This window comes from Lycium barbarum, chromosome 2 (assembly GCF_019175385.1).
Source record: "Lycium barbarum isolate Lr01 chromosome 2, ASM1917538v2, whole genome shotgun sequence".
Taxonomy (NCBI): domain Eukaryota; kingdom Viridiplantae; phylum Streptophyta; class Magnoliopsida; order Solanales; family Solanaceae; genus Lycium; species Lycium barbarum.
This window is the reverse complement of record NC_083338.1, coordinates 58,167,867-58,239,955: the sequence shown is the minus strand read 5'-3', so window position 1 is coordinate 58,239,955 and position 72,089 is coordinate 58,167,867. Positions and strand designations below refer to the sequence as shown.

The following is a 72,089-nucleotide window of genomic DNA, read 5'->3' as shown; positions in this document are numbered from 1 at the left end:
CGTTCTAACTTGCGTCGTTTCATTCCAAATTCGTTATCATCAACCATAAATCTTATTTAAGGTCTTTAGTGTCATATATATACTATGATATACACAAATATACCAAAGGTATACACTTTCCGATAACGTTCCGAAATCATTTTCTAACACCAAATCAATTCTCCAAACATTCATTTACGTTATAAAGGCCATGACGACACAACTAACAACCTTAAACGAAATCAATTCACACTTGTTTTCTCTTCTAAGGCACACGGCCAAACACACCCTTTTCACACACACACGCCATGCACAAACACGACTCCATCCCACAATTTTCATGCTAATCCAATCACTAACACATATATATTCATTTCATAACATTAGAACATAGAAATCTTACCTTGATCTTAAGATTCCGATTCGCCGCAAACGTCGCCCTTTCGTCAAACTAATTGTACCACAACGAAGAGCACCTCGAACTCATCAATCATTCAAAAGAGACTTTTTGTGTGGATTAGAAACAAAGGCCAAGATTTTTTATTTTATTTTTTTAACTAGGTTCGGCCGGGAGCCCTTCAATGGGTGTTCTTGAGTTGCTTTGAGTTTATCTTGGAAATTCCCAATTATTCATGATATATATCCAAATAGGAGTCATGTGCATAGCACATGACTCTTTAAAAGTGGGCTTGGGCCATTGCATGGCCGGCCACTTCAAGTGTTGGGCTCCAATTTTTTTTGTAATCAATTTTCTTGGCCCGATTCATTAAGAGTCCCGTTTTGTAATTCCCGAAACTAATTTCCGAAATTCCAAATTTACCCTCGGCCTTTCCCAATGTCTTAACATCAATGATTCCATAACCAACATCGTCATATTCACCAAAATCCAAATATTTCCTCAACACACACAAGTCTTCTTAAATTCTCGATTTCCCGTTATACGAAAATACGGGACATAACAAGTTAGTTATTAACATGTTTAGTGGATTAGTTTATTCCTTTGTAGGTTTTCATATGCCTTTTAGTATTGTTATTTAGGCTTAATTGTTGATTATTTAAGTATGCAGTAGGCTTAGATTTTGATATATTTGCTTAGTTGAATGTTAAACGCTATTTAGTGCATTGTTAGCCTAGTTTGATTGTTTGCCTGTCTTATACTTTGATTTATCTAGTCTAGTTATTACATAGTCAAGTATTGTTAGATTTATGGGGATATCAGCCCATTTGTGGCCTTGTCTTAGTCACTGTCACACTATACAATCTGTGTGAGTTTAGATAATGTCCAATGTTGTAACTACCAGCATTCAATGCCTATTTAAGTTGCATGCACTGATTAAAAGAGTTCCAGACTACTAGCAGCTTCTAAACTTGCATTAAACCTACTTGCTGTAATTATATCTATAAGCATGTCTCACATTGGTTTAGTTGGCTGTTGTTAATCATGTATGCATTAAGTAGGTGTAGTGGTCACCCACCTTGCTATATCCTTGCTTGTCTGAACTGATTAGGTCCAAGAATCATACTGATCCTCATAAAAAAACTAGCATATGGGATTATTAATTAGTTTAAGTATGAAAATTAGTTTACCTTATGGATGAGCTTCATATTAATGGAGCTATGTGATGATATTCCCTACTGGTTTGACCCTAGTTTAGCCCAAGTCTGATCAGTTCACCTGGTATTATGTGTTAATGGTCTAAGTAAAAGGTTGTGTGTGAGTTAGTAGTCAAACCTGCCTATAGGCTCTGTAAGTGGATTGGTGTTAACTTTCTCACTACTTTATTAACATATACCATGTTTCACACTGTTTAATGGTCTATCTCATTGAGAAAAACCTATTTGCCAAGAGGTTACTACATTGGCACTTCATCTTTGATGTTTAGGTCATTGTCAGATTAGTTTAGATGTCATTATGACTACCCTATTAACATATTTTAGTGTTTTTTTTTAGAAATGATATAACCAAAAATATGAATTAGGTTAAGTACTTATGTTATCAGCATGCATTTACCATGAATATCATCCAACTAGACACTTCGTGGGAAAACTGTCTAGTCCATCAGTTGGTTTGAACATTATCTATGTCCAACTTTAATCATTTCATATGTCATTAGAGTCTTCATATACCTATCCTTGTTTGAATTCATGTCTGCTAAATTTAAAAAGAAGTCTACCTGTATGTTTAGTTGTCACTGTTGTATATTCACTTAGTGGTAGGTGCATATGTCCCTATTTAAATTCAGTTTGAGTCACACCCATGCCTGTGTGTTGTTTAGCCTCAGTCATTGCCCTACTCATCATGATGTCTGATCTCTTATGACTATATTTTTTATTTATTGTTCCAAGTCTATCTTCTGTGTATGAGCATGTATGTCACAAAGTCTTGCTTGAATGAATGGTAATGTTTAAACTTACAGTGTACACTTAAAATGAAAAGGGGTTTGTTTTAATCACTTAAATGTAAAAGAGGTTGTCGCTTAGTCATGGTGAAGCAAATGAGAGATTTACCCAGGGCTAGGGATCTGGTGTAAGACTGAATATGTACATGGTTCAAGATCGTTCAAAATGGATTTGTTTGGTTTCTGTTAATTGGCAAATGTCTAAAACTGAATGCTACCTTTGATTGAATACTAAATTTGGAAAATTGAGCTTAGGAGATGAATATAACATGAAGAATTCTGTGTCTTTGTTCTTGTTGAAGTGATTGAAGCATTAGTTGCTATGCATTAGTCTTTAATAAACAAGCATCCTAACAATCTTTGAGAAATGAATATATTGGGCATGTTGGTATATATACTCTGTATACATGGGTAAAAATCCGAGGTATTGAACTTTGTTTTTGAAGTGAATGTCCATTTCTATTTGCTTGACTGCTTCTCTTTTTCCTTTTTTCCTTATTAGATTCATTAGGGGTAAATATACATCAGGTATACATTATATACACTCTTTATATACCTTGGTATATATTAGGTGGTATATTGTGCATACCCCGGTATACCATGCTTCGTTATGTGTTAAAGTGGATTTGGGCCCTTCTCTTCTAAGTTTTATCTTGCTGTTAAACCGAATGGGCCTGTTTTATATTGCATTGCTACTGTCTAAGCTTTTTGCCTTTTTTCCCCATTATTGGGCTTATCCTATTGTTGTCATTTGGATCTGTTGGTTTTGACTTATGTTGGTATTAAATTATGACTTACATGCATTGATATTGTCACGCCCCAATTCCAAAGTGACGTGACCGGTACCCGAAGCCAAACTAGGCCCGAGCGAACCACTCTAAATCTGGGACTCTGGGGAGTAATCCTTAGGTTAAACCGGTAAGGCCTACCTGCACACACACAATACCCATAAACCGCAATCTGGATATATATATGTAGATACTGACTATCTCGTGTGAACTGGCACATACCCACAAAACGTGTATATATACAACTGAGCAAGCCAACGAGGCTGCTATGATCATACAAAGCCAACAGTGTCCAAACATACATACACAAGCCGACCAGGCAATTATGCAGACACACTTTGTATACATAGGACCCGTTTACAAGCCTCTAGGAAATGTGTGACTGTACCATACAATCGGTAATCAAAAGGAGAGATTCCAAGGTCCTGGCAACTCCAAGCAAAAAGGGAGTTCACCAATCCACTGATATTCGATTCTGCCTACTTGGGAGGTCTATCAGTCTGTCGATCAGTACCTGCAGGCATGAATGCAGTGCCCCTATACAAAGGGACATCCGTACGAAATATGTACTGAATATATAAGGCAAGGTAATTGCTGAAATCAAATGACAAACTATACTCTAGATATTTCAGGAAAGCATCTGGAGGTACTCTACCTGGGTTGCCTTTCATCTGAGGCAAGATAACATAACTCTATAGATATAACTCCATGACTCGAGGGTCAGGCTGTCACGCCCCAAAACCCACCTAGACGTGACTGGCATCCGACGTCATCAACAATATCGAAAGATCCTAAAAGATTCACAATGACACTTGAACCCGCCAGGTTCAATAATCACCTCCAACAGTTTATAAAATAAATTTAAACAAGTCATGATGTAAGAATAAAATCAACGGAAGTCTTTATAATTTAAACAATTCAACCAAAACATGATAGTGTGCCCGAAAGAGTTAAACAACAACTCTTCTTCTACCCACATTCGAATATATACTAAGGAGCTTCTAAGAATAAGGAATAAACGTCTAACTCATCGGGACGCAGCCCAGAAACTAATATAAATAAATGGAATCAATAAATAGGGTATCTCACGAACAAGCATGTGAGCTCACCAAATCAGCAGCATCAGCAAGTTCTCCTAAACGTTCTGAATGTCACGAACCTGCCCTTCATCGTTACTTAACATACCATCAAAAACAACAATGGTATGCCTGAGTAATTCGTACTCAGTGAATGCCTCGGGGACAACAAGTGATATAAAAATAAAGTGTAATAACATATAAAGAAATCAGTTCTGAGGATAGTGTGACACAATATGGAAACAGTTATTCAGTTTGTTTATCTCAATGAAAGACAATTGTCAAAATAGGTTATAAAGTCCTTGTCAAGTTTCAACCTCCAAATATGCCATTTAAGTTGATCATGATTATTAACAACAGTTCCATCAAAAGATAGGAATATCACACTTGCCAATACAGGCCCAAAAAATCAATCATAACGAAGGGATGACCTTTGAGGTTCCCTAATCATAGCAGCGCATCACACCGGAATATGAAATTCAATGGTGGCTATCCTTCCTCCCGAATAGCTAGGCATACTCACACCCCAGGTAGCGAACCCGGTAGTGGCCACTCTTCCTCCCGAATAGCTAGGCATTATCACACGAGGATCCATAGTGGCTACCCTTCCTCCCGAGTAGCTAGGCAAAACATAACAACCAGTTTTTATACCATAGAAGCCAATTCATAATTCATTTGTAATGTAGTCACCTCATCAATTGTCATTAAGTTTCATTATGCCATATTGAAAGAATAAGTCATTCCAATCAATGTTTGAAAACGTTTAACTTCTTTACGAAAGATTTCCATATCCTAATTCATCAATGAGAATATCGTTACCAACTCTTAACCATCATTATTAAGCATCTCTTACAGAGGAAAACGTTCATAATATCATATACATATATAGGGTTTGTTACAATATAGGTTTAATAAGGGTTTTCCCCCTCACACACATTAACCACCATTTAGACATGAATTAGAGTTCAAGAAACATGAAAAAATTACTTTTCTTTTCATTCATTAAAGAACCTTGAATGAAATTTATACTTCCAACAATAGTTTCAAAAAATGATTTTCATTCAAAATAAGTTTTCAAAAGAGAGACATACCTTAACATGTTAAACAAAGTTTAACAATTCACATTTCTAATGAAGGACACCCAAACCCTAGCTTGAGACACTTTGGGAAGCATTATGTTGCAACCATAGGTTTTGGTCACAAGAATCATGTTAATAATCATGGGTTTGATGCTAAAATGGATTAATAATTTTAAAGATGTTCTTACCTTTGATTTGGAAACTTGGAGGAATGATTTTCTTCCTTAGGGTTGTTCAGAAATTGAAGGAATAAACAAAACAAGTGCCTTAGTTATATTTTTCTAGTGAAAACGGGCCAAAGGACGCCTCCGAAGGACCGGCCGTCCTTCGTGTTACGAACCGTCTTTTTGATCATCCTTTAGCGAAAATTTCATAAGATTTCTGGTGATTTTTCAAAGAGTTACGGTGTAGTGTTACGGCCTGTAACAGGTGTTACGGTCCGTAACGTCTCACTGTAACATAGGACAAATTTCCAGAATGTTTTGTGTCCCGACAGGTTTAAGTAAAACGGGCATAAATTTTTTTACGTAACTTTTCTTAGGCTGGACGACCTACCGTTGCAAATCCATTTCAAAGATCTAAAACTTTCATCAAGGAAGTTTTTCCAAATTATCAATACATTTTCATGAAAATCACCCAGAAGACAGGCCTACCAAAACTTAGGCGAGATTAAGAGTCCTTAAGAACTTCACTAGTTAGTTTGACTTCAAAACAACACCTTCCACCCGAATTCATCAAGAATGGATTCATATAGATAAAATATCATCTTAACACTAGATTTTTACACATTCACACCTAGTTCAAGTTTACAGGGTGTTACATAGGCATAGATAACTCCATGGCTCATAGGCCAGGTATAATCAACTTCATGCCCGTAGGTCAGGTATAGATAACTCCATGACCCGTGGGTCAGGTAACAACTCCATGACCTATGGGTCAGGTAACAACTCTATGACCCGTGGGTCAGGTAACATAAAAAATAAAAATAAAAAATGTCTCACTGACCAAGTGGCCAGGCTAAAGAAAATGAATATATATATATATATATATATATATATATATATATATATATATATATATATATATATATATATATATATATATATATCATGCATGTGCTGAGAAATACCGCCTCTATAACATGTCTCTTCTATCTCCCTATGAACTCAAGGACATAAGAAGGGGATATGGCCCCTCGGAAAAATAACATACCACTCGAAAACTATGTAACAGTATGACAAGCTCTACTTTAACAAATCTCGAGTCATAAGGTTTATCACACTCTTACCATATATGGAAGCATGCCAAGAAAAGAAGGAACAACCTTAACATACCTTTTCGGTCTTCTATTACTTCACGCTTATCCTCCCAAGCTCGTAAATCTACATTCAAGAGAATTCATACTACAGTTAGGCTTATTGACATATGCCTATCTCAAGTCTTTAAATTAGACTTCTATAGAATCTGCCGAAATTCGGGCAACATCTCCCCTGTTTATATCCCTAGCCCGAAATTACAATACCAATAACCAACACGACAGAAACAACTCTAATGCCAACAACATCATCATCCATACCAAAATATTCCATAAAACATCTCACACGATGTTTATCCAATTTCTCAACTCACAAATTCGTTATACGATTTTTTTAATAACTTTATCTCCGTAAATAAACCTAAATCAATATCAATAAGGAAGGATTCCTACCTTATTTCCACTAAAACCGCAATATCTTTAATATCTGCCTTGAATCCAAGCCAAGATCCCTCGCGATACGATATTATAATCGAAATTATACGTTGTCCAAACCTAAATCCGGAGGTTATACTTAATTCGCGTTAAAAATTGATGATTGGAAGTTGGGGGAAATTTCCAGAATATTTGGAGGAGGTTTGGTGTCACATCCCAACCGGAGAGCTATGACGGACACCCAAAAGCTGACCTCCTAGATGCCACAATACATACATAACATACCTGTTCGTGCTCATTCTGGGCCACCTAAGGGCACTCACAACATCATCTGTTGGCTAATAGGTATCATAAACTGGAGGGTCACCTCCTTCGAAAGGTATATACACACATGCATCACTAAACTGAACTGGGGTACAAGCCGACAAGGCTACCCGATAAAACTATATAACCAAACAAGTGCTGAGCGGGCCATACTGTCTAACTGAATATAAGTGTCTATGAGCCTCTACTGACATACTGGACATGCTGCAGATGGGACAGGGCCCCTGCCCTACCCATAAACATCAAAACATATACCAGGTCTAGACGGCAACTCCGGCAAGAGAGGAGTGCTCCACTGTCAACCTGAAGAAGCAGCCTAAGGATGCAATCTGTCTTCCTGGCTATCTGAACCTGCGGGCATGAACGCAGCCCTGCCCCCTCCCTCGAAATAATAAGGGAGTCAGTACAGAAAATATACCGAGTATGTAAGGTAAAAGAGTAACATACACATAGGATTCATGAATAAAACCTAAAAATCATAGGCCAAACTAGCTGACTGAATGCATCTATATGTCTGACTATCTGAACATATCTCTATGAATGCATCTATATGTCTGACTATCTGAACGTATCTGTATATCTCTGCTTACTGAAAATGCCTCTGAGGGCGTATGATATGCATAGGTCATAGTGCCGAGGAACGTACGGCCCGATCCATATCCCATATAATAATGCCGAGGAACGTACGGCCCGATCCATATATCATATAGGCCCCTTCGGGCAGCCCCTTCGGGCATCATAATCATCATCACTGTGTACCAGCTGATCAGGTGGTAATGTGTATATAACGCCTCGCCCTTTCCCCATACCCCACATACATATAATATACGCGTATATAACGCCTTCTGGTCACGGGTCAATATACATATATGTAAATGAATGCAATGCATAAATATGAACTAACATTACCATGATACAAACTCAGGACCCATGAACAGAAGGGACAATCATAACAAGGGGTATACGATCAACAAGAATTGAGATACTCCTAGTACTTCTAAGAGTAGAGTAATATGGAGACTCGATTACTCGTTGTTCGCTCATGTCATAGGATCATGCCAAAATGAAAGAAAGGGAAAGTCTTAACATACCTTTTTTGTCTCCTATTACTTTGCACTATCCTTCCAAGCTCGTAAATCTACATTCAAGAGAATTCATATCACTGTTAGACTTATCGTCATATGCTTATCTTAAGCCTTCAAATTAAACCCCTTCAGAATCTGCCAAAATTCGGGCAGCATCTCCCTTGTTTATATCCCTAGCCCGAAATTACAATACCAACAAAACAACAACAATAGCAATACTAATATTAACAACATCATCATCAACACCAAAATATTCCATAAAACATACCACACGATGTTTTTCGACATACAACAACAATATACACTTCCTTTCTTCCCAATCAAAGAGCATAATCTCATCAACACACCAACAACATTAGATACCATCCATATACATGTAAATCAGCCTAACCACACAGCCACAACATGCTCAAAACAGTCCATAACACAACAATTATAACACAACAATTTATGACCTTTCCTCCATAACTATTATCATTTTTAAGACTTGCTAAACCTTTAATTCAACTCGACATACCTTATAATTGAAGAAATTCAGCCACACCAACTTTATTCAAGACCAAACTTACCACAACATCAAGTAGAAGCAAGAACAATCACCTTTCATGGACTAGTTTGGTGTAATCTTGTTAAATTCTTGATTTAATGAGCTATAAATGTTTGGGGGATGTGTTGAGAAGTTTCTAGGACTCATGAGAATGTAAAATTCTGAAAACATGGGGTTGATGGTGTTTTATACCCCAAATAAGTCGGTTCCACTGACTTTCGCAAGTGGGACCCGCGAAAGCCATTTGGCAGCTTTGACTCTTTATCTTAAAATGGCCATAACTCCCTACTCCGATGTCTTTTTGACGAGTGGTTTGTTGCGTTGGAAACTAGAGTCGACGAAATTCATTTTAGGCTTTTCAAACACCTTAAAACTCCTGATATACCCAGAGATATACCCCTCCAAAGTTGACCCAAAATTCTGCCAACTTTTTTCCAAATTTTTGTCAAACTTATTATCTTCGATTTGCTGGGTCCCGGAATCTTCCGAGACTCTCCATACATGATATTTATCATTAATCATACTTGATAATGGTAATGTCCTTTGGTTCCAAGGTTGTCCTTCCCGGTTACGACTTTTGAGATCATAGTTCATCCTTTACTTATTGTTACGTACTTCTTATGGCTGGTACCTTCCAGAACTTCATAGGACGTCTCCGATACTCCATTAATACAGTGAAGTACGTGGCATAATCATGCTCTAAAAGTGTGAGGTGTAACATTTGTGGGGTGTTTGGATGAGAAATGAGGGGGTAAACCCCCTGTTATAATGTTCTAGAGTCTGGTTGCACCGACCTAGAATTTACTCAGCGTGTTCGCACCACCTTGGGGCACGTTCGCGTTGAGTTGCTGCCTACTCCTCTACGCGTTCGTACCACTCCCAGGCGCGTTCGCGCAGGGTTATTCCCTGCCCTGGCAGTCTGTCTTAAAATGCTTATAACGTTTGATTCTGATGTCGGATTGATGCACGGTTTATTGCGTTGAAAACTAGATTTCCTGAACTTTAATTTAGGCTTTTCCTTTACCTCAAAACTTCTCATATGCTAAAAGATATTTTTTCTCCAAGTTGGACCAAAATTGTCCCCCATCTTTTCTCTAAAGTTCCAACAAACTTAATTTCCTTAATCCACTTGGCCTCCAATGCTTCCCTAGCTTATTATATAAACTTAAACCCTCATAATCATAAGGTAGGCGCGCACAATCTCATATATCCTAGAAGGTACTCCAGTATCCACAATTACACAGCTAACACCTAACGGATCTCAACGTACATAACTACGAGGTGTAACAGATATACATATAATCATATGCCATCTTTTTTATATTTAAACAGTTTAGTATGTTTAGATGCCCTCTAACCAGTATTTTCTTTTTTTTTCCCCTTTCTTTGCCTGGAATCCTTGCCCCTGGGCCATTCGGGCCAATGCATCGCAAACCTCCATTGGACCAGAGGCCTAACACCTTCGTTTTATCGAGTCCGACATTTAGAAGACCTAACATGGGTGAAAATGGAAACTAGTGGGCTTAAGTAGGCCCACCAGTCTAACTTTTCTCATTTTATTTCCATATTTGTGCATATGTATATGTAAAGAATACTTGTGTAAATATTGAAACCCAAATGGTTAGAACTTAGGTACATATTCTGCGTAGAATGGATTAGGAAACACCCAAATGATTTTTAAACTTTGAATTGACAAAGGATAAATGATACATGAAAAATTGTAAATGACTTTCCAACTTGATATTCCCTTTTAAAACTGATGGTATACGGAATAGATATATATACGTATATGAATTTGAAAAAAGGCAACACTTGGATACTAATTTGAAAAGGTGGAAATTATTTTTGGATTGTTTCTCTTCTTCTAAAGATAAAAGGTTGGAAATGATTTTTGACTCAAAGGATCTGAAATTGATTTCATAAAAATAGTAAGTTTGTAGAAGAAAAAATGAATTTCAAAAACCATGAAGACTTAAGGATTTTGCAAACCTTTTGGGCCCAATCCCAACCTTAAGTCAAACAAATAAGAGAAAAAAATCCCAACCTTAAGCCAAACAAATAAGAGGAAATATACCTAAACTTTCATGTGAGGAAAAGGTTTTAAAAAATAGGATATGGTTGTCCTTCAAGTAATACCTTACCCTTTGAAAGAAAATATTTTCACGCTTGTACAAAATCCGTGGCATATTTACAAAGGGGATACACTCCAACTATTTTTATATAAAGAATTAAAAGCATGACATTGGACTAAGTTTAGTGGAACTCTACCTAAGAGAAATCTTAAGTGGTTTTTGGTCCGAAAATGAAATGACTTTACGGCTTTATACATTTTTAAAGAAAGATCAACCCTTTGTCTTCAATAAGAGAATTTTTGCCAAAATATTTTATGATTTGCCATGACAATTTATACAAGAAATTAAACCATTTTTAAGCAAATAATTACAATAATCACACATTGAAGCTCGAAGGTCAATCGTGTTCTACGGATCCTTATAGGGTGCTTAAAATCTTTCCTAGGGGATCACCAGAATCCTTACCTTGAACTCTGATTTTAAAGGATTTTTCTCTTATTTGAATAAACCTTTTTAACTCGATTTTCCTAATTTTCCTTAATAAATTAGGTGGCGACTCTAAAAATACAAAATTCTAATAGAGTCCACAATTATAAAGTAGCTTTTATGCCTCGTGTAAAAGTGAACTGTAACAGTGATGAGCACTTATGTGGGTACCAGTGCATTTGTATGGGTAAATAATGTAGAAGAAATGTGTTGTGACGGGCTATGCATGTCGAACCTACTGGCATTTGTCACACCCTAATAATGGTAGGGCATGACGGGCACCTGACTCTCGTCAGAGTCGAGCGAACCCTTAGACATTCGCTCTATCAAGACCTGCCATTTCAAAAACATTTAAAAACATGAAACTTTTTCAAATAGAGATCATTATCTTTATAACGATTATGAAAACTTTCAATCAAATAAGTACTTTAAACCAATTGAAATCATCTAAAATACATACTCTTTTAAAATCCACAAATGACTCAACCGACATCACTTTGTCGACATCTCGACAAATATACCACAGGACACTGTCTGCAGAAGTCTCTAAGAAGTAAACTGAACATTATGAGTCAGGACAGGGCCCTGACATACCCATAATCATACATATCGATACATGACTCAGCACAGCTCCAAAATGAGGTGGAACTTGCCAATCCCAGCTGACATCCAAGCATCCTAGCTATACACTTAACCTGCCAAACAATCTGGGGCTGCAGGCATGAACGCAACGTCCCCAGGAAAAAGGACGTCAGTACGGACAATGTACTGAGTATGTAAGGTGGTAACAAGTCATAATCATAATTTGACTTAGGAGAGAAGAAATCACAACCTAACTCAATACCTGCAGCCTTCGCTTGAAGAAACATAAATGTGCACACGAAGTCTCAAAATAATCTTTAAGTAAATAATGCAATCCAACACATATGCCGCTTCCGACATCTTAACAGAATAGTTCCTTCGGACAGTCGCTTCCGGCTAGTATCACAATAGTCCCTTCAGACGGCCGCTTCCGGCATAATAATGATGGCCCCTTCGGGCAGCCGCTTCCGGCTTAATAATGATGACCCCTTCGGGCAGCCGCTGCCGGCTTAATAATGATGGCCCCTTCGGGTAGCCGCTTCCGGCTTAATATCACCATCATATCAGCACAAACTCAATCCACAAATATCAATTTCAATTCATATCATAAGTCACTAATCAATTTATCACAATCCAGTTATTAGCCTTAGTCTTTCATTAGAAGTTATCAAATTTGTATCTCACTAGACTTAGGAGGACATACTTTCATGTTTGAGGGTAGAATTGTTATGAAATTCTTACTACTTATATTCTAATCAATTTCATCTTATTGCCCTACCCAAAGAATAAATGATCATATCAATATAAAGGGATGATATTATGGAATGTAAACAGAAATCGTAAATAAAATGAAGTAGTAAAATCTCGCACCCCCTTCGGAGTGGTTTTGAAAATCAAACTTTATGTTTCCTTTAGTATAAAACTCATTTCCTCGAAATCATTAGTAAAAACATATACACAACTCAACTTGACACCTTATGGGTGTTCCCTTTTGAACAGAATAGGAGTACAATATCAATAAGCCATTACAAGAAACATTTAGACCTTACTTGTCTAAGAATAGAATCATATGGAGTACATATAGAATGAATAACAGCGAGAATCATGCCAAAGGAAGAAAGGTTTGCCTTACATATCTTGTCGCTTACGTGATTAGCTTAACTTATGCTTCCAAACACTGGCCAATCCACAATCAAGGTAAAGGAAACCCTGTAGACAACTTGAAAAAGGTTCATATACTTCTCTAAGCTCGTAATTAACTTCCGTAAATTCGGGTAGCATTTTCCCTGTAATCTTCGCTTCCCTCTAATTCCAATTCAATTTAACAACACAATCAGCAACCAACAACAACAACAACCATCTCATATAAGTCTCTTTAAACTCAAAGCATCAACTCCCAAAGATATACACCAAAACAACCCAGTATATGCTTTGTATACGATATCTTCATACACTTTATTCTCCCAAATTCAAGAACAGCAACTTATCAACAACATATCAACAATCATTTTATATCAATATCCAGCTAATTCTATCCATTTAATCATACCAAAATAGCCCCCAAGTTATTTGATATCCAAAAATTATAACCGAACTTTCAACGTCATTTTCGATATTTTAACCCGTCAAATCTATCAATGATCATGGTAAGAACATCTTAAACATACCTTATATGAGCAGCCACGACGAAACCAACATCCCCCAAGTTCAACTTTTAGCTTAAAACGACGGCAACAACTTGTACTACACTTTATCCTTCACGGGCCTCGGGATTCAGGGCCTCGAACTTGATCGATTCTCCACTTTCTCTCTATAACTCTCCTCTCTCTCTCTATCTAAAATATTCTGAACCTGTGGTATGAAAATGAGTCAGATAAGGCTGAAAATTTCCCTTAAATAGCAAGGGAAGTGGGCCTGACCCGACTTGGAATCGGGTTGGGCCGAGCCCACTGCCCAGTTTGACCTTTCTGCCTTAAAAGGTCCATAACGTTTTATCCCTATCTACAACTTTCATTTTAGGAGTTTTCCCAAATTCCCAAATAATGATCGGGTTATGGCCTCCCGAAGTTAGATCACCCGAAAACGTAACTTAAAAACATCTTTTTGGAAGGCTTCCACTTGGATTTGTCTCAAGGGTCCTTCTTGAGTTGTGTTTAACTACATATATACCGTTCATATAAATTTTCATATGTCCTTTATAAAATCTCGACATGTGGACCCCACCTCAGCTTACGATTACGAGGGCTATATATCTTTTAACGCATCATTTCAATCGTATTGTGCGAATTCCAAATTTCATACTCATGCTATCCTCATGCTAATACAGTAGAATTTCATCCTTTATACTTGTAATATTTTCTCCTCCTTGAGCTCACATTAAGCCATCTGCAGCCTTAGTAACATGAAATTTTCTGGGGCGTAACAGCATTGAAGGTGGTGACAAATCTACTAGTTTGATCTGGTTGATGCTTATGTAAGCTATGATAGCCATGTTTGATTAATACTTGTGATTATTGATTTATTTTACCTTCATAACTCTACATCTCGTCTAATTCATGAAAGAGGAACCATCCTTGAATCTGAGTTGATATTATGTAAAAGCATGGCCATTAAATATGTTCATGATATTTTTGGCATATGATGTTATGCATGATGCATTCATTCATACTTATATACTTGATGGATAAGTCGTGAAAGGGAGTTACGAGATGGTCTAAAAGGCTGGGATAAAGACAAGAGTGGTGTTCTCACAGTTCCACGGTAAAGTCGGATGATATTGTGATGTTCTCATAGTCCGGTGATAAAGTCGGGTTGTACAGTGAGTGGTCACAGTCCGAAGGGAAATCACCTTGGACTGTATAGTGATAGGTATATATACCTCATGAGTCTTCTATGAGTCATGACTATATGGCATGACCTATAGCATGTGTGTACCGGAATAGATATTGGCCAGTGCATTGCATTCATTCTTTCATCTAAATCTACTATATTTCCTATTTGATTGCATGATTACCTATTGTCTTATATGAAGTATGATGTATTGATTATAACTCAGGAATTTTAGCTGTGTTAGTCTATTTGGTGTTTGTGTTCAGCCTTTATATGGTTTATGCGTGCATCTTTTGTTGTCGGCCTATGATGCCTACAAAGTACTAGTGGTTGTACTCATACTAAACTTGCACTTTGCAGATACCAATCTCTATTCCAGTTCGAGACCTCATGGTTGATCCCGAGGCACATTATTCGAGACTTTTAGGGTGAGCTACATGGTTGTTACGTGGACCTTGGACATATCTTCGTTATTTACTTTAAGTTTGATTTCTATAGACAGTTTTATTTCATCATATGAGACTTGTATCAGACTTTTCTAGTGCTCTTGTATGACTTAGACCAGGTTTTGGGGTTGAAAAGACTAAGTTAGTTTTTCGTATTTTTTTTATATATATATGTTAAAACTGTTGGATAATTTTTCAAGTGTATTTAACCTTCCGCTTTTCCTTTTAATTGTTTTGACTGTTTGGGGATGGTTCGCCTACCAGTGGGATAGTGTAGGTGTCATCATGATCCGTGAATTAGGTCATAACAAATTGATATCAGAGCATTAGGTTCACCAATCTCATGAGTACAAGAACAATGTCTAGTAGAGTCTTGCAAATTGGTACGTAGACGTCCATACCTCTCTTTAAGAGGCTATAGGACATTTATGAAACTACCATTCTTTTCGTGCTATTTTTTTTTAACTAATGTCTGACTTCATTTTCTATTCTCTCACAGATGGTGAGGACACCTGCGGATGTGGATAGGGATGAGGCACTAGCACTTACTGTCAGGGCTATGACATGTGGCAGGGGCCAAGGCAGAGGTTGTGGTAAAGGGTTGACCCCGTGGAGCAGCACCGGCCAGAGGTCGAGCACCCGTGACTGGTCAGACCCGTGCTAGGTCAGGGTTTCTTGAGCCGAAGGTAGAACATGAGGACGATCTTATTGAGGAGGAAGACCTGGGACCAGCCTAGGCACCACCTAGGATCATTGCTACACCGGTACTATAGGATGCCATGGTGCGGATTTTGAGTCTTCTTAAGGGCTTGACCTAGGCCAGTGTATTTTCGACTACATAAGATGGGTCAGAGACCATAATTGAAGGTCAGACTTCTGATTAGTTTCGTACTCCGAAGGCACAGCCTGTTGCCGCTGTGGCTCCCCGCATTGATGAGATCCCAGCACCTGATTTTGCTCCTCGGCTAGTTTCTGGGCCGGTCATGACTAATGAGGAGCAAAAGATGTTTGAGAGGTTTACCAAGATGAATACTCCCTATTTTATGGAACCCTCGAGGATGATACTTATGAGTTCATTATCAGCTATCATAAGAGGCTTCACAAACTGACTTAGTAGAGTCACACGAAGTGGATTATGTTACTTTTAAGATTATCGGGGACACCAAGCAGTGGTGGAGGTCCTATATTGATTGCCAACCAGCTGAGTCACCTCCTTTGACATGGTATCGACTCTATCAGGTATTTCTGGAGAAGTACTGTAACACACTGTAAATCCGAGTTAAGTGTGAAATCTTGGAGAATCGAGACCCCACTATTTTTGTTAAATGTAAAATACAGCCGCAGAATACGGCCCGTATTCCTTGGGTGTATTTCACCCACCTTCATTGGTTGCTCACTGTTCTTGCTATCATAAAATACGGCCAGAGAATAAGGCCCGTATTTTGAAATACTGTCCGTATTTCTGGGCGTATTTCACCCGTTCCCTAGACTGCTCACTGTTTTGTTAACATCAAATACGGCCAGAGAATACGGCCCGTATTTTGAAATACGGTCCGTATTTCTGGGCGTATTTCGCCCGCCGCCAGCTGTGTATATATATAGCAGGTTCAGTTAATTTTATAACTTATTCACATTCTCATAAACCCTAAGGACGAAAATCTTTTCTCCAAGTCTCCAAACATAAAGGTAAGAACACCTTTAACGTTATTAATCAATCCTAGCATTTAACCCATGATTCTTAACATGATTCTTGAATGAAAAACCTAGGATTCGCAAAGTAATCCTTCTCAAAGTAACTCAAGCTACGGTTTTGGGTGGTCTTCGCTAAGAAGGTGAATTGTTAGGATCCGTAAGGCCTAACAAAGGTATGTCTCCTTTTTAAAAATCTTATTTTGGATGTATGTCTTCTTCTCAAAGTTCTTTATTGAATAAAAAGGTCGACTTCTCATACTTTAAAACCCTATTTCATGCTTTGGTTGTGGTTGGCGTGCGTTAGGGGACAAGCCCACATTAAACATGGATTGTATTATCCTCTATATACGTATATGAAATCTTAATTATTTTCTTTTATAAAAGATGATCAATAATGATGGCTAAGGGTTGGTAATAATGTTTTCAAGTTGAACTATGACAATGGAGTCTTGTTTAAAGAAGTGGAAACTTTTTCAAGATTATATATGAAATTATGGATCTTCGTAATGGCATAATGAACTTTAATGCTAATTGATGGTGTGACTGCTTTAAGACAAATTGTGAATCGATTTTTATGCTATGACCTTTACTGTTGTGTTTGGCCTAGCCACTCGGGAAGAAGGGTAGCCACTATGGATCCTAGTGTGTTAATTGCCTAGCCATTAGGGAGGAAAAGTGGCCATTGTCGGGTTTGCTACCCAGAGTGCGGTTATGCCTAGCTATTCGGGAGGAAGGATAGTCACCGAGAATTATATATTTCGATATGGTGCGCTGTGTTTAGGGAACCTCTACGGTCATCCCCTCGATGTGATTGATTCTTGGGCCTGTATTAGCATGTGTGATATTCTTATTCTTTCATGAAACTGTTGTTGATAATCATGATCAATTTGAAAGTTGTAACTTGACAAGAGGCTTCTTAATCAGTTTTGATATTGATTACTAACATACACAAGCTGAATAACTGTTTTAACATTGATTTCACATGGTTTTCAGAACTGATTTCTTTAAGTATTATTGTACTCTGCTTTCGTATTACTTGTTGTCCCCGAGGCACTCATTGAGTACGAAGTACTTGGGCTAACCACTGTTGTTTTTTATGGTATGTTAGGTAACATATAAGAGCAGGTTCTTGATACTTCAGGTGCTTAGGAAGGACTTGTTGTTGCTGCTAACTGAGTGAGCCCACATGTTCATTCGTGGGACACGCTCATTATATTTCTTCATTATTTTAGCATTTTAGCGGGCTGCATCCCGTGGTGCTAGACAATCATTCTTTATCTTTGAAGCTCCATAGTATACATTCTTGTGGGTAGTTGTCGAGTTGTTTAATTCTTGGGCATATGATACGTTTGATTAAGTTTTATAATATTAAATTCTTCCGCTAACTTAATTCATATCTCATGATTTGTTTGAATTTATTTTATAAACCGTTGGAGGTGATAATTGAACCTAGCGGGTTCAAATGTTATTTCATCTTTTAGGTTCTTCTGATGTTGTTCATGACGTCGAATGCCGGTCACGTCTAGGGTGGGTTTTGGGGCGTGATAAGCTTGGTATCAGAGCCTAGGCTTAAAAATGACCTAGGATTATGTCGGTGTCTGTGGAACTGTGTCTAGTGGAGTTTTCCTTATGCAGCCTGATCACCTGCATGACTGAGAAACTCCCTGGACATTTATTGGTGTTTCCTATTCTTCTTGATTCTAGATTGTGCTGTAGAGCTTGAAGTCCTTTTAGGATCGTTCTAATTCGCTCGTTAATTCGTGCCTTGTAGAAATAGGCTCTAACGCGATCCAAAAGTGGTAACCGAGGATAACCCGTGAGAGCTAACCAAAATCTCGAGGGCGCGAATGCTGGTAATGGAAACGATGTTGGAAATCAAGCACCACTTCCAGCACCGTCTGCTCCCTAATGTTCCTGTTGCGGGTGTGCCTGAGATTGGTACGATGCAAACTGCGATTCAAATGTAGACTGCATGACTTGCGACTCAGCAGCAGCGTGGAGGTGTGGGACCTCATGGTGGAGGAAATTTTAAGCAATTCCTCGACCTAAAGTCACCAGAGTTCTTCGGGTCTCGAGAGGTGGATGACCCCCAGCACTTTTTAGATGAGACTTTCAAGGCATTGAGGGCAATGGATGCCCGTGATTCCGAAACTGTGAGGCTTGTTCTTATCAGTTGAAGAATGTTGCTCATGCATGGTTTGAGATGTGGGAGTCTGAGAGGGGTGACGCTGCTTTAGCTCCTACGTGGGCTGAATTCGAAGAGGCGTTCATGAAAAGGTTTTTGTCTGATGAGGAGAGATTTGCTATGGCTACGAAATTTGAAAAGCTGGGACAGGGTAACAAGTCGGTTCGTGAGTATAGTTTGGCGTTTCACCCGTCTGTCAAAGTATGCTTTTTACATGATTTCGACTGAAAGGCATAGGTTGACTCGCTTTGTGAAAGGCTTGGTACCACGTATCAAGTCTGCATGTTCTGCTGCTGCTATGTCTCCTACTTGCACTTTCTCATCTCTAGTTTGGTTTGTTGAACAACGAGAGAGTTGGAAAAATAAGGAGAGAGTGGATCGATATCAGAACAAGAAAGCCCGATCGGCAGGTGGTTTCAGTGGTAATAATTATAAGGGAGGGCAGAGTAAAGGGTATTCTGCACCTGCTCAGTCTGGCGCATATTCGAACGCCAGTGTGTTATCTGGTAGGCAAGGTCCAAAGACTAATAACCAAAGCAGGTTCTCCCAGGGTAGTAGTCGGTCCGCTGTATGGGAAGATCGTATCTGTCATCACTGTGGTATTAGGGGGCACCTTAAGCGGGAGTGCAGAAAGTGGCTACGCAAGATGGCTGCTATGTCTAACCAAAAGAATGATTCTCCTGCTTCTGCATCTGCTAAAAATCCGCCTGCTAGTAATGCTAATAATAATAATCAGAATGTTCATAATAATGGCAAATGAAAGGGAGCTGCTAACACTTCTGGTGGAGGGACAACTCGACTTTATGGGCTAATTCGTAGGGAGGCAGCTGAGGCTTATGACGATGTGGTTACAGGTATCCTTACCATCTGTTCTCAAGATGCTTATTCATTGATTGATCCAGGTTCAAATTTATCCTATGTGACCCCTTATTTTTCTCTTGATATGGGTATGAAACCCGAACCTTTGTCAGAACCTTTTACTGTTGATACACCTTCTGGTGTTCCTGTTATTGCTTCTAGAGTGTATAGAAATTGTGTTGTCGTGATTAAGGGACGTGACACCATGGTTGATTTGTATGAACTTGAGATGGTGGATTTTGATGTAATTATGGGGATGGACTGGTTGTCCGCGTATTATGCTAATGTGGATTGTCACCATAAGTTAGCTCGTTTCGCCTTTCCCGAGGAGACTGTTATTGTGTGGGAAGGTGAAGTTGCTAAGCCAAGGGTTAGATTCATTTCATATCTTAAGGCCCATAAGATAATTACTAAGGGGTGTATTTACCATTTGGTTGTTGTTAATGATACAAAAGCCGTAGTACCCGAATTTGTATCTATTCCCATAGTCAGTGATTATCCCAAAGTATTTCCCGAAGACCTTCCTGGTATTCCTCCTAATAAAGTTATTGATTTTGGGATTGATGTTATTCCCGACACCCAACCTATTTCTACTCCACCTTATCGTATGGCTCCAGGGAAGCTAAGGGAATTAAAGGATCAGTTAAAGGATTTGTTGGATAAGGGTTTCATCTGACCAAGTTCCTCACCTTGGGGTGCTCCAGCATTGTTTTCTAGGAAGAAAGATGGTTCCTTTGAATGTGTGTTAATTACCGCCAGCTTAATAAGTTCACCATCAAGAATAAGTATCCTTTGCCTAGGATAAATGATCTATTTGACCAACTTCAGAGTGATAAGTTCTTTTCAAAGATTGACTTAAGGTCTTGGTATCACCAATTGAAGATAAAGGAGAAGGATATCCCAAAAATCGCGTTCCGTACTCGTTATGGGCACTTTGAGTTTGTACTCATGTCCTTTGAGTTGACTAATGCGCCTGCTGCATTCATGGATTTGATGAATCGCGTGTTTAAGCCTTATCTAAACTGCTTCATTATTGTGTTTATTGATGATATTTTAGTGTACTCTAAAAGTCGTGAGGATCATGCTAATCATTTAAGAATAACTTTGACAACACTTGAGGAGAACGAGCTTTATGCAAAATTCTCTAAGTGTGAATTTCAACTTGAGTCTATGGCTTTCTTGGGTTATGTGGTGTTACACCCCGTAGTTTTTGTACGTTGAGATTTATGAGTGTTAATTGTTTTAAGTATGGACGCTGGAGTTACCTGAAGGAATATATGAGATTATATGCGCCAATCTTATGATTATGAGGGTTTAAGTTTATATAATAAGCTATGGAAGACTTCGGGACCAAGCAAATCAAAGAAAATAAGTTTGTCAAAAATTTGGAAGAAGTTGGAAAATTAAGGACAGAATTTTGGATCAATTTTGGAGGGGTATATCTCCAGGTATATGAAGAGTTTTAAGGTGTATCAAAAGCCTAAAATTAAGCTCGTCGAGTCTAGTTTCCAACGCAACAAACCGTTCATTGATACGACGTCAGAGTAGGGAATTATGGAGTTACAAGTTAGGCGGGCAGAGCAAGGCGCGCTGCTACAGTGCTGCTACAGTGTCACCGGCTTTGGCACACTGTATAAGGCAAAAATCTGATCCTAAACTTCATTTTCACCACTCCTCTTCATCCAAAAACATATGAGAGCTCCCAAGAAACATTGAGAGGTAATTAGTGAGCGGATTCAAGTGACGCAGTATTAATCGAGGTTCGGGTAACGTGTAGTCGCGATTATAGTTTTGTCTTGCGTTGGAATTGGCTTGGATTCAAAGTAAATATTGAATATATGGCTGCTCTAGCAAGTATAAGGTATGAACCTCTCCTTATTAATATTAATTTTAGTTTATTTACGGAGATAAAGTCATTAAATAGTCGTATAACAAGTTGGATAGTTGAGAAATTTGGAAAACATTGTGGGGGGATGTTTTATAGAACCTATTGGTGTTGATAATGTTGTTGTGATGTTGGTATTATTTTTGTTGTTGTTATTGGTTATTGGATTGTGATTTCGAGCTAGGCATGTAAACAAGGGAGATGCTGCCCGAATTTCGGTAAATTCTAAATGAATTTAAATTGAGGGCTTAAGATAAGCATGTGACAATGAGCGTAACAATAATATGAATGGTTTACATGTAGATTTACGAGCTTGTAAGGGTAAACTTTGAGTAGTTAAGGAGACCAAAAGGTATGTCAAGGCTCGTCCGCTTCTTTCAAAGGCATGATTCTTATGTTGTGATCCCATAAATGTTTCCATAACCACCTTGTTTCCAAAAGCTAGAAGTTCATGACTCTTAAAGCTTCTTATGATGTTCAAGATGAGAATGTTTCTATCATGATTACGATGATGATGATTTTATGTTTAAACGTCTCAAGTTATGATTTCAATAATGATATGATAATGTTGAGTTATTTCATGATTTCTCAATCTTATTCATTATTGTTGGTCTCATCTCATGTTATTCGTTCCTTCGAGGTGAGATATAGCGATGATGAATAATCCATAATATAAATCGGAGGTTACCGACCCTACGTCATTCCGATAGAGTAGTAACATTTAATTGGGCTCTCGTGCATGTTATATGTATTTATATATGAGTAATTTAGATACTTACCGCACCTTAATGGCCGGACAAGACCAAGCCTTAATGGGTGGATAAGATACTATATATATTTTACCGCGCCTTAATGGCCAGACAAGATACTATATATATTTTAGCGTGCCTTAATGGCCGGACAAGACAATATATATATTCCACCGTGCCTTAATAGCCGGACAAGATACTATATATGTATATATGAAAAAGTTTTTTTTTTTTTTTTAAAAAAAAAAAAAGCTAAGCATGCACGACATCCGCCTTAAAAAGGCATTCAGAGGCACAGGTTGATCTCTTTTATATTACTTTATCTTCATACTTTCATTATGTTGTATTCATGCCTTACATACTCAGTACATTATTCGTACTGATGTCCCTTCTTATAGACGCTGCGCTCATGCCCACAGATAGGCAAGGAGACGGATCAGACCCGTAGGTGTTCTATTAACGGATTCTCAGGAGCACTCCACTTACTTCGGAGCTGCAGTCTATTTGGTATTGGTCCTTATGATCATTTGCATTCTATGTAGAGGCTCGTAGACGTGTGTGTACAGTTAGATTATAGCTCCACCGGGTCATATTATTGTATAATATATTGGTAGCCTTGTCGGCTGGTGATGACCAGCATAATTGTTGATGATTATATACAGACGCACCATTATGTTTATGGTATGTGTCCTTACAGGTTATGACAACCATGAGCTACATTTGGGTTCTACCCAGAAATGATTATGAGACGTATGCTTAGAGGTACTCGGTAGGTTAGCTCCGGGTGCCCGTCATGGCCCTCTGGTTGGGTTGTGACATGTGGTGACTGGTGATGGCATTAAAGTAGACCCTCAGAAAATTTCAGCGGTTAAGGATTGGCCTAGACCAACTAGCGCGACTGAAATTCGTAGTTTCTTGGGTTTGGCAAATTATTACAGAAAGTTTGTGGAAGGCTTTTCGTCAATAGCTTCTCCATTGACTAAATTGACACAGAAGACTGCTAAGTTTCAATGGTCCGAAGCTTGTGAAAAAAGTTTCCAAGAGCTTGAGACAAGGTTGACTTCGGCTCCTATTTTGACTTTACCTTCTGGGTCTGGTGGATATGTGGTGTATTATGATGCTTCCAGAATTGGTTTGGGTTGTGTACTGATGCAGAACAATAAGGTGATTGCTTTTGCTTCGCGATAGTTGAAGAATCATGAGATGAATTATCCGACTCATGACTTGGAGTTGGCTGTCGTTGTATTAGCCTTGAAAATTTGGCGCCATTAGTTGTATGGTGAGTATTACGATGTTTTTACTGACCATAAGAGCTTGCATTACATCTTTAAGCAGCGAGAGTTGAATCTCAGACAGAGGAGGTGGTGGGAGTTATTAAAAGATTATGACTTAAATATTTTGTATCATACTGGTAAGGCCAATGTGGTTGCTGATGCTTTGAGAAGAAAATCTATGGGTACGTTGGCTTATTTGCGCGTTCATGGCATGCCCATGGGGAAGGACATTCGAAGACTTGCTAGCCTTGGGGTCAGGCTTGATGAAACTGAAGATGGAGAGTTAGTGGGAATCACATCATCACGGTCTGACATTGTGGAAAGGACTAAATCCAAGCAATATGATGATGAACTTTTGGCAAAGCGGAGAGATGGAGTGGAAAGGGGTGAGTACACTTCATTTACTGTTAGGACTGGCGATAGTGTTCTGCGGTTGCAAGGGCGATTGTGTGTTCCTGATGTCGATGGTCTTCGACAAGAATTAATGATGAAAGCTCATAGTTCCAAGTATTCGTTTCATCCGGGATCCACCAAGATGTATAAGGATTTGAAACAACACTATTGGTGGAAGAGCATGAAGGTTGATATTTCTAACTTTGTGGCTAAGTGTTTGAACTGTCAACAGGTGAAGGCCGAACATCAAAGGCCTGGAGGCCTGGCTCAGAATATCAAGATTCCGCAGTGGAAGTGGGAGGATATCAATATGGATTTCGTTGTGGGTTTACCCTGCACAAAGGCTAAGTTTGCTTTGATTTGGGTGACAGTGGATAGACTCACAAAGTCTGCCCATTTTCTCCCTGTGAAGACTTCATATACCGCGACGATGTACGCCAAGCTATACCTAAAAGAGATATTTAGGTTGCATGGGATTCCGACATCTATCATATCTGACAGAGGTACGCAATTCACTACTCATTTTTGGACATCCTTTCAGGAAGGTTTGGGGACTAGAGTGAAATTGAGCACTGCCTTTCATCCTCGAACTGACGGGCAGGCAGAGAGAACTGACTTTGGAAGATATGCTGCAAGCCTGTGTTATAGATTTCGGAGAAAATTGCTATGAACATTTACCTCTTGTGGAATTCGCGTACAACAACATTTATCAAGCGAAGATTCAGATGGCTTCTTATGAAGCTCTTTATGGGAGACGTTGTCGATCTCCAATTGGTTGGTTTGAACCAACTGAAGTAGAATTGTTGGGTCCTGACTCAGTTCATAAAGCAATTGAGAAAGTTAATCTTATTATACAACGACTCAAGACAGCTCAGAGTAGACAGAAATCTTATACGGATATGAGGCGATGTGAGCTAGAGTTTTCTATTTGTGACAAGGTATTTTTGAAAGTGTCGCCGATGAAGGAAGTAATGCGGTTTGGTAAGAACGGCAAGCTTAGTCCTCATTTCATTGGCCCTTATGAGATTATTAGGAAAATTGGGACGGTGGCTTATGAGTTGAAGTTGGCATCTGATAGGGCCATAGTGCATCCTGTGTTTCACATTTCGATGTTGAGGTTGTACAAACTTGATCCTTCCCATGTGTTGAGCCATGAAGAGATTGAAAATAATGAAGGGTTATCTTATGAGGAGGAACCAGTCCAGATTCTAGATCGTCAAGTTAGGAGGTTGAGAACAAAAGATGTAGCTTCAGTTAAAGTCCTGTGGCAAAACCATTACACAGAAGAAGCAATTTGGGAAGCAGAGGAGGACATAAAGAAACGATATCCTCACTTGTTCCCTACTGCGGGTATGAGATGAATTTTCTAGATATTCTTACACGAATCGTTTGCGGTTGTTTGAAACAACTTGTGTTTTTAGTAAATCCATGGTAGGCTGCGATTCTCATTCGAGGACGAATGATCTTAAGGGGGAGATAATGTAATACTCCGTAAATCCGAGTTAAGTATGAAAGTGTCTTGGAGAATCGAGACTCCACTGTTTTTGTTAAATGTAAAATACGGCCACAGAATACGGCCCGTATTTTGAAATACGGCCCGTATTCCTTGGGTGTATTTCACCCACCTTCATAGGTTGCTCACTGTTCTTGCTATCATAAAATACGGCCAGATAATACGACCCGTATTTTGAAATACGATCCGTATTTCAAAAGCGTATTTCACCCATTCCCTAGACTGCTCACTGTTTTGTTAACATTAAATACGGCCACAGAATACGGCTCGTATTTTGAAATACGGTCCATATTTTGAAATACGATCCGTATTTCTGGGCGTATTTCGCCAGCCGCCAGCTGTGTATATGTATAGCGGGCTCAGTTAATTTTATCACTTATTCACATTCTCATAAACCCTAAGGACGAAAATCTTTTCTCCAAGTCTCCAAACATAAAGGTAAGAACACCTTTAACGTTATTAATCAATCCTAGCATTAAACCCATGATTCTTAATATGATTCTTGAATGAAAAACCTAGGATTCGCAAAGTAATCCTTCTCAAAGTAACTCAAGCTAGGGTTTTGGGTGTTCTTCGCTAAGAAGGTAAATTGTTAGGATACGTACGACCTAACAAAGGTATGTCTCCCTTTTAAAAATCTTATTTTGGATGTATGTCTTCTTCTCAAAAGTTCTTTATTGAATAAAAAGGTGAACTTCTCCTACTTTAAAACCCTATATCATGCTTTGGTTGTGGTTGGCGTGCGTTAGGGGACAAGCCCACATTAAACATGGATTGTATTATCCTCTATATATGTATATGAAATCATAATCATTTTCTTTTATAAAAGATGATCAATAATGATGGCTAAGAGTTGGTAATAATGTTTTCATGTTGAACTATGACAATGGAGTCTTGTTTAAAGAAGTGGAAACTTTTTCAAGATTATATATGAAATTATGGATCTTCGTAATGGCATAATGAACTTTAATGTTAATTGATGGTGTGACTGCTTTGAGACAAATTGTGAATCGGCTTTTATGCTATGAACTTTACTGTTGTGTTTGTCCTAGCTACTCGGGAGGAAGGGTAGCCACTATGGATCCTAGTGTGGTAATTGCCTAGCCATTCGGAAGGAAGAGTGGCCACTTCCGGATTCGCAACCCGGAGTGCGGTTTATGCCTAACTATTCGGGAGGAAGGATAGCCACCGAGAATTACATATTCCGGTGTGGTACGCTGTGTTTAGGGAACCTCTACGGTCATCCCCTCGATGGGATTGATTCTTGGGCCTGTATTAGCATGTGTGATATTCTTATTCTTTTATGGAACTGTTGTTAATAATCATGATCAATTTGAAAGGCATATTTGAAAGTTGTAACTTGACAAGAGGCTTCTTAATCGGTTTTGATAATGCTTACTAAGATACACAAGTTGAATAACTGTTTTTACATTGATTTCACATGGTTTTCAGAACTGATTTCTTTAAGTATTATTGTACTCTACTTTCATATTACTTGTTGTCTCCGAGGCACTCATTGAGTACGAAGTACTCAGGCATACCATTGTTGTTTTTTATGGTATGTTAGGTAACGGAGAAGAGCAGGTTCTTGATACTTTAGGTGCTTAGGAAGGACTTGCTGTTGCTGCTGACTTGGTGAGCCCACATGTTCATTCGTCGGACACCGTCATTATATTTATTCATTATTTTAGCGTTTTAGCGGGCTGCGTCCCGTTGTGTTAGACAATCATTCTTTATCTTAGAAGCTCCATAGTATACATTCTTGTGGGTAGTTGTCGAGTTGTTTAACTCTTGGGCATGTGATACGTTCTATTAAGTTTGATAATATTAAAGTCTTCCGCTAACTTAATCCATATCTCATAATTCGTTTGAATTTATTTTATAAACCGTTGGAGGTGATTGTTGAACCTAGCGGGTTCAAGTGTTATTATTGCATCTTTTAGGTTCTTCCGATGTTGTTCATGACGTCGGATGCCGGTCACCTCTAGGGTGGGTTTTGGGGCATGACAAGTACATTTCTCGTAGCTTCAGAGACGAGAAGGGACGAGTTCTCCGCCCTAGATCAGAGAGAGTTATTCTTTGTAGAGTACGAGTCTAGAATTCATGCATTAGCTCGTTATGCAGTATTGTTGCTCCCCACTGAGGCATATAGAGTGAGGCGGTTCGCTAAGGGTTTGATCCTTCCACTTCAATTGGTGCCCTTTCAGGTAATAGCTCTAGCGGCTTCGTTTCAAGTCGTAGTGGATCATGCTAAGAAGGTTGATTCGGTGAGATTTCAAGCTCAGGATAGAGAGGATGATAAGAGGGCCCGCAGATATGGTAATTCGAGGGTTCTTTCTTCTAGAGGGTAGGGGGTGGGGGGAAGGGTCGCACTATAATAAAGGCCATCATTACCATTCCAGTCCCCCATTCAGTCCACACTTCAGATTTCAGCTGGTGGTCCTTCCAGCATAATGAGTTTAGTTCCGGGCAGATATCTCGAGGTTTTTATTCCCAGAACTCAGACCGTGGATGACATTTCGGTTCTTCTATATCAGTTCAGCAGCCCATGACTGGCAGGGCATGCTTCGAGTGTGGTGATCGAGGGCATTTCAAGAGGGAGTCTCCTAAACTTAGACAGGGTGGAGGCCAGCAGAGCTCTCGGGTTCAAGCACCGTAAGCTAGACGAGGCGAATATTCTAGTAGAGAAAGTTCGCAGTCTGGCAGAGACAGTCATCAGGGATAGTTCTCAGTCGGTGAGGGTGGATTTCAGTCAGGCTCTGGTGGTCGTGGAGGCATACAGTCCGAGGGTGAACTTGGTCATTGTTATGCTTTCCCTGGTAGGCCAGATGTCGATGCTTCTGATGCGGTTATCACAGGTACTATTTCGGTCTGTCGTCGGTCAACTGTGACATTATTTGATCCAAGGCTCTACATGGTATTTTCCGTACCATGTGAAAAGATTATATTAAAAGAATGGCTAGTTACTACTATTGTTGATTTTTTGGATTAATTGGTCTTTGTAAAATTATGTGTATTTGAATTTTCGTAATAGCATGTATTCCCAAACATTTATTTATAAAAGGAGCATGTAGCTATGCGATTTATTACTACGGCGCCTTATGATATTTTGATACCTTGTTTATGAATTATGACTTGCTAATTTGGTAAGATTGTATAAAATTTGGAAAATTTTGATAGTATTTACAAGTTGTGGGATTTTCATGTTTATAAAAAAAAAAATACGACTTATCAAATTCAAATTGCATGTCCAAATAAGATTTCAACTTCAACTCAACCTAATTTCAGATCATTAATTTTAAGTCATGATTAATAATTATATGCAAGCGAGGCCTTATATTTTCCGAGTACTTTGTTGTCTTCATAATTAAGTTGATGAAGATGCTTGTCTCTGGAATGCCTTCATGAAAATAATTTCGTTATAAGTAGACAAACTTCGCATAATAAATATATGAATTACTAGTCTCAGAGTACACGCTTTGCTCGTGACAAAAGCGTGAACCTGATTTGACAATAAACACTATTTGAAAAAAAAAAGTCGGACTTAAATCCAAATTTTGCCGTTTATCCATCGCTAAATTGCTTAAAATGCCTTTTTTTTTATTGTACTTTTTTATTTTTGCAGTGCAACAAAACCTTATTGTTTCCTAGTGAGTAATATTTAAGTGCTTAATACATTGGTAAACGAATTCTAGACTAATTTGAATAGTCTATTATATAGGATTTAATGACCAAATTTTAGTTAGTTTTGAAGTCCTAAATAATATGAGATAATTAAATATTTTAATTTTGAAAGGACTAATAGTAAGTCTATTGTAATGTCTTCTAATGAAGTTCAAATAATTCAATCAACATATAAACTAATGTTGTTTTCTGTTATTTCAAATCATCCAGCATATGCATCTCGACCTTCCTGATGATACTTTAAAGCTTAAATCCTCTAAGTGACACGTTATTTATTTTTAGTTGCTAAAAATTAAATTCTTCCTTCCTAATTGAAAATATATTATTTTCATAAAATTCTTAAGCCCTTCCCTTATGTGATTTAATGACAGACACATTTTACTGCATCAAAAGGTTATCTTACATGCAAAATTTCTGATAACGCGAACAAAGAATTGAACTAATAACAATTTAGAATAATTTTTTTGTAAAACCCTTTAAAAATATAGACTTCAAATTTGACAAAATTATCATTTTAGATTTCCTCTAATATTTCAGAGGTTTAAATCAACAAATTTTCTACATGAAATCTTTCCTTATTTGAAAAATATGTGGAAAGCCAACCCTAATATTAAATATCCTATATAAATAATTTTCTCATTTGAATTATGAAGCAAGGCTATTTTGTACGATAAATAATATAAGAAACAAATCACGGTGAATAAGTATGAATGTACCTATTACTTGTCCGCGACAAAAGAAGACGTTATTAAAAGATGAATGAATTAATGAAAATTTTCCAATAAAAAGAATGTAGGAGAAGTGGAATAGAATACAGGTTTACTACAATTATAAACAACTTTAAAGTATAAATACACAAGCTCAATTTTTTTTATGAAAAACGGTAACTTCAATAGCACGAAATTTAGAAAATCATTTTCGCTAAAAAACGTTTATGTTGAATAATAAAATAATTTCAAACTATCGATTATCTGTTGTCCACATGGCACATATCAAACACTCTATTAAAGATTAATGACTAAATAGTAATGGAGGGGATCCAATCTCTTCGTCTCAGGCACAAAACAATTGAAAAAGAAATAATGAGAAATACATTCTAATTCTTAAAATAAATACAGTACTTTTTATGAACAAAACCTAAACAATAGCCTATTATGTAATGGAGAACTTTCTGCCAACATAGTACATTTTCTGACCTCATCGTTTCAACATAGACCCTTTTGCAAAGCCAAACTTTGAAATAAATAAATAAATAATTTAAAGAAAATATGCAATATAAACTTCTTGGAAGTAGCAAGAAATCACCTGATGTGGACGCAAAAGTTCTCTTCTTTGGCTTAATGCAAATTATTCTTGAACTCCAGTTGAGGCCCTATGATGTGCAATGAAAGTTTTTGTTGAAATCAAAAATAAAATCAAAATTTTAGCTGATTTTAAATCATTAAATATATATAAAAAATAGTTAAACTACAATTTTGTCTAACGTAGCGAACGACATTTTTCTAAGGACTTTGTACTTTTAATAGTTTTCTAACTTCTTTTTGCCTTCGAGCTAGGAAGCAAGTAGATGAAATCAGCAAAACGAAACAATTAAATTTGTGGTGTCAATTAACCAATCTATGATAAAATAAGAAAATAATCAAACCATTAATCATACAAAACAGAAAACTCTAACCTCTTTTAGCCTTCGAGGTAGGAAGCAAGTAAAAGAAATCAGCAGGATGAAGCAATAGAATTTGTGGTGTCCTTCAATCAATCTATGATAAAATAAGAAAATAATCAGACCATTAATCATACAAAACAGAAAACTCTAACCTCTTTTTGTCTTCGAGTTAGGAAGCAAGTAGAAGAAATCAGCAAGACGAAGTAATAAAATTTGCGGTGTCAATCAACCAATCTATGATAAAATAAGAAAATAATCAGACTATCAATACATCTATCAATCATGTACAGGTATAACGTATGTAAATTATGAAATATTGTATAATTGAAAACGAGCACAATCTCAAAAGAAGAGATTATTGAACATGGTTTAAGAAGGTTTTTTGCCTCCATTGCTAAAATTCTTTTATAGCTGTACATGTGCACTTTTCTAACCCTAGTAAAATTTTATTTGACACCAAAATATAAAAATATAGTGTAGTAGAATTTTATTTGACACCAAAATATGAAAATATAGTGTGCAGTAACAACTTTTAATTTTAAAATTAAATATAAAAAAATAAAAAAATATTTATGACCCCTGTTCACTTTAGAAGTTATGTCTCTAAACAAAGTTAGCAACAAATTTTTAAGGAAATAGAAGTCCTAAAGTTTATGATAATTTCCACGTGAAGTGCAATTATTTTTTTAAAAAAAAAACTTACCTTTTTAGTTGATAATTTTGGAGGGAAAAAAATACAAAGTCCTAAAGCTTATGGTAACTTAATTTCCACGTGAGGTTCAATTTAGTCCTAAAGTTTATGATAACTTAAATACTTCTATTATTAAAATCTTACGGTAATGGAATCCTAATGTGACTTATTGTACTTTTGCCAAAAATATTATTTAATTATTTAGTGTAATAAATTAGATAAAAAATATCTCAAAAGAAAAGGTTATCGAACATGGTTTTAAGAAGGGTTTTTTTACCATTGCTAAAATTCTTTTATAGCTGTGCATATCATGTTCGCCAGGATCAACGTTGGGTGTTTAGTATTTACTATTTCTGTTTTCTCGGTCCTACCTAATTACTGAGCTACCAATCCCTTACTACTACCATAGTTTATTGCTTCATTTTCTTTCAAGGGTGTAGCGTGTTTTTTCTCATTCCTTCTGGAAAAAACCGGACCTTATCCCCGAATTTTATAAAAATATAGTGTAGTAAAATTTTATTTGACACCAAAATATGAAAATATAGTGTGCAGTAACAACTTTACTTTTAAAATTTAATATAAAAAGATAATAAAATATTTATGACCGTTGTTCACGTTAGAAGTCATGTCTTCTAAACAAAGTTGGCAACAATTTTTTTATGAAAATAGAAGTCCTAAGGTTTATGGTAATTTCCACGTGAGGTGCAATTATTTTTTGAAAAACTTACCTTTTTAGTTGATAATTTTGGAGAAAAAAAAATACAAAGTCCTAAAGTTTATGGTAACTTAATTTCCACGTGAGGTTCAATTTAGTCCTAAAGTTTATGGTAACTTGAATACTTCTATTATTAAAATTTTACGGTAATGGAATCCTAATGTGACTTATTGAATTCTTTTGCCAAAAATATATTATTAAATTATTTAGTGTAATAAATTAGATAAAAATAGTGAAATTACTATTTTGTCTATTGCGGAGTCTTTTAATGAAGGGCAAAAAGTTCAATCAATATTTCTAAGACCCTTCACACTTCTAATATTGTATAGATTACACAATCATAGAAATAGTAAAATAATTTCATACTTTTGCTATAAAAAACAAATTTTAACCCTCTATTAACCTACTTGAACAAGATATCTACGGCTTCCTGTTTCTATAGCCGTTATGAGATCGTCAATGTCATCATACTCGCCAATGTATTAATTTTTTATTTTAAAGATTTTTGTATTTCAGAAAAGATATTATTAATCTATCTATGTATCTATCTATCTACATCTACATCTACATTATTATAAAAGCATGAATATAAATATTGGTTGATCAAAATATTCTTTAAACAGTGAACGACTTTTATACTCCTATTTATAGTAAATTGATGGGCTATTTCGATAAAAAGAGGCATACTTTGCTAGAGGTGGAGTTTTAAATAGAAACTAACTCTTACTTCTGTCCTCTTTCCTTGTTATATTAAAAGAATCAATCCTATACTGGATTAAATTGTAATATTAATTACGTTTGTCTAATACTCAGAGTTAAAGTCCAAAATTAAACCTTCTAAGTGTTGTCATATAATTTTTCTCTAAATAGATTTGTCCTTTTCTTATTGTATTGAAATATATATTCTCGCCATTTTAATCTATTCTAAATTGGGCACCACATAGCTTTTTCTTTACGAATTTTAAGTTTTTTTAAGGGATGAAAATTTCAAATTGGACCCTCGAGACTTAATGCCTTTCCATATCATATTTGTACGAAATAAATATATGAATATACAATCTTTATATGTAGTAACATCTTTTTACCTAAAAACAAATGTAATGTAATTGAGGATAATATTATCTAACATTTTCTTATGATGACTGGGATTGACGGAAAATAATGTGCAACGCCCATTTATAGTGACTAGTTTAAAGGAAAAGGGTCAAATTTCTCCCGATACTATGCGAAAATAATTAAATTTACTCTCTGTTATACTATCGGTCAAAAAATACTCATGACATTGCTCATGTAGTTCAAATATACCACTCCTTCGTTAAAGTTGTTCAAGGTGGACACCAAATCTGACGTGACACTCACGATGCAGTGAGGACGTGACACTCACGATGCAGTGAGGTGAACACCACGTGACATGTCACCTCACTGTTCCAACCCATTTACCTCTCTCCTCCACTTCTTCCACCACTAGCATTTCCTTTCCCTCTGCAACAACTGTCATTGTTAGCACCACCACAACCATTTAGGTAGCGTTAGGGGCATTTTGAGTACCTGCGGAGGAGTATAATTGAACTATTAAGGGAACGAGTATATTAAGAAGTACAAAATAGTGATATCATAATTTTTATGAATTAATAAAAAATAAATTGAAAAAATAATTTCAAAAAATTAAAATGGAAAGATAAACATAACATTATAAATCACAAGAGAAGTCAGATGTTACAAAACTAAACTTGAAAAGTAATCTATGAAGTTATCCCTAAATTTTAAGTAGGCGTTTGGCCATAGAAACCAGATATTTTTCACTTTATTTGGAATTTTCGAAGTTAGAGTTGTGTTTGATTATAGTTTTTGGGAAAAATATTTGGTTGTGTGAATACACGTTTGGCCATAAAAACCAAAAAAAAAATAATTCACTTTTTTGGGAATTTTTGAAGTTGGAATTGGAGTTGTGTTTGACCATAGTTTTTGAAAATAATATTTGGTTGTTAAAATGTACTTTTTCTAAAACATGAAATATGCTTTATAGCCCCTAATTTCTAAAAACTACCAAAACCACCCAAAACAATTAATAAACATAATCAGTGCGAGAAATATAACAACTATACTCGAGATCAGCTTATGGAGTGCTCAAAACTGGTTGTTTTTTTCCATCAAAAGGCCGTAACTGGGAGGCTTATTGGTGTACACAGAAAAAATATCATCTCTAAATATGGCTTTGTTGCAAAATTCCCACCTACTTCTTTTCTTTTAGAGGCTTTTAAGCACATGATGTTGAATATTGTTAGAGTGGAGAGCAACTGAGAAACCTAAGTTGCCTCTGACCAGTGAAAAAGTTATATGAACTTTTAGGGTAAAAATTGAGCAACAGAAAAACTTTTAGGTTAAATTTGAAAACAGAAAAATAAAAGTAATGGTTTAAAAAAAATGAAAAAAGTGAAAAACAAGGTTTTGGTTATTTTTCACATTTAAAAAGTGAAAAAAAAAATTCGTAAAAAAGTGAACAATTCTCATGACCAATTGGGTCTTGAATATATACTAAAAGTGAAAAAAGTGAAAACAACTTGAATTTATATTTGAAATTTTCATAGTCAAACGCTCATTTTCAAATAAAGTAAAAAAAATTCAACTTCAAGTTGTTCCTCCGGAATTTGAAAAACTCTAGATACTTATTTTTACATTTTTCACCACTCACAAAAATTCAACATTTTCTCAAATTGTATCTATATCCAAACACAACTCCAATTTTCAATACCATTTTAAAACTTGTTTTCTTTCTAAATTTCGCATTTTTATGTCGAAACGTCAACTAAAACTCTATCCCCAATCAAATCGTGCAACGGAGGGAGTAACAAAGAGCCCGTTTGGCTTAGTTTATAAGTTGCTAAGCTGTTATCAGTTTATAGATTATTTTCAGCTTATAAGCATGTTTGGCTGACTGGCTTATAAAACATTTTATGCTTAAAATAATCTCAAAAAAATAAATTGGCTCGTTTGGCTATAAGCTGTTTTTTTTAAGTCCTTCCAAACAGACTCAAAATCTCGAGTGTAACATCAAGTGATGTTCCGCGAAGCAGGAGAAAGAATATGTTTAAAAATATCTCCAATTGTAGGTCATAGCCACCCAATATATAGCCATATTCTGCATTCTCCGTGCAAAAAACCCTCTTTTTTCCCCTTAAAGCTCCTCCTCCTCGTTCTTCTCCTCTCTGTCTAAGGCGACTTATAAGGCGAGTAGAAAGAACGCAGGTTTAACCCACCTTTCTCTCTCTCTCTTTAACCTGTGTCTGAGAATCGCAGATTTTGACCTATAATTACATATACTTTTTTTGCGTATGTCCGATTTGCGTTTCAGTAGTTGTTTGCTTAGATCTGTGAAACTATAGACAAATGTGTGTGGATGGTCTGATAATAGAAGTCCGATTTTCATTTCAATAGTCATTTGATTCTCTTATATCTCTTTTTTCTGTTTAGATCTGAGAATCGGAGATTTTGACAATATATGTACATATAATTTTTGTGTATTAGTCCCATTTTCGTTTCAATAGTTTTTTGTTTCTCTTTAATCTCTTTTGTCTGTTTAGATCTGGGAAATAAAGAGATAAATCAGCATTTCACTTTTCTGCAAGGTTTGTTTTGTGTAGATTTTGAGTTTTCTTTTATAGATCTGTATGTGTGTTTATTGGAAATGGATTGTAGGTTTGTGGATCTAAGGTTTTATCGATCTGATTCGTGTTTTACAGTGCTGGTTGCCGTGTTTTTGGTTGTAGGATCGATGTCTCTGTAGATCTGGTCAACGCTTATGATTAAATTATGTTGTCTTGTTTAAAATATAGAATGCGGTTGCTGAAGTATATAATATAGCTAGGGGCATTTAATAAAGTAAAAGAAGTAGGACTTGGCGTTTGTTTGTTCTTGAAAAAGCTATACATACACACACTGTAGTAGATCTGGTCAACGCTTACTGCGGTCTGGTGTCTACTATCTATGTTTGGTCAACGCTTAGTGTGGGCTGGTGTTTATGATATGTAGTTTATAAAGATCATTTATCTGGTTTAAAATCTACTAGTATTCTGTTAGTGAAGTACCTACTAAAGGTAGGTAAATCTGGTAGAGTTAAGAAAATGAGTTTTGGCATTTGTTTGTGTGCCTAGATGTTCAGCTGTTTTCCAGAGTATATCAAACTAATGTTCTTTCTAAGATTATATATTGATTATATATTGTTATTATTGTAAATGATTTGGAATTTGTGTTTACAAGTTATGTTGTCAGACTTGTGATTTGGTTTATGTATTTTATGTACTAGTTCAGAAATATTCCGGTTTGACCTTATCATTTAATCATTGTGGTTATTCTTCGTTACTGTATATGTAGACAAGCTTTACTATGGGCCTTCATTTGGGTTGGGCCAGTCACTGCTCAGTGTGGATTAAAGTGAACTGCATCATTTACTGTTATAAGATCAATCATTATTAAAATAATATTTGAAAAGCTTCATAAAGAAAACGTCACTTTAAAGTACAACATATAGATAGCTGAATGAATTTGGATTCTTAAAAGTTATATAAAATGGAAGTTTAAAAAATTTGGATGTCCTAAAATGTATAGAGTGCTATATAAATTGGAGGGAGTAGTGATCTTTTGAACAGTGCATCTAATGATAAATTACCTCTATCTTCTCATTTTTAAATCAATTCTTTGTAAATATTTCCTGTGGTTAGAGAGTAATTGCAAGCATCATGGGTTTACTTGGTTTGATTGCCATTGAGAATCAAGAAAGACGGTATTCATATACAATTTTAGTAGAAAGGGAAAGTACCATTTTTAAAAAGCGTGAAATGGAAGAAATTAGGTCTCTTTGATATAGTGTAATAATTATCTTTGTTCTTACATTAGTGAATTCTGCTCCCTTGAGTTCCCAAGGTGAGTGGGAATACACTTTAGCTGAATTCAACTGGGTATTTGTTAGAGGCTTTCATATCTTTGGTGGTTAAGACTAATTTAAATTTTCTGTTATAAATCTTTATAAAAGAATTGTTGAGGTTAAGAGTAGATACCTAAGTCCATTGCTTCATCTTTGCAGGAGTTTATTCTAGGTGGCAATGGCAGAGAACCAGCACCCAACTGTTTTTCAAAAGGCAGCTAAGCAGATGCATCTGAGCTCCAGTCTTTCCCAGGATGTCCATGCTCGCTATGGGGGCATTCAAAGGCCTGCTCTCTATCAGAGACGTTTTGCATACTCTAATGCAGGACTACAGACGTGCCAAAACACACAGGATCTCTCATTGATTTCCGCAAATGCTTCACCAGTGTTTGTGCAAGCTCCCCAAGAGAAAGGATTGGCAGCTTTTGCCACTGACTTCCTCATGGGTGGTGTTTCTGCTGCTGTGTCGAAAACTGCTGCTGCCCCTATTGAGCGTGTCAAGCTTTTGATCCAAAACCAAGATGAGATGATTAAGGCTGGTAGGCTCTCGGAACCATACAAGGGAATTGGAGATTGTTTTGGGAGGACAGTTAAGGATGAAGGATTTAGTTCTTTGTGGAGAGGAAACACTGCTAATGTCATTCGTTACTTCCCCACTCAGGTGTGCCATTTACTTGCATTTGATACTGCAATTGATGCATATAAAAATATATGGGTGCTGGTTCTTCTGTTGATTTTTGAAAATATGGAATGCTGACTGATAATTGTTGTTCCACAGGCCTTGAACTTTGCGTTTAAGGACTACTTCAAGAGACTCTTCAACTTCAAGAAGGACCGTGATGGTTACTGGAAGTGGTTTGCAGGAAACCTTGCATCTGGTGGTGGAGCTGGTGCTTCCTCTTTGCTCTTTGTTTACTCCCTTGACTATGCTCGTACTCGTCTTGCCAATGATGCCAAGGCTGCAAAAAAGGGAGGAGGTGGTGATGGTGCCAGGCAGTTCAATGGATTGATTGATGTCTACAAAAAGACTCTTAAGTCTGATGGAATTGCTGGGTTGTACCGTGGGTTCAACATTTCATGTGTTGGTATCATCGTGTACCGTGGTTTGTACTTCGGAATGTACGACTCCTTGAAGCCAGTGCTGTTGACTGGAAAGTTGGAGGTTAGTCTTTTGGTATTTTCCCATTGCTAGTTTGTTTGCATTACTTGGAAGTTGTTGCCTGTTAATTCAGAGTTGGGTATTAGGATGTTGTGGTTGGTATATGACTTCTCACATCCTCTTACGAGAAATTGACCTTTTGTAATCTTTTGATGTTTACAGGATAGTTTCTTTGCTAGCTTTGCTCTTGGGTGGCTTATCACCAATGGTGCTGGTCTTGCTTCCTACCCTATTGACACAGTTAGAAGAAGAATGATGATGACATCTGGTGAGGCAGTGAAGTACAAGAGCTCGTTCGATGCATTCTCCCAAATCCTTAAGAATGAGGGTGCCAAATCTCTGTTCAAGGGTGCTGGTGCTAACGTCCTCCGTGCCGTTGCTGGTGCTGGTGTGTTGGCAGGTTATGACAAGCTTCAGGTCATCGTCTTTGGAAAGAAATACGGCTCCGGTGGTGCCTAAATCAGACCTTAACAACGTCCGTTTTAGAAATAGATTATGATGAAAATCCTTTTTGAAGTTCAATTCGAAGATACATTTGGGGTGGATGTTTTATGTTTTCCCTGCCCCTTTTGAATAATTTAAAAATTTTGAGCGGGGTAGAACTTTGAACCTGCAATTTTATCATTCCCTTGTTTTAAGGGTATTTTGTCATGCAGACCTTTATCACAGCAGAGGTTACAGATTCTCATAATCAATTTTTGATTGAATTAAATTCAGATCGGTTTTATCTGATCTGGTTAAACACTTTTATTGGCATTTTTAAGTATTTATCCTTTCTATTTCGCTTATAGCTCTGCTTTACTCTTTCAAGCAATTCCCTATTTCTGTTTTGCAGTATTTTTTAAATTCTAGTCTAGATAGCCTCAGCCTGCAGGGGCCCGGGGGGTGGGTGGGTTGAGGCATGGTAGGTATATCGAATACCATACCGAAACTAAGTTTTTTAATGCTGTGGTTTTGATAATAAGGTATTTAATATGTGTTTTAATATTATTTGGTATGATATTCGGTATTTATAAAAAGAATATCGAGATATCGTATACCATATTGAAGTTTATAGTACATATACAATTCATATATATTTTATTTAATATTATTAAATATATAGACTAATTTTTGTATAAAAAATACATCTCAATCAATCAACTTCGACTACTCTATTGTGATTCAAATGTCATTTTGGATTATGTTTAATTTTGGTTAATGTTAGACTTTATAACTTTGACTACTCTATTGTGATTCAAATGTCATTTTTGTATAATTGAATAACGAAGAAAATTATTTGTACTTTCTTTTGAATATGTCTACATGTGTAAGGTGTTAGTTTCATAATTGAAACGTTCCTTAAAAAATTGAAGTCATAATCTTTTATTATATGAGCATATATGTAAGTTGAAGTCGAATAAATTATATCGAATTATCATATCGAAAAATACCGAATCGAACTTAGAAATATCGAACCATATCGAATTATTTGGGTATGATAATGGTATAATATTTTTAGACACTGAAAACCAAAGTTACCGAATTTAAGTTTCAAATATAGTACCATACTGTACCATGCCCACCGGGTGATTGCCCAAGTTGAAGTCTAGGAAGACCAAACTTGTGGGGCTACAGAATGTGTTGCTCATATTTTGACTATTTTAAGACATAAATGTATTCCCCATATATTGATTGATTTTTATGCCCTTTGTAAGTTAAGGGGCTGTTTCGAAAGCCACCCTAGTAATTGAAATTGGATGTAATTAAACAGTTTGATTTGTTTGTTTGACCAAGTAATTAATAGTTTAGGTGGGAATTTGGTGTAATTGAGAGGGTGTAATTGTACTCTCTAATTGTCAAGGGGAGTTGAGAATTAGGTGTAATTACACCCTGTAATTACAAGATTATTTTTAATTTCTTTTAATTGATATTAATTTAATTTTTTCTTTCTTCTTTTTAATTATTTTTATTTTTAAAATATTTTTGTTTTATATTATTTATCTATCATTTTCTTTCATCTCACTTCAACCTTTACTTCTTGTGATTCAATGCAGTTGCTTGAATTTTTTTTATTATTAACTTTGCATAAATTGTGTTATTATTCTAATTTTTGAAACTACAGCTCTTAATATTAGAAAAAATGAGTCATTAACAAACTTGACATATAATGAGTGATATTATTAAAGTAGAATTTCGTTGTGAATGATGTTATAGACTTATATTTTTCCTTTCTTTTAAATTATATTTACTTAAGTTACATTAGAATTTACTTATGTAATATTGGAGTTTGACATAAGAATATTATATTTAAAAAAAAAAATTAGATTTTGAATTTAGGTTATATGTTCGATTTTAATTTATTTGCTTTAGTACTTTTGACTTGTTATTTAACATTGCATGCTGTTTATTTTTCACATACAGTTGATAGATTTTTTTTCGTCAAACATTTGAATAATGTTATGGCATTATATTTATAAAATTATTTTTTTGTCAAGCATTTAATCCATGATGTTCTCACAAAAAAAAAAAAAAATCAAAATCTGCTTTTAATTTTTATAATTAATTAAAATTAAAATATTATTAATTTGAAAAATATATCAATAATTTTTTTACAATATTAGTTACAACTATATGATTAATAATTAACATATTTTCAAGAAACAACGTGTTATTAAATACCTATTTTAATATCATTTATAAAGGCACATATTTTTCAAATATTAATTTTTTATTTTTGATTATTAAATTTTATTTTTAAATTGAACTAACTGTGTAATTACACTTGTGCAACCAAATAATACGCTTGTAATTACGTTATGACATACAAACAAGTCGTTATAATTACAATACTATGTATTACTAGGCTATGTAATTACTACCCTAATAATTACACCAATTCCAATTACCAGGTGGCTTTACAAACAGACCCTAAAATATTTCGGATATAATTGTAATATTTATAGCATGTTTGGTCAATCTTTTAAAATTTGTTTATTTTGAAAAGTGCTTTATTTGACTAATTAATTTGAAAAATTACTTTTGTCAATATTAGATCAGTAATTTGTGCTGAACTAATTCAAGATGTTTGGGTAATTTTTTTTTTTTTCCTGTTTTTGAAACTGACTTCTGCTACTGTATAAAAATATTTTCTCTCTCTAAAGTATGGCTAAATACCTCAACCTTTTAGAATAAGCATTTTTAACTTTGCAGAAGCTTTATCAATTAGTCTAGTCTTGAAGTCAATAACATGCTAAATCCATTTGGACAATTATACCAGACAAAAGAATGCATTTTACACACACTTCTGCGTAAGTATCCACATCGCATTAAACAAATGCATCGGTTTTTATGGGCAGATTCAAAGTCACCGGGGCGGGGGGGGGGGGGGGGGGGGTGAATGCACTTTGATGAGAAATTTTTACAAATTTTATCTGTTAAGATATACCAAAGGAAAACTGCGGAATAACGTTGCTCGTCCATTCATTTTTACTTGTTCTCTATAGTAAAAATAGATGTTTAGTTTTATTTGTTAAATTTAAAAAGTTAAGAGATAATTTATCATTTCAAACCTATTTTATTCTTACTATTAATTATTGGGTTGAAAATTTAAATGAATTGTTAGTGGCTACACAACTTTTAAAGTGTGTTTACTTGATCTCAATCATTAGATGACTTTATAATAATAAGGGCTGATATAATAAAATTGACATTATATTTAATATTTATAATTACTTAAGGGGTGTGCCAAATCAATACATGACAAATAAAAACAGATGGAGGGAGTATTAACTTTGACATACGCTTGTCAATGTGTACTTTATAGACTGTTAAAGAGAATAATTGTGAACGAACATTTACATTATTATGGGATTCAAAAGCTAATAATAGATAATTGTGATATTAGTGACATGAGAAATATGGCAAATGACCTTATATGATAGCTTAAAATATATTGATAATATAACATTATTTACATCGTCACTGTCTATGGCTAGAAAATTTTATTATTTTAATAATGATAAATAATACAAAAGGAAAATGAAAAGCCTAAGCCATGTTTATAATCCATGTTTCTATATTGACATAACAATATTTTAACTAGCTTTTATATCATTTGAAAACTATATTATTCATTTGGTGTTGTATTAACTCCGGAATACTTGAAGAGCTTTTCCGCCGAGGATTCCTTCCAACTTTTAAGGCAAGTTCCCCACCATTGAATTGAGTTTAAATTATGAGATTAACACCATAATCACAACAGACTCTTTCTAATCACTAGATTTTAAGAAAAGCCAGCACCAACATGAGCAAGAGTTTCAACTAGGGTTGTTCCACGAGGTAAGTCCTACAAACCTATCTTGAACGGAGAATCATTATTTATGAGCGACATTGGTAGACGGAATCACAATACACAACAGATGCGGTTCATGTTTTGAAATTTTGTGAAGCAATGACCCAACTTCAAAAATATACATCTCATGATTTATAATGAATTTGGCCAAGATTTCTGTATGGACATGTATCCCTTGAAGTCTAGTTTTTAGAACATCAAACCGTTCATCAATCCAAGATTAGTACAAAAATTTATGATTGTTTTACCGAAGGGTGGTTGTGCAATTGCACGTCATGCGATGGTGTAATGGCCCGTTGGGTCGTTTTGAGCTTGAAGAATACTTCCTCCAAAATGACCCTTCCCATAGCTTTACAATGATACTTTTGACTTGCAGGGATAGGTGACACGGTTTCCGGGGTAATCGGGAGAGTATTAGAGAATAAAGACAAAAAAATGGAAGTTGTTAAGTTTAATTAAGAATTGGTTTGACAAGTCAACATCTGGGGTCAATGAGTCCGAATTCGAGTTTTGACAGCTCTGTTAGGTTCGGAATGCAATTTATGACTTAGTTAGATGATTGAGACGGACTCTGAGGGGCCCGGTACCATTTCAGAAACATGGTTGAGAAACTAGTTAAGTTTAAAGAATTGAGTTAACCACGATCAACATCGGGTCAAGACGACCCTGGATCGGTGTTATAAGCGTTCCAACAGATTCGTAGCGCTGTTAATGTTTGATTTGCATATTTGATTTTTGTCCAGGTAGTTCCGGATGAGTTTCGGGCATCAATTTGATAATTAACACCAACTTTTATGATATCTAGTGCCTGAAAATGGCCTACCGATCGCGGGGTTAGGGAAGCGTTCGCGATGAGTAAGGGGGCCAGGACATCGCAATCACGACAGGGTGTGTGTGCATGGGGGGGAGGGGTAGGGTTGATTGCGATCACGATGAAGGGGTTGTTGGGCCAGGTCGGGTTGGCCATCGCGATCGTAGAAGGGCCTTGTGATTGCGAAAAAAGGCCCTGTGCCTGGACAAAATTGAATCCCTATTTCGAATTTCATTGTTCGTAGCTCGATTTTGAGAGCTCTAGACCTCGGATTTAGGCAATTATGGAGGAAATCTTCACGTTTGGCTCGGGGGTAAGTTTCTGTTACACCTCGTGAATTTTTGCGTCGTCGTAAGCAAACTAACGTGAGTTTAGAGAGGCTTTGATACCCCTATAAGGTTAAGGAAGACTTTTAATAAGTGTTAGATAAGTACTTAAAGGTTTCGGGATGAAGCGAATCGAAGAAATTAGGTTCGTTGAAAATTTAGAAAAATTTGGCAGAATTTTGGACAGAAATTTTGGTCCAAATTGAGAGTGCCATATCTCCTATAATACGAGGAGTTACGGAATCCATAGCCTATGCAAATTGAAGTTCAGCGAGTCTTCTTTCCAATGTAACTGACAAATCACATTTTTGTGAAGTACGGAGGAAAGTACGGCCTGTACAATAAAGTACGTCCCGCACTTTTTGGGCGTATTTTGCCAAAATTTACAGAAAGTTAAAATTTTTGCCTCCAAAGTACGGGATGAACAGTATCACGTACTTTGAAGTACGTGATGAACAGTAACCCATACTTTGCCCGAAATTTCCAGAAATTTGAGTCGGTGAAATTTTTTTCCCAAGTCTATAAATAGATGTTTCCACGACTTGGGCCTCATGTTTTGCCCAAAAACCAGTCCCTAATGTCTCTCTAAGCTTCCCTTAACATCCATACACCCTCCAAATCATTCCTAATCAAATCAAGAGAAGATCAAACATTGAAAACCTAGTTTAATTTATGAAAGTTGGATGTTCTTGCTTTCACTTGGAGTTGTGAGGATTAGGTATTGGAGCAAGTTGTGTGAGTTGAAATTCTTCAAATACAAGGTATGTTCTTCATCTCATCTCTTTTGTTAAGTTGATGTGAAGGTTTAGCAAGTCTTAAAAGTGGAAAGAGTTATGGGAAAAAGTTCAAATATGAATTTGATGATATTTTGAGTGTAAATTAACTTGAGCTATAATTGTTAGCATATTATGAGTACAATCTTGTTATGAGGGGTAATAATGATGTTGAGAAAGTGTTGTATACAAGAGTACAAGGGGTTGTATTGAATTTGTTGTTATGGAAAGAAGTTTTGGGATGGAATTGAGTATAATTTGAATATAGTCTTTTGATTATGGAATTGTGGATATTGTGATTTTGGGAGTTGTTTTTGAGTTGGAGGAAATAGAAGATATAAGGGGAAATGCTGCCCAATTTTCGTTAGCTCATTTATTAATTTAGTTTGACCACATAAGCTTTTCAATGACTTACCTTTAGCGCAAATCATCTTGAATGTAGATTTACAAGCTTGGAAGGATAAGCGTTGAGTAGTTAAGGAGACGATAAGGTATGTAAGGCCAACCCTTTCTTTCAAAAGGCATGATTCCTATGTTATGATTCCATATATGCTATCCATGTTACCCTTACTCCTAGAAATGCTAGAAGTCCTTAATTCTTAAGACTCTTGTGATGACTCCATGTTTAGCGGTATCAAAGCCTAAGTTCTAAATGCTCTCATGACATGATTGAGCTTACCATATAATCCTTGATTACATTCATGATAGCTGGCCTCATCTTATGTTGTTGTTCCCTCAAAGTGAGACAAGATAGTGGTGATGATTATGATGATGATTTTCATTCTAGAAAGGCCAAAGCTTAAAGTTCTCAATGTTTTCATGATATTATTGAACTTGTCACATGATTACTAATTCTATTCATTATTGATAATCTCACCTCATGATAATTGTTCCTTCAAGGTGAGATACATCGATGATGATTGTTCCATAGCATAATCGAAAGTTACCGACCTTACGTCACTCTGATAGAGTTGTAGCTTTTGATTGAGCTATCATGCATGCTTATGTTTATATATGACTGCACCGGACCTAGTTGGCCGGGCAGACACCACTTCGGTGGGCGACGTATGGATGATGAAAGTTACATCGGGCCTAGTTGGCTAGGCAGTCACCATTAGTGGGCGGCGTGAGATGATTACCCCGGACGCGGGAGGCGCGGATGCGGGCTAATGATGATAAGCAGTTTATATATGTTATGATGTTTTTAAAAGTAAAAGTTAGCGTGCATGGTTTCCGCCTTAAGAGGCAGTTCGATATACAGGTTATCTCTTGATTTCATGTTTCTTTATGTCTTGATTATGTGGTTATTCATGCCTTACATACTCAGTACATTACTCGTACTGACGTTCTTTTGTTGTGGACGCTGCGTTCATGCCCGCAGGTAGACAGGAAGATGATTCAGACAGGGAGACGATTCAGACTTATAGGCTGCTTTCTCAGCGTTGTACAGGAGCACTCCACTTGTTTCGGAGCTGCAGATCAGTTGGTATGGTTCCTTGTGTACAGATAGGTATGGCAGGGTCCTGTCCCATCCTTAATATGTTATGTATTCCATGTAGAGGCTCGTAGACAGATGTTCATAGTTAGATGCCTTTTGAACTCCTGAGTTCATATTTACTTATATCATTTTGACAGCCTTGTCGGCTTGTATACATGGGCCCAGTTTGATGACGTGTATATATATATATATATATATATATATATATATATATATATATATATATATATATATATGCATATATGTATGTATGTGTATGTTTATATATATATGTCTGTACATATGTATATACACATATATGTATACACACATATATATATATATATATGTATGTATGTCTATGTATATATATATATGTCTGTACATATATATATGTACGTATGTATGTATGTCTATGTATATATATATATATGTCTGTACATATGTATATATATATATGTCTTTATATATGTATATATGTATATATACATATATGTCTGTATATATATATAGATATATGTATGTATGTATGTATATATATATATATACATATATAGCTCTTTCGGGCTTGTGCTCCTACAGATTATGAGATTTATCAGCTAGTACAATGGCCCACTCAGGTATGGATATGAGACGTATGTATGTTTTGTGGTGCTCGGTAGGTTAGCTTCGGGTGCCCTTCATGGCCCTCCGGTTGGGTCGTGATAGTTTTGAAACTTAATTTTAATATTTCCCCATGATACCATCATTTATTTAGCGTTTCCATCCATGATTTAGTCATAGAAATTAGTGGTTTTGCCCTAGAATTGGGAAATTGAGTAAAATGTTGATCTGGATATCGATTCGTGAACAGAGTTAGATGATTTTCGAGATTTATGACTTATAAGTTATGAATAAACTAATTCTAAGACGAAATTATATTTTTGACCTTCGAGGTGCGGGATTGATTTTAGTGGACTGTTTGGGTACAAAATAGTAGTATAGCAATATGGGTATCTACAGACTTGTATGCTTACGTATATTACATATTTGAACATATTGGGATCGTTCAGAGGCTGTGAGGAAGGGCAAGGCCATATTATGATCGTTTGAGCTTCAGAACTAAGGCAAGTTGAGACTTTCTAGGCTCTTTATGAAGTGTTTGTGTTGACATTTAACTAACTAAGGGGAGATGTGGGGTATGGGGTTCCCGTATAGGTGAGATGGCGAGCACTTATGCGGCTACCAGAGCCATAATATGGGTAATCGAAGTAATATGTAATAAATGTCGTAATTCAAGAATGTTAAAGCATGTTGACATTAGTTGTTAGATAATTATTGAACTAATTTTTTGATTACCTTGGTGCTATTTGGGCTTATTGCAGTCGAATTTGAGAAGTTTCTATGATATTGATTAACTGTGCATACATCACTCCAAGTACTTGTCTGACGATGAAAATGGGCTAATTAGAGCATTCTTTTGTACATGGTTATTCCCTATTAGGTGCATGTTATTTTCATGCTTTCATATGAAATATCTTGCATAATTTACATGATGAATCATATGGTGATGGTTGTTGTGATCTAAATAGATCCGGTTCCGGATGGAGTGATGATGTTATAGCCCACATGGAATGAATACCTGATGTGCTCCGGTTAGACCTGGTTCCGGATGACTACATGGACCTCGCGAGTCTCCTATGGGTAACGTGGAGCCTACTACAAGAGCGTGTATATACTGGTGCATTTTGGCAATTGCATTGCATATAATCTTTACTTGATTTCATTGATGTGGTTTAGCTCTTAAGTTCTTTGGAAGAACCAAGTTGTTTGCTTACTTGGCTGAATCATGAATCTTTACCTAATTTATGAAAATATTTTGTCGGCTTATGCTAGTTAGTTGGATTGTGGATTTATTTCCTTCCTTAACTGTTATGTTAACTCTATAACTTGCTTTAACCAATTACTAATAAAGTGTGGAGATAAGCATTGAGAAGACTAACTCTCGCCATCAGTTTAGTTTAGGGTCTGTTGATGATGTTATTGAGTACAAGTGTTTCTTATACTTAATCAACACTTGCTGCACCCTTTGTATGCAAGGTTCTGTTCCAAGCACGAGTGGTGGGCGAGACACGATTGATGTTGAGGATTGCTAGTGGAGTTGTCAAGGTGAGCTGCTGGCTGTTCCATGGTACCGGACTACATTTCTACCATTTTCTCAGTCTTTTAATTTGCGGACAATTATATTGTAATTGCAGACTTATATTTCCCTTATTAGTGGCTCTTGTACTTATGAGTCCAGATTACGGGAGATGTATCGTTTGGTTTTCTGCACTTTGTTGATTTGTTGATTATGAAATACATTTGTGAACTTATAGTTTGTTCTCTCTTTACTTTCTGCTTTATAAATAGATAAAAGGACTAAAATGTTCACTTACACGATTGGGTAGGTGCCATCACAACCACCCTAATTTTTGGGTTGTGATAATTTGGTATCAGAGCACTAGGATCATTGGTCTCATAAATACAAGAGCAATGTCTAGTCGAGTCTTATAGATCAGTACAATGACGTCCATACCTATCTTCGAGAGGCTCTATGACATTTAGGAAATTTCTATTCTTTCATTCTTTATCGTGCGTCCTTGACTTTATTGAATTCTAAATCTCTTTATCTCACTCTCTCACAGATGTTGAGGACTTGTTTAATTGTGACTAGAGATCAGAAGCCCTCACCAGCACCTGTTGCTAGGGTTGTTGCATAGGGTAGAGGCAGGGGCGAGGTAGGGGGAGAGCCCGAGTTGCAGCACCGGCTAGGGGCCGACACCATCTACTGCTTAAGGCTGTGCTAGAGCAGTATCTCCTAATCCGGAGCTTGTTCCTGAGGATGAGTTGTTTCAGGCCAATGAGATTGGACTAAGACAGTCACCACCTGGTTTCATTTGTTACACTTGTGCTCCATGACACTTTGGTTAGTATGCTGGGATTTCTCGAGAGTATGGTTCAGACGGGTATCTTATCTGTCACTCTGAATGGCTCACAGACTAGGGTTAGAGGTCAGAGTCCCAACCATATGATTGCTCTAGGGTCTCGAACTCCAAAGGCTCAGCTAGCTACCACTGTAGCTCCATAGTTTTTGGATGTGTCATTGTTTGCGTTGCTTCACACCTAGTTGCTTAACCTACAATGAAAGTGGAGGAGCAGAAGATGTTTGATAGATTCAGGAGGATGGGTAACCTAGATGATGATGCTTATGAGTTCCTGATTAGCTGCCACAATAGGTTGCATAACCTGGAATTAGTAGAGTCTTACAGGGTGGATTGTGCCACTTTCTAGATGATCAGACTCATCAAGAAGTATTGAAGGGATTATATTGAGACCAGACCAGTAGGGTCACATTCTCTTACTTGGGCTATGTTCACTCAGACATTTCTGGTGAAGTTGTTCCCCGTAGTGTGAGGAGCAGAAAAGGGATCAGTTTGAGAAGTTACTGTAGGATGGCATGACAGTGACCGAGTATGAGAGGAGGTTTCAGGCCTTGTCTCGCCATGCTTTGATGATACTTACCTATGAGACTGAGAGGGTGAGAAGGTTCACAAATAGGTTGATTTGTCCTCTTCCTTTAGCAGCAACTCAAGTGGCTGCCACAACAACTTCCTTCTATAAGGTGGTGGATGTGGCCAAGAGGCTGAGTTTATTATGTGTCAGGACTACAAAAAGAGGGGGTGAGGGTGGGGGGTAAGAAGCCCTGTTTCAGTAGCTATAGAGGTACCTCGTCTGGAGGTAGGGGTTATTCCGGGAGGAGTTATCACCATAAGCCCAACAGACCCATTCATGCAGCTATGTACGTATCCGAGGGAGGCCAGTTTGGGTGTGGTTCTTATAGTTCGGGACATATAGTTATAAGTTTTTGCTTTTATAGCGAGGCTAAATTGAAGCCGACAACAAAAAATGATAATGTGTTGATGGTGGGCAAAGCTGACATAATGAATAATTTTTGTTATGGTGCGGTGATAATTGCAGTTAGGGTGGTGATAGTGCGACGATGAAGTTGTAGATGGGAGGTGAGAGGTTTAGTGTGGAAACATGAGATTTTTCATCTAGTTCACGTGCTCAATTTCATTGTGCGACAAGTAATATGCCATGTCAGCAAAATCTGTTAAGTAAGGTACACTTTAAACATAATTCAACTGTTCCATAGGCACAACCCATAGTCTAGGTATCTTAACAGAATAATCGGGCAAGTTTAAGTGGTCACATATGTATTTAACAAATTTTTATGTGACGGGCCAAAAATCATCAGAAAACAAAAAAACTCACAACAAGATCCTTCAAGAGAGCAAAAGAAAAATTAGGTCCAGGTGCAAAGTAACTCAAAAGACATGTTATCACAGGGGAGATCAAGAAGGGATTGACATGAATGCAAACAGAAGTACAAAGAAGCTCAAAAAAAAAACTCATCAAAAGATCAATGGCAAGATAAAATCTAAGCCCAAAGCAGCCCAAAAAGCAGAGCACCACGTTAGAAGACCATGCAAGAGAAGGTCAGAACAAGATGGAAGAGAATTAAAACTTCCAGGGTGCACTAAAAGACATCTGATTAATCCTCTATCAAAATTTTGGGAGCTCAGATTGGTATGAGTTCCTAAGATTATGCTCTAAAATCAAAGACAAATAGCCTGAGTGAGGAAGAGAAGACAAAAAAGGGGGAAGCACATTCTGCCTACACTCACTAAAAGGCCTATTCTGTAAGGAAACTAGAAAGAAGATATTCGTGCTGGAACCATGGTGACTCGAATAGAAGACTTATAAAAGGAAAGACAAAATCAAGATTGCACTAGGAAACATTGCCAAGGAACCCGATTCACATCCTACTCATGTATGGAGCTCTTTTTATGTCGTTTGAACATACTTTTTAGTTTTTATAATAATTATATTAAAAAAATATAATATAGTGTATTCATTATATGAAGTACATGTGTGACGTGTATTCAGAAACTAGCGTGTGTGTGCGCGTGTATATACACACACAGAGAGAGAGATGCGCACACACTAGTTTGATTTACTTCTGGTTGATATATATATATATAGAGAGAGAGAGACACACACACAGACGCGCACACATTAGTTTGATTCTGCTTGATTTAAATCTGGTTGCAAGTTTGAAAAGTTTGTAAAAACACAGTTTTTAATATAACATTTATGTAATTTTGTGAAAAATATACTCATTGAGATGCGGCACGTAACCCAAGACTAAATAACTAGAAGTTTGAGTGCAATTAAAAGCTAAGTTTGTAGAATCTGTATGTGATAAAAGTTACCATTTAGTAAAAAACATGGTTTCGAAAAGTTGCTTCTATAGTTAAAAGTAGATAGAGGTGAGGTTTTAAACTTGCCTAATATGAAAAGGGTAATTGTTTACCCTAAAAAGAGTACAGTTAAATTTGTTTATGGTTTAAAGGATACGTGAATTGATTTGTTATAAATAAAGAATGAATAGCTAATGATAAGCAGAAAATCAAGTTAATATGAGATTATAATAAATAAGAATAATCCTGGGTCGGAGCAATCTCAGAGCTTATCCTTTAATGACTATCTCCCCGGAGGAACTCTGAACCTTGCTAAAATAAGAACTCGAAGTAACTGGACAATAAAAGAATAATTTTGTTTGTATAAGCTGGATTTCTTAATGTAGTGAAAATGGTATTCGATGCCCTTTACATAGAGATCTAGGCTCCTTACCTAGTTGCAATTCTCAACATTGAATTGCAGATTAATTCTAATAATGAGTAACAATTGACAATAAATGCTACTTTAATTCTAAGGCGTAACGTTTGGTCCGAATCTGGACTGGTCATGTAACGTCAATCCCCCATAAATGATCTGGGCCAACTAGACCGAAAGGGTTGCTCCGGGTTTATTCGGGACCTCTCATCCCGATCAAATCAAATGACTAAGTGGCATTTAACTCCAACTGCCACGTGTTTCATTCCCATTGTGCCACATTTTGAGCTATATTTTTCCATGTATACAGAGTCCCCCCATCTCCCGGGGTAGAGATATGAGAGCGGGGAGTGGATTTTGATACACCACCGATTACATCTTTTCTTTACGGCAGGAAAATAAAATGTCATACCGTTTTATTCAAAAACCCAACCGTCTTGTCGGAATTCAATGCTTCCACTGTGAAGCACCAACAACTCTTCAACTTCGACGAATGACATAAAGCTGCTGTCCATGAAAAGTCGCACCCCTTGGAATGCCAATCAATTCATCTTCCATAATTGAGTATATATAAGGACAATGGCCAAACCTCAACTCAATCAAATATTTTCTTTTCTTATATAAAAAATTCTCTAAGAAACCCTACTTATATTCATTTCTTCTTTCATCGTCTTCTTTTGAAATAATCTCATGATGTCTGCCTCACCATCTCATTCTTCTCACGACGATACCTCGTCACCTGATCTCCATTCCAGAAAGGCTCCAGTCTCACCCACCAGCCAAGAGGTTAACTTTCAATCTCACGCTGTCAACCTTCTTCCCTCTAGATTAAAATACCATAAGGATTTCAGCGTCGTCGACCACCAACAACCCGTCAAAGAAATTGACTCTTTCATCACCGCCGATACTCCCCCCACAATCCGTGAAGATTGGAACTTTACCCCAGACATCAATATTGCCGCCGTTAACCCTGATATCAGGATGAACCATCATGTCGATGGTTTCTCTATGGTATATACCTATCCTTTTTCAATAGGTTTCAGATTCCCAATTCCTTAGATTATTGAGGATTTCTGCCACCGATACCGAGTTTGCGTCGGCCAAATCGGTCCCCAACTCTGGCGTTTAATATATTGTATTCAAAATTTTGTCCTACCAAGCTGGAGTCGCTTTTTCTCTTGATCACCTGATGTACCTGTATTCTCCCCGAATTTTTCAAGGAGGATTAGTTCATTTGCTTCCTCGTGGGAAACGTAGCCTGATCAACCCACATGATGATTTTGACCGGGGATGACTTCACAGGTTTGTGATGATCAGAATCGACCATCTTCACTGTTCAAATCACGAACCATTCCCCGAGGCATGGAATAAGACTCGTGAGTATCTACTAAAATTTCCTATATTTTTTTTATAATCGCACCTCCTATTTCATTCATGTCCTTTCTCCATTTTTATTATCTTTTCAGCCATTCCTATTGAGTTGGAGCTTCAGGTCGGAATATAGGTTGTTGTTTTACTTCGTGCCTCCCCAGATGTGACACGTTCTTGGAAAAGCATGACCTCTGATTGGTGGAGAGGAAAGAGTCACGGTAAGCAAAGTTTTACCAACCGCACACAACGCTATGACCTTTTTCTCTTCTCTTTACTCTTTTTTTCTTTGCAGGACTTTCGGTGAGAAAACCTTCTACCCAAATGATCCCTACCTGAAAAGTTGCTTTGTTGAACATAGTCAATGCTGCCTTTTCCAGTCGAAAGCGCAAACCAAATACGCATCCGCCTCTCCTCCGTCCGGGATTGGTTATAGAGTGCAGATCCATCGTAGGCTTAATGAAGCGTGGAGCAAAGCTCAACTTGTTGCCCAACACAGGGTGGTTAATATTGATGATGATGCTGAGCAACAACAAGCAGATGGTCCAGGGGATTTACTGCTAGTTGGTTCCAGCAAAGCCTCTGGGGAACCTAAGATTTGTCCTATCAGAATTCACTCGGGTAACCCAACTGTCCCTCTTTGTGAACCATTGCAACAAAGTGTTGTTCCACTGGTTGAAGTTGGAACCTCGGGTTCACCGCCCTGCCCCAAACCTCCAGTTACCAGCTTGGAGTCTTCACTTGCTCATCTGGTTAACTTATTCCTCTAGGTATTCGCTCTACTACCAACACAAATACTTCGCAAATCCCCTGCATTTTTTGCTATCTTTCTAACTCTCCTTCCTCGAGACACGTGGCTGCTACCTTCACTGCGGATCTTTCTCAAACTATTGCCCCTTCTCGTGGAGAAAAAAAAGCTCCAGGAAGATAATGACCGCCTGGGGGCTGAAATTGAGAGGCTCCGGGTTGAAGTTAGAGACTCTGATTCTCTCCAATCCTCTCTGCGGTTGCGCCTAGAAGACATGACCAATTCCCTAAGTGACCGGGAGAATTCCCTTTAGATCTTAACTTCATTCGATGTCGGTCTTCATAACAAAGCAGCTAGGTTGGAAGGTGATCTGAACAACGTTCGCGGCTAACTCACCAGTATTGAAGTTTCACGGGATATTCACCGAGCCCGATGTCAAAAGTTGCGACTCCGTTGTTATTTAGCCATCTTGGAAATTCGGAGGGACACATTTGAGGAGGCAAGTGCCCAGGGATTTGATCTTCCCATATCACTGCTTGAGGCTGAGATTGACTTGGAAGCTGCTGAACTAACCCTTGAGGAGATCCAAGTTCCTGGGGGGAATGGACATGGAAGTGAAGACTCTGGCTCCCCTCCTACTGCTGGAGTTAATCCAAGCATCTAGCCCCCATAGTAGTTCTTCATCTTTTATAATAGGATTGCTATTTTAAGTGCCTCCCCTTTTTGTTTGAACGACAATTTAATTTTTATAATAATTCATCATGTTTTTTAGATTTTAAACCTGCACGAAACATGGGACCGAGCATGTTGGTTCCTTTCGCGGGTTTGAACTTAAAGTCATTTTTTTGACTTTTGACGTACCCTTTGAATGAATGACTTAACCTTGTTTCCATAAATATTTTCACCCAATTGGAATTCCCTTAACTCTTGAATTTTCATTTTCCCCTTCTCTATGTTTTTTCTTTACCTTTGCTGCATTTAATCCCTCAGGTACCCCTATCAAACCAAGATACAATGGGAGTTGAAGGTAGTGTTATGGGACCACAACCAAAGAAGAGAACGTTTAAGAATTTCAATTACAAAGGAGTAGATCATGATGCTCTTGTTGACATGTCCACCGATGAACTTGTTAAGATCTTTCCTTGCTCGTCCTCGCAGAAGGTTCCAGAGAGGTTTGAAGAGGACGATCACGATCTAAAAGACTTTCAATTGTGCTTTATGGAAACTACTGAATGAAAGCCTTACCTTCTAGTTACTAGAACAATATATGCTCTCAATGATAATTAGTTCGAGGCTAGTAATTTGCTGATACATTTGAAACACTTCAATCATTCGCTGATATTATCTTCAAAGAATGTATTCCTGACTTCGAATCATTTTTCAATTATGACCGCTATGTCTTAAAGTCATAGTGTTTGCCCGACTAAGCAGCATTTAGATTCTTCTTCTTCCGGTAGCTAGCTTTTTTCCTCAATGTAATAACAAAACAATTTGCAATAATAGAAGAGTTGAAGCTTACCTAATTGCCTTGTTTCTGACGTCAAAGAAGCAACCTCTGGCTTCATCTTAATATTTCAAATGACTCATGATCCTCATTTACTCTAAAACTAAAGAATTTTCAAGTCTAAAATTTTATATACACTTAATCCTTTTGAATGAACAACTTCTGGATATTCAATTTGAACAATTTCATCCGGGTCAAGATTTTCTGAGCATATAAGCCGGATTTAAGGATTTCTGTATAACAGGTTTATTCGGGTTCAGATACTTTGAATTTAAATATTTGATTTACTGGTCGGGAAATATTCTTCCGACTCAATTTTTTATGTGTAAGACCTTATAATTATGCTGATGAATATGCTGATGAATTAGACGTCTCCAATTCATTTAGGCATTTGTTGCTTTAAGTATAAGCTTATGATTTGTGTTTTCATTCGAGTACATATAACTCGTGAACATAATGAAATTGAAGAGAAAAAGTCTATTTGACTGATATATTCCTCTTTTGTTGGTTTGCAACAACATGTATTAAGTTACCGGGAACAATCTGACTAGGCTATCTGGATCTTTTAATTGACCGAAGACGAACCTGCCCGACAGTCCCCAGTATTACAACATTGATTAATACAAATATTTCAGCTTGAAAGCTTTTGGCTCTGAGCGACTTTTTCCTCGTCAGTCCCCAGACTACCATCAGGGTTCATTTTTAAGTTTCCAATGTTCCCTTATATTTGGCGATCAATCCCTCAAAGTAACACGTCTTATGTTGCTGCCTCATTAAAAACCTCGTCGGAAAAATCCTTTCTTTGTTTTCGGGGACAAAAACCGGTCGAAGGGAAAAAGTGTGCAGCACGTGTTTTCAAAATCCTCTGCGTAACCCTCTAATCTTGTTGTGTTTCTGACTTCATTTTTCATTGGCAACCAATTTTTCTTTTTTTTCTGCAATAAATGTTATAACTTTTTAGAAAACATATTTAGAAAATTAAAAACTTACCTCGAACAAACTTTGATTTGCAGCAACTCGGTGTAAGTTCCTTCTTTGTAACATGATCCAGTTAAGCTCGGTGTAAATTCCTTCTCTATAACCTGATTCGGTTAAGCAATTTCTCGTTCATTCCTTCTCTCTACTTCTTGATCCTATCTGTTATTCATCCATCCTTATTTCTTTTTACCCCTTTTTTGCCTGCCTTGAGTTTCCTAGTTATGTCGATGTTAGACATACTATTCGTCAAAACTCTTTCCTAGGACATACTCAACTCTCTCTGGTGTATGAAATTCTAACCATTTAAATGAAGTTGTGATCACAAAGTTTTCATCCTGAATCCAAGACCTTCCGAATACAACCTTGAAATTTATGCCACCATTTACTATTCGAAACTTCGTGTTCCTTTCTCCATCTCCTGCAACAACTAACAACTCTACAATCTCCTTCGCTATTTCTCCAAGCCCAACTACTTCTCCGATTGCCTCTACGGATGGTTCTAGCTCCTCTATCATTGCCAATTGTTTGATGACTCCCTATTGAATAATATTCACTGCACTCCTCGGAACTATTGCAACACCTGTAACTATACAATTATTAATCATAGCAGAAATTACCAAATCAACAGAACGGGGTGAGATCTCCCCTCTCTTTTATCGTCCATTGACAACATATTCTTCTGTTCGGGCTCCAGAGCTCTCTGTCTGTTTACTCGTGGTAACTCATCCCTTTTAACAGGGGGAATTGCCTTGGTTTGCATGGGCTCGTCAGTTATCATATTGATCACATGGCGTGGTTCGGTCTGAGCTTCTTGCTTGACTAAGTCTCTATTCTTTCCATAGTTATCCTTAGCCCTGTCACTCAAGAATTCTCTTAAGTAAGTGTCTTTTAACAATCGTGAAACCTCTTCCCTGAGGTGCCTACAATCAGCAGTCCGATGACCATGGGTTCCATGACAGTCGCAAAATAAGCTCAAATCCCTCTGGCTGGGATCCAATCTCATTGGTTTGGGCTGCTTTGCACCATCAATATTACTTATTGCTGTGCTTAACTCTACTAATCAACATTCAAATTATATTCTGATAACCTCGGATTTTCAATATTATTTGTCTTTGAATCAACTGTTGCAGATTTGGACTGCAATCCCCGCCAACTTTGACCTGAATCGACTTTTCTGTCAGAATTTTCCTCTCATATTGATTATTTCGATTCCGTTCTGATCTTGAGTGACACCTTTCCTGTTGACCATATGGTTGATATCTTTCTTTTAATAATCTGAAGTCATAATCAACATTCCTTCTAGACCTGTCATGGTTCTGACTCTGACCAGTTGACCGAGCCGGTAACCCGAGCTGGTCATCTTCCACCTGAATTTTTGATTCATACCTATTATGAACATCCGTCCCTGTTGTAGTGGGAAATTCCAATAGGTTTTCTTTCAATTTTAGTGAGGCGCTTGAACTTTTAGCATTCAATCTTTTGGTGAATGCCTCCGCTGCCCATTCGTCCGAGATAGCCGACAACAACATCCTTTCTTTCTGGAACCTTATAACAAATTCACGGAGCAACTCAGCATCGCCTTGGTAAATCTTAAAGATATCCGTTTTCCTCACCGACACCTTCTTTGCTCCAGCATGTGCTTTGATAAAAGCATCAACATGCATTTCAAAGAAAGAATCGAATGCTCCGAAAGTAGTAAATACCAAGTCATTGTCCCTTTGGACAATGTTTCTTCAAATTTATTGAGTATATCATTCCTTTTAACAGCACATATGTTTGATGTCACATGCTCTTGAGGATCTGTGGTCCCGTGATATTTGGGCAGATCCGGCATTTTAAATATTTTCGGTATCAATATAGGCGCTGCGCTTGGCGAAAATGGTAACTGAACATATCTCTTTGAATCTGGACCTTTCAGTACTGGTGGGCCCTAAGGAATCTAGTTTATCTGGGAGTTGAATGCCCTAAATTCTTTTTCGTTCCGATCCAGCTGACTGTTCAATTCCTTGTCATTTTTCTCTAGCTTGCTGGAAAGGGCCTGCAGGTACTGCATAACGTCTGGTGTCATTTTCCCACCTCGGGGATCACCGCTGCTTTCTCCGTGCTCCGCATCCGTATTTGGTAGATTTGCATCAACATTATTCCTCTTCGCTTGTAAGTCAACAATAGCTTTTTGCCGCTTTTCCAGTAGGTCTAGGATCTTTGCTAGCCCTGGATTTACAACCACCGCTTCTTCTTCATGATCATCATTTGGAGTAAAATCATCTCCCGTATGCTTGGATCCACGAGGGGAAATCTGGGTTTGATCATTCCTCGCCCTGACTTCTCCTGTTGCCGGATCTCTTTCTTGTGCATTGACATTGTTCGACGCCCCATTAGCTTGATTTCCAATGTTTGTCATAATTTCAGATTACCTGGCAGCAAAGATTTGAAAGTGATAAGTAAGGTAATTAGAGCACAAAACAATACCACTATTATCCTTAGCCCCACGGTGGACGCCAAACTGTTTATCCTAAAAAGAGTACAGTTAAATTTGTTTGTGGTTTAAAGGATGCGTGAATTAATTTGTTATAAATAAAGAATGAATAGCTAATGGCAAGCAGAAAAATCAAGTTAATATGTGATTATAATAAATAAAAATAAGCCTGGGATAGAGCAATCTCAAAGGTTATCCTTTAATGAATATCTCCCCGGAATAAAAGAACAATTTTGTTTGTCTAAGCTGAATTTCCTAATGTAGTGAAAATGGTATTCGATGCCCTTTACATAGAGCTTTAGGCTCCTTATATAGCTGCAATTCTCAACATTGAATTTCAGATTAATTCTAATAATGAATAACAATAGACAATAAATGCTACTTTAATTCTAACGAGTAACATTCGCTTCGAATCTGGACCGGTCATGTAATGTCAATCCCCCATAAATGATCTAGGCCAACTAGACTGAAAAGGTTACTCCGGGTTTATTCGGGACCTCTCATCCCGATCAAATAAAACGACTAAGCGGCATTTAACTCCAACTACCACGTGTTTCATTCCCATTTTGCCACATGTTGAGCTATATTTTTCGTTGTATACAGTAACATTATTTAATAACTTTCCAATCAGATTGAGTATAGGCTGGATTTGTAAGAATCCTTACTAAAAGAAAAGCTTACATTGCATACAAGTCATTAAAACCTGATCATAATATTTTCCATTGATTTTAGTATAAACCCCCTATCCATGAACACCATTGTTCATACATTCATTGAACACTTTGCTTCCGAAGATAGAAAAAGGAGTGCTATGATCTGTGGTTCGCATATGTTTATGTCAGATCTTGTTTTATAGTTTAAGGTAGTTTTGTTTAGGGTTAATGGTCCAAAACACACCTGAGCTATCACGTTTTTCCTAATTTCACACCCAACTATCATTTGCTCTTTTTCTTCCCTGAACTATAACCATTTATGTATTAGAACACACCTAATTGATAATTTAGGGAGGAAAAGGAACAACTGATTGTTGGGTGAAACTCACGAAAAAATAATAGTTTAAGTGTGTTTTTGACCATTATCCCTTTTATTTATTATCTAACTTGATTTATTTATTTAGATCTGCGTAATTGTTTCAGTTCTAATTTTGCAAACTTCAATGCAGTTGTTGATTCAAGTTCTTCACAACTTTCTGATTCAATCAACCTTAACTTTCTCCATAAATACCTTTACTAAATTGCTTGAACTAAAACAATCTTAAAAGAAGTTTCAATATCCGAAAGATCACCAGATTCTGTTTCGAAAACTAAATCTATCATACTAGAGTCAGAACTTATGATAGAGTCAGAACTTATGACCCAAGAAAAATCAAAAATGATCAAAATACCTCATAAAATAAAAAAGTTACTAAAGTACCTTCAACACACTTTTTTTGTTCGTTATATAAAAATAAGTTGACATTCCCCATTAACCTCCGTTACCCGAGCTTTTTAAAAAGTAAAAAAAAAAAAACTTTCATAACACAACAAATAAATGCGCTATGCAAAGTACTCAAAACTTTCTCCTTAGTCAATGGTTAAGACTTGAGGTTGAGCTTGTGTTGCCTCTTTCTTATTTGTCAAAATGGGACTCGTCAAAATGTTCCTGTGTTATGATAAGTAGCCAAACTTGTGTATTCCTATTCAAACTACTCCATATCACTTTTTAGTTGACCTACAGAATTTTAGTTAACTTTAATATTGAGTAAATATTAGTTAAAGTTTTAAATTGTTACAGAGGGGATTTTATTTTACATAAGCATAAGCTAAGTCTTATATTTTTGGTTATCTTAGAAAATGACTATAATTATTTTCTAAAAAGAAATGTAAGATGCTTAATTGATACGGAGATATATTATTTTCTTAAGTATAAGCTAAAAATTATATATTTGGTTATCTTAAAAAATAATTATAACTATATTATGTTTATTAAAAAAAAAATTAAGACACTTAAATTGATATGACGGGGATATTATTTTTACTATTTTTGTTTTCAGTTTCAATTCCTTTTTTTTTTAATTATACTTTTCCTATTTTATCCTTGTAATAATTAAAAATGTGATTAATTATGATTTGTATGGAGCTAAGGTAATTAGTGCAAAACAATACAAAAAAAAAAAGATAAGGTGTAAATCACAAAAGAGAACATATATAAAGGAGGTAAATTGCAAATTTATAATGACCCGTTTGGTCGTTATAGCCTTTTCGATACTTTTGACCCTTTTCCGAGCTTGTTGAGCTCACATTTGACCCGAGAGGACCATTGGCATGCTTCCCGAGGTATTTGGATATGATTTGGGTGACTTTGTGAGAAATTTGGGCATAAAGTGAAAAAGAGTTGACTCAATGTTGACTTTTTGATAACAAATTTTTTTCGGGAATTCGACGATTCCAAGAGGTCCGGCTGGTCTTTTAGAACTTGTGTGTATGTTCGGTTCGGTTCCCAATGCACTCGGGTGCATTTTGGAACTTGAGTTTGGAGGTTAGTTTTGAGGTATCGGGGTTGACTCGGTCAACAAGACCTCCATTGGGAATTCCGAGGCCACGAGTGCGTTCGTAAAGTGTTTTTATGTATGTCTGCATATATGGTTTGTCAGCAGATGGTCTCGAGTTATAGTCGGAATTTCGGGTTGAATTAGTGAAACTTGGAAGTTTCTGGTGTCTGAGGCGGCACCAGGACCGCGACAGCGGTACCGCTATAGCGGTTACCCTACCGCTGTAGCGGCTTGTGCAATTGGGCAGGACCGCAGAAGCGGTCATGGGACCGCTGAAGTGCTATAATGGGCGCGGAAGCGGGTGACAGACAGTTAGATTCATTAAATGTGTATTAAAAGCCCCAAGTTGTTCATTCAATACCTTTCTGACTTCAGAGCTTCTTGGGAGCATTCAAGGCTGTTCTTCATAGAAAATCATTGTGGTAAGTTTTTTCACCTTCCTTTCCATTCCTTGTTCCATTAATCACCTTAGGAATCCATTAATCATGCTAGTTTCATTAAGAGCTAAAGGATTAAAAGAGGGTTCAATGGGTTCTTTGTTCTAGGCTACAAAACCTTGTATTATTGATTGAGTTAGCTTCATTAAGCATGAAATTGATGATTAGAAACTGTTATTGCTTGATTCCTTCCTAATTAGTGGCTAATTTATGAAATTGGAAGTTAGGGTTCATACCTAAATTTGGGGGTTTTGCCTAGAATCCGAATTTAAGTGATTTGTTAGTTCTTCTAGCTTATAATTGATGGGAATTGATTACCTAGAACATTAATTTCATGTTGAGACTTATAGATTCCTAATTTCATCTTTTTAGTTCATAAACCCCATTCCATAGGTTGGGATTTGGGTCTTGAATAGGAGTAAGGGTTGAATGATGTTTCTTCTTGATTCTAATTTCATAATTCGGATGTGATTAGACTTCCATCATCACGAGGCTCAAAGGAAGGGAAAGACTAAGGTTTGACTATTGGAGACTTTGCTGTTCGGCTTTCCAGATAGGTTACGGTTTACCTTATGGTCAGACTTTGATTAGCGAAGCATATGTTTAGATGATATTATCGGAGAATGCATGTAAACCTTCACGTATGAAGTTGGGTTGGATTTTGCCTTAAGTTGGGCCCTTTTGAATGATTTGGGGGCTAGCCACCCCGTTGCGTTGTTGACTTATCTTGTTCTATTTACTTATTGGCTCATTTCCACGTTGAGACATCAGATATTGGTGATTGGTGATATATCATGACTATGATATTGCGGTACTTTACTTGATTTGATATTGAGATGAGAATTGTGATTCCAGTGTGGCTTATTGTGTAGCCTTATTATGATATTACTTGTGTGCCATGTGTGGTACTGTTTGATATTGAATTGGTTGTTGATTACATTATATCGTATTCATACTCATTTCCATGATACATTGATATTGCATTGTTATGGTACTGAGGATGGAAAGTGAGAAGGAAATATTGATGCGTTGAAACACTTTGTATATCGAGTCATCTCTGGGCTGTGTGTGGAAAGACTGATATAAGGCGTATAGGTGGGAATGGAGTTATCTCTGGGCTGTGTGCGGAGTGACTGGTACATGGACTTTTCGGGTCCCCCATGGTTGTGCTGCCGAGATGTGATGTTCCATCGGTCGGAGTAGATGTGTATGGTGCATATGCATTGCATTCATCATTCATACATTATTGCATTGCATTGTACCTCTTGGTTTTCTGTGATATTGTTGTGATATGATTGGGATATACTGGTTCTGATTGGTCACACTGAGACTTGGCACAGTTGGGTTTAGATGCTATAACATAGGTGATGACTTGTTGTGATATGATTGTGATATACTAGCTCGGATTGGTCATACTGAGACATGGCACAGTTGGGTTTAGATGCTATAACATAGGGGATGACTTGTACCGTGGTTATTGATCTGTGTTGACTTGTACCTTGTTTTATGTGTTTATCTTGCAATGTTGTCTTTATATACGTTAGCTAGTCTTAGTTGGCCTATGATACCTACCAGTACTTGTTGTTTGTTACTTTGTACTGATCTGCACTTGCTACATTCTTTGATGAACGCAGAGTACCAGGTTGGATCTACTTCTACCCCTCGTGGTTGATTATCGAGGTTGATGCCGAGTCTATTCAGGGTAAGCATGAGGACATTCGCTACTCGAAGACTCTTCTTACTATTTAAGTCTTATTTCCATTTCGAGACATCTTTTGAGATCTTATGTATTATTCAGACTTGTAGTATTTGGTAGATGCTCTTGTATGACCGGACCAGATACTGGAGTTGGATTCTCATTACTTCCGCATTTCTTTATATTATTATTGTGATACTTGCGTTATTCTTTCATATTCCGCTTTATTTATGTTTTATGATTGTTGGGATAAGGATTCGCCTGCTGAGGTGAGAAAGGTAGATGCCCGCACGACTTAGTGAAAATGGGTCGTGACAAAATTAGTCCACTATTTAAGTGGGTTTTTACCCACAGTTACTTTATAAGATAAATGTATTAGCTTGAGTGACATTGTTGGAGCGAAACAAAGATAAGTGATTTTACAAAATAATTTTATTAAATTGAGTGACAATCACCGACTTCTCCCTTTCTTGTATAGTGAAGAATCTTTATAGAAATGAAGTTGGTGCAATTTTTCACATTGATGAGAAATTAAAGCAAGTGGAGAAAAAAGGACTCGAACTCAATTTTGGGGAGCGCAACGAGGCAAGGAAAGTTAAAAAAAAACAAAATTGACTATAAGATAAATACTTATGTCAATTCAGTCATAACTCAAATACAAAGTAGAATAATTCTCTGTATATAATATGATTGGTCGTAATTGAAAAATTCACATATGCTTCGAAAGTAATTAGATTGTGTTGAATTAATTAATTTCACAGAGTTCGAAAGTTTTCATAAAATTTATTCTTATAGAAATATAAAATTATTCTTTACTTTTGTGATAAGTAATATTACTCCTAAACTGATTAAATAAAATCAAACTGGCTCCTCATACATGTAGAGTAAAGTTACAAATAAGCATTTAGTTCCCAAACAGATAAAATATAATGTGCCAAAGTCATATGCAAGACCTCTCTATAACGGCACCCGCATATAATCACACCTCTCTATAACAGTTAAGATTTTTCGGAACTGATTTTTTATGTTATATTTTACTTCTTTATAACAGCATTTCACCTATAACAGCAACAACCAACTTTATAGCAGTACGCTCTTTGTAAAATTACCCCCCCCCCCCCCCCATATAACAGCTATCTTCTTTTTTTGATAATATAATAACTAACCGTCTTTATAAAGATAGAATATCTATGATTACCAATAATAAGAGTGAAAATTTTGACCAAATTTTTGATCATTTAATACACTATTTATGACAAAAAATATCATATGAATATGTATATTTTCATCATTAAATGATTTTCCTTCGTTATACGAAGTGTGATTAAGCTTAGAATTTGACAATTAAAAATGAAAATCAGATTGTATGCATCTTTTTTTTGTGTGCCTATAACAGTGAAGTATTATTTAAATGTCAATGCTATTATAGGCGTATAACAACCATTCTCCATAACAGCTGAAAAATTTCGGACCCAACCATACCGTTATAGAGAGGTTTGACAGTATATATCTTTAATACATTTATCGCGGCCTTAAAGTAAGTTTGATTCTTAGTTAAATTCATTACAAATTTTCCATATAGCAAACCTGCCTTTCAACGGGAATTCCGATCAGTGCAAATTCATACGTCCATTTACTTGAGTGAATTTTCATATTGTCTTCACTACTTTAAATAACCAAATTTAATTTTTCTAAAATATATTTGCTGAAACTAATTAAAGTTTGATAGTGTTTACCCTCGAAAGAGAGCAACAATTGAATTTGTACGCGGTTTAAAAGATATGTGATCAAGCTTGCTAATAAAGATAAACGAATTGAGCAAACAATAAACAATTCGATATAAAAAGGAGATAGCCTGTGAATTCAAATGGCGGGTCCGAGTGAGGGAAGATTACGCCTTCTTGCTCGAACTAAAAACTAATCCAATATGAAGCTTTTGTAATTATCGAACTATTATATCCGGAAGGAATTGATAACATAAAAACATGAGATGAAGATGATGATTCTGATGCCCTCTCAGGGGGCTGATACATATGCTTTTATAGTACTAGTATCCTACTCTAACTAAAAGATACGAACTCCCACATGGGCAAAATGGTTCCTAAAATATCGGGCACGTCCGTTGAAGACGTGAGCTTCGACGTTGAATCTGTGAAAGATAAACCTTCCACAGAATTGAGCTTATCTTCTCGATCCCACCTTGAACTTATCATCTCGGATTCGTCCCGAACTTAGCTTTTCGGACTTATTTTCTCGGACTCATTGTTGATCACACCGTACATCCCTTCGATGAACCAAAGAGAACTTTTCCAAGTTCTCACCGCACACATATAGTCCCTCCATTTTCCGAAGTAAAGAAATGGAAACGAGAGATGGGTTGAACAGACCTCGTTCTCCCTAGGACAATGCTTCACTACGATCGCGTAACCGACTAACCTGAGTACGAACATAATTAATGTTGTGCTGTTATTTGCTTTGGAAACGTGCATTCACCAGGATCCTTTGACCTTTTGCATTCTACCGTTACTAGAAGTCTTTCCAACTTCAACTTCCTTATTATATAAATCCATGCACAACATCAATTCTTCACACATTCTGAAAATCTTGGCCTTTCGAGGCTTTGCTTAAGATGTCTTCTTCTCCACTATTGTTAACCGACGCCGCCCTTCCTCCAAATTCTCCTACACCATCTCCTACTGAATCTTTACCACCACCATCTCCTGTTGAACCTTCTGTCATGAAAGACCTCGAGCTTCAAGCGACTGAAATCGTTCCGGTTGGGTTCAAATTCGAGGATGATTGCAAGATTGGTCATCACTATGACCATGTGAGGCACTTCAAATCTTTTATCGTCGATGCCACAATTCCTAGGGTTCGGAGAGAGTGTGATTTAGATACCGGTGTTGAGATTTCACCCGCTGGGCAGGGGGTGCGAATTAATCACCGCATCCCAGGCCATTATCTCGTATACACTTATCCATTTGCCATCGGGTTCACTCTTCCGGTTCCTCAGGTGATTGAAGACATGTGCCAGCATTATCGGATTTGCGTAGGACAAATTGCTCCTCAGATATGGTGACCCGTTTATTGCATCCAGTTCCTAGCTGATATGGCCAGAGTCCCATTTACCTTGTACCATTTAATCCATATTTACATTCCCCGGATCATCCGTGGGAGCATTATACATCTGATCGCTTGGGGAACTCGGGGCCTGATCGACCCCGAGGATGACTTTGATCAGGGTTGGTTGCATCGGTTCATCATTATGAGAATGGCCCAACTACAACGTGCCAGTCTCGATCCTTTACCGGAGGAGTGGAATTCCGAACCAATTGTTGTTAAACCCGAACTCTTACCTGAGATATTCGAATGGTTAACCGCCGTGTTGGGTGCTATCGAACACGTGGGCCGTTCTTGAAAAGACCTAGGCCCAATTGGATGGAGGGGCAAGAATCATGGTAAATCTCATTCTTCCGCTACCATTTTTTACGATTTTTCGCCTTATTCGTTTCTTCGTGTATCAGGGCTTCCGGTGAAGAAGGCCCTCATGGAAAGGGCTGCCAAAGTAAAACCCGAGGATGCAGCCAAAGGAAGCGCTACTGGTTCGGCTAAGGTGTCGAAGAGAAGAGCCACTCCATAGGCATCAGCCGGTGGTTCAGGAATTGGTGCCAGAGTCAAATCTCATCGGATTTCTCGAAGAGCATCTACCGGGGAAGGTCCCGCCCTGATCGTGGAGATCGAGGATGATCCCGAAGAAGAGGCTGCAGCAAGTCCGCGTGACGATGTTCCTCCGCTCAAACAAAAGGAGAACTTTCTCGAGGAGATTGCCCGACTTCGGGCAAAGAATTATCGGCTTAAGGCAACTTTATTAGGAAATAGCAACAAGCCCAATGTCGACGAGGTCTAGAGCTCAAAATTTTTAGGATTTTGCTTTGTACGATCATTTCGACTGATGTCAATTCTAGTTGTTTTGTATAGTCGTTTAGACCGATGATTTTTGTTGATTTTTATTTGTACGGTCGCTCCGACCGATGTCAATTTTTCCTGTTCAGATGCTTAATCGAATTGTTTCCTTTATGAATTAGTTCATAGCTTGATTTTATCACTTCCAAACTTAATTTTCTTTTGGAGAGGCCAGACTTAAATGCAACTCATTGGGAATACGCGGGAAACCTAAACGTCTCATCATGTCACTTCACTGACATGAAGGACGTGTCGGTTGCCGATTAGTCACTCCGTGGCATGTGTCGATCCGCGACTGGTCATGTGAAAGGCTACGAATGGGAAGCATTTTGCCTCCCCTATAAATACTTGGTCGTCCCTATTTCTCTCATTTTCGTCTTCTAATCATATCCTGTATATAAACTCAGAAACCTTTCTATCATTCAATCCATCGTTCCAACCTCCAAACCTTTAAAACAAGCTTCAAGTTTTGAGAAGTTCTTCAAAAAACTTCAAAAAATGCTCTCTGATTTTCATCCATTTCTTGTTTGTTCTTCTTGTTCGTTCTGTTTGTGTTTCCAAAAATTTTCCCAAGTCCCTTCTTATCTAAGTTAACATGGCCTCAAGTTTTAGACCACTTCTCGTAAGAATACTCTGGCCGATTTTCCTCGTGCCATCAGTACTGCCGAAGGGGATGCCGAAGTTCTTTATGAGCCTCGGGGGAGTGACGTGATGCTGTTGTCATATAACTTTGACTCGAAATTCGCTCGAGAGAAGCCCCCGAAGGGAGACAACGAGGACCGAGGTTACGATGTAATTTGTTACCCCCACGATTGTTACCAAGGCGATCCTGCCAAAGGTCCGAGCCAAATGTGGTTGGAACCTTAACCCAACACCCCCACCGGCGGGTGGGTGGAGGTATGGTCCTTCGAAGATCATCATCCCGAGCCCTAATGATGACATTAAAACCTATGTGGAGGGGTATTCGAGCGTGTGCACCTTTCCTTTTACGTTCAATTTGAATCTGCCCATTGATGAAGTCATTTTGGATATGTGCCGGACATACCAGTTGTGCCTCGGGCAGATCGGACTAAATGTCTGGCGCGTGGTCATATGCATTCGGTTTTTTTCCAATGAGGTCAATGCCCAATTTACTTTGGATCATTTGATTTGGCTTTACTCTCCTCGATTCTTTCGCGGGGGCATAGCGAAGTTGTTGAAGCGTGGAAAGTACCCAATTATTTCCGGTGTGGATGATAAGGGCCGGGGATGGTTGTTTCGTTATGTCCGTGTCAAGACCGAGGGGATTATTCCTCCGAGCTATTGTCCCTTCCCCGAGAAGTGGAACAAACGATGTAATCAACCTTAATGCTAAAAAATTTCTTCAGTTTATTCCCATGTTTCTATTCATGTATTTCTTTTGCTTTGTAGCCAAAAGATGGGTCCCTCATTTTATTGTCGGCCTCGAAGAAGTGGTTTGAAGGCCTTATGGCCCAATGCCCCCATGAGCTACGATCTTGGGGCCATTTGTCGAAGGGCAAATCGGAGGTCAAAAATCACGGTGAGCTTTATTCGGCTTCCTCCTTGTTTTTTTTTTGATTTTCTGTTACGTCCGCATGCTTGAATCGAAACAAAACCCAACTGAGGGATCCTCCGCCCCTATCCCCCAGGGGGAGTTCAATGTTTGATCTGGCTGACACCGAGCAACTTGTCGTTGAGGTGGCCCATAGTAGGAAACGGAGCAGATCTACCCAACCCTCATCTACCCAGGGCCCAAAAAGAAGGAAACCGGCCATGGCTCGTAGTGAACCTTTGCAGAAACTGAGAGACTAGCTCGACAAGGATGAGCCCAAAAAACTGCACCGCCCATAGTAAACCTTGCTATGATCGGTGTGGACTTGCAGCATGTAACCCTTCTTCTGGAGTAACTCGACGTTGACTCCGAGCATCCTTTAAAGAGCCCGATCCAGATTTCTAGCTACGTCATTTCGATAGAGGCCGATCAATCCAGTGAGGAACGTGCTGCCGATGCAGCTAATTTGCCCAACACTTCTTCTCCTTTACACGGGGGAGACCTTGATAGTATGTTGGGTGAGGCCCCCCCGGCAGATGCCGTTAGAGCTGACCCATCGGGTTTTAACTTATCGATTCCCTAAGGTAGGAGACGACCTTTGCACATTACTGAATCAGGTTCTCGGCCACACCTTGTAGGCACGTTTCTTGCTCCGATTGTTGACCCGAGGAGGATGAGGTCTGCCGTTCTTTCTGTACCAGAAGATAATCACTTTTTGTCCCGTCCAGTTGGTATGGCTACTAGCTATCTTCGTCCTTTGGTGTCCCGGGAAAATCGTGAAAAGATGGAGGCCGTATCATGGCAGTGTCTCTTGAACGAGCGTATGCATGCTTGTAACAGGGTATGTACTGGAGAATTCCTTTCTATTTAATGCCTTCCATATTTTTTATTAATATGTTCTCAAATACAGGCCGTGGTGCTGGCACACGAGGGGTTTCTTTGGGGTTCCAAGGAGTGTAGTGAGCTGTAAAGTCAGCTAGATGATGCCCGGGGTCAACTGGATGCTCAGGGTCGTGAAACCCACAAGTTTGAGACCCTGCTGCGGGAGGTCAAAAAGAAGCTTTCAAAGTCCCATGATGCCTCTGTCTTTAAGGCCGAGGTCGATGCTGTTAAGGCCGATCTTGATGTTGCCAAAGCCAAACTCTAGGTGGCAATAACCGAACTCGCCATTGCTAGGGAGTGAACCTCCGAATGGGAAATGAATTGGTGGCCATAGGTGAGAAGTATATCATCCTTCAGGTGGACAAGGACAAGCTGGTTATAGGGCCGAGATTTCTTCAGAGGCCTTTGAGGAACGGGTAGCCGCTGTTTCTGAACTTAGGCAGGAGCTTAACGATCTTAAGGACGACTTTGGCAGGTTAATGGTCGAGCACTCCGCGCAGGATGAGGCTCTGAAAACGGCCCAAAAAGCAGCAGATGATCAGGCTAAGGCCGTGGGGGATCTGATCGCTCAACTGAATCAGTCCATGGTTGCTCGTTGCCGCATTCAAGATCAGGCCGTTGCAAATGTCCAAACGGCCACTAGCCGTTCCATTCTTAAGGCCGAGCACATAAAGTGGTTGACTCGGGTTCATACCCTTTGTGAGGTCCAGTAATAAGGGCTCAAGGGCATCGGGGATAAGATCACTCAGGTCGAAGAGATGGAGGACAAGATGAACAAGGCCGTCAATGATGAAAGCTCCGGGGATAACCCCTCAAACTTTGAAGAGCTTGCCTCCTTGGGAGAGGAGTGACCCCCACCCCTCCCCCCACTTATCTTTTTTTTTTCTTTGTGTATGGTTTTTGACTCAGCCTGTTTTAAGCCGATGTAACATTGTAAATGTCTCGGCATATTTTGGGCCGATGTTAAATTATGTTTCGGCTTATTTTTGGCCGATATATATATATATATATATATATAAATTTTTGGCTTTTGATGCTTGGCCCTATTGTACACTCGCAAATTCGAACATCTCCAAATCGGCGCATTGAGCATTTTTGGCTGATATGTTAAAAGCCTTTATATTTGCATTGAGTACTGATGTGGCGTGATTTTACGCCACAATCGATGCTTTTTAACTATAAGTTTTACTTGTTTTTAAGAAAGTCTATGTCATTTTACGTAGTTTTTGTCATGTTTCAGGTAATACGAGGTCCCTAGAGCCTAAGTGTGGAAAACAAGCAAAAAAGTTGCAAAATTGGAAATAACTGGAAGTTCTGGAAAATACCGTGGAAAAATACTCTACGCGATCGCGCAGAGTACCCACGCGATCGCGCCCACGCGGGAATTGCACTCCACGCGTTCACGCTGTAATGTAACGCGACCGCGCCCACGCGCGTTGTTAATGACACGCGATCGCGCAGGCTCGACACGCGATCGCGATTAAGGGAGCAGGGGAGCTGACGTCATCCACGCGATCGCGCAGACACATGGCGCGATCGCGTTGAAGGATTTTCGGAAATTTCGACCAGAACTCGAATTTTGACGATTTCTTCCATTCCAGTTCATATAAATAGAAAATTAGGGCAAAAACATTATTATCTTTGGCAGCTCCCACAAGTTGGAAGCTAGGGTTCCTACAAAAATTGTTCTTTCTTCTTTTTAATCCTTGTTGATGGGAATCTCTTGGTGATAATTAAGATTGACACTCTTGTTGTGCTTATTTATTCAGTT

At 37.5% G+C, this 72,089-nt stretch overlaps 1 protein-coding gene across 1 annotated transcript; it reads left to right on the top strand.

Moving 5' to 3' along the window:
- The first annotated feature begins 35,769 nt into the window (after positions 1-35,769).
- LOC132626554 (ADP,ATP carrier protein, mitochondrial) lies at positions 35,770-39,508 on the top strand. Its single transcript, XM_060341466.1, has 4 exons — positions 35,770-35,930; positions 37,765-38,266; positions 38,384-38,767; positions 38,927-39,508. The coding sequence occupies exons 2-4, from the start codon at positions 37,784-37,786 to the stop codon at positions 39,221-39,223; spliced, it is 1,164 nt and encodes a 387-aa protein (XP_060197449.1). The 5' UTR covers positions 35,770-35,930; positions 37,765-37,783; the 3' UTR covers positions 39,224-39,508.
- Positions 39,509-72,089: the final 32,581 nt, after the last annotated feature.

Bases quoted from the DNA above. Each gene is read 5' to 3' on its own strand.
- LOC132626554 (XM_060341466.1), top strand. From the start codon at position 37,784: ATGGCAGAGAACCAGCACCCAACTGTTTTTCAAAAGGCAGCTAAGCAG. The intron at 38,267-38,383 runs GTGTGCCATTTA...GTTGTTCCACAG, and splicing joins TTCGTTACTTCCCCACTCAG to GCCTTGAACTTTGCGTTTAA. The intron at 38,768-38,926 runs GTTAGTCTTTTG...TGATGTTTACAG, and splicing joins TGTTGACTGGAAAGTTGGAG to GATAGTTTCTTTGCTAGCTT.